The sequence below is a fragment of the Pollachius pollachius genome (assembly GCF_949987615.1).
Source record: "Pollachius pollachius genome assembly, chromosome: 14".
NCBI classification, from domain to species: domain Eukaryota; kingdom Metazoa; phylum Chordata; class Actinopteri; order Gadiformes; family Gadidae; genus Pollachius; species Pollachius pollachius.
In genome coordinates, this window is record NC_136947.1 from 12,975,380 (window position 1) to 13,045,379 (window position 70,000).

General features: G+C 46.0%; 5 protein-coding genes across 6 annotated transcripts; 2 read left to right on the top strand and 3 right to left on the bottom strand.

Annotated features, from left to right (window-relative positions):
- Positions 1-8,753: 8,753 nt before the first annotated feature.
- On the bottom strand, positions 8,754-10,071 carry selenop2 (selenoprotein P2; the record flags this gene model as incomplete). Its single annotated transcript, XM_079751683.1, is given in 5 exon segments — positions 8,754-8,783; positions 8,786-8,809; positions 8,979-9,087; positions 9,472-9,684; positions 9,848-10,071. Coding segments are annotated over 5 exon segments (600 nt in total).
- A 2,012-nt stretch (positions 10,072-12,083) lies between these two features.
- LOC307085977 (uncharacterized protein) lies at positions 12,084-15,665 on the bottom strand. The gene is made up of 4 exons (XM_079750948.1): positions 15,022-15,665; positions 14,308-14,467; positions 13,904-14,088; positions 12,084-13,643 (listed from the first exon to the last, which is right to left on the bottom strand). The coding sequence occupies exons 1-4, from the start codon at positions 15,169-15,171 to the stop codon at positions 13,227-13,229; spliced, it is 912 nt and encodes a 303-aa protein (XP_079607074.1). The 5' UTR covers positions 15,172-15,665; the 3' UTR covers positions 12,084-13,226.
- A 262-nt stretch (positions 15,666-15,927) lies between these two features.
- Positions 15,928-20,617, top strand: toe1 (target of EGR1, exonuclease). Its single transcript, XM_079750267.1, has 9 exons — positions 15,928-15,985; positions 16,210-16,347; positions 16,546-16,586; positions 16,679-16,775; positions 17,522-17,680; positions 17,845-17,958; positions 18,230-18,378; positions 18,860-19,022; positions 19,316-20,617. Exons 2-9 carry the CDS (start codon positions 16,234-16,236, stop codon positions 20,072-20,074), a joined length of 1,596 nt encoding a protein of 531 aa, XP_079606393.1. The 5' UTR covers positions 15,928-15,985; positions 16,210-16,233; the 3' UTR covers positions 20,075-20,617.
- A 139-nt stretch (positions 20,618-20,756) lies between these two features.
- Positions 20,757-56,312, bottom strand: tesk2 (testis associated actin remodelling kinase 2). 2 transcript variants are annotated; one of them, XM_079751394.1, is made up of 13 exons: positions 55,951-56,312; positions 49,256-49,774; positions 48,615-48,734; positions 44,734-44,855; positions 41,485-41,533; positions 35,330-35,476; positions 32,041-32,123; positions 31,289-31,373; positions 30,445-30,528; positions 28,273-28,359; positions 27,430-27,568; positions 22,760-23,329; positions 20,757-22,532 (listed from the first exon to the last, which is right to left on the bottom strand). In XM_079751394.1, the coding sequence occupies exons 2-13, from the start codon at positions 49,376-49,378 to the stop codon at positions 22,084-22,086; spliced, it is 2,058 nt and encodes a 685-aa protein (XP_079607520.1). In that variant the 5' UTR covers positions 49,379-49,774; positions 55,951-56,312; the 3' UTR covers positions 20,757-22,083. The 2 variants fall into 2 exon arrangements, with proteins under 2 accessions (XP_079607520.1, XP_079607519.1); XM_079751393.1 differs by having other exon boundaries at positions 22,760-23,332.
- A 619-nt stretch (positions 56,313-56,931) lies between these two features.
- Positions 56,932-58,365, top strand: tmem53 (transmembrane protein 53; the record flags this gene model as incomplete). Its single annotated transcript, XM_079750338.1, has 3 exons — positions 56,932-57,142; positions 57,378-57,481; positions 57,664-58,365. The coding sequence occupies exons 1-3, from the start codon at positions 57,088-57,090 to the stop codon at positions 58,363-58,365; spliced, it is 861 nt and encodes a 286-aa protein (XP_079606464.1). The 5' UTR covers positions 56,932-57,087.
- Positions 58,366-70,000: the final 11,635 nt, after the last annotated feature.

The following is a 70,000-nucleotide window of genomic DNA, read 5'->3' on the forward strand; positions in this document are numbered from 1 at the left end:
CACCCGTCCATCTCTCATCCATCCATCTCTCGCCCAGCCATCCATCTATCTCACCATGACCCATCCAGACGGCTCAACGCCCAATGGGAAGGACAAAACACACGTCCTCCTTCAAACTTAGTTATTTCCCTAATCTCATGGCCCCCAGCCCTCCTCACCCCCCAGCCCTCCACCGACCCTCTCAGATGAGCCATTCCCTCACCCAGGGAGGGAGAAATTATGCCGCCATTAATATTTCAGAGGGCAGGGGCCTCCGGGAGCCACCCACATGGGCCGGGGACCCGCGCTCCACTCTGATCTGCCGTTGTATCAAATGAAATGTTGCCTGGCGATCAGAGGGCCAATCAGGTTGCCCTGTTGAGGTTGAGGAAAGGGAGACAGCTTGAGGGAGGAGAGGAGGAAAGGGGGGACAGGAAGACAGGGGGAGAGAGAGAGATGGGGAGAGGGGGTGGCGTTGAGAGGATGGTGGAAGAAAGGAGGAGGAGGGATATTTTGAAAAAAGGAGAGGAGGGGAGGAGAGAAGGAGGCGGGGACGTGAGGCTCATGAAAGGGAAGAGAAGGGAGGAGAGGAGTGGGCCGGAGCGACGAGGGGTAAGGAGGAGGTGAAGAGCAGAACAAGAGCGAAAGAGTGGAGAGAGAAAAAGTGAAAGAAACAGAAGATTGAACCGAATGGAGAATAGAAAAGAAAGGAGGAGTGGGTTTGAAAAATAGGAAAGATGAGAAGAGGATGAAAGAGGAGGAGAGGAGAAGAAGAGAAGGGAGACAGAGAGGGGAGTAAAACGGACGAGGAGGGGAGGAGACGAGCTGGGCGGTAGAGGGGAGGAAGGGAGGAGAGAAGAGGAGAATGGATTAGAGGAGAGAACAGCAGAAGGGAGGAGAAAGGGGAGAGGAGAAAGAAAAAGGAGAGGCCCAAGGAAGATGCGGAGCAGAAAGGAGGGGAGGAGAGAGGAAACAGGAGGGGAGAGGAGAGGAGAGGGTGGGAGAGGAGACAAGGGGAGGAGGGAGGGGGAGATAAGAGAGGAGAGAGGAGGGGAGAAGAGGGGTGAGGAGTTTAGAACACGGGGGGCAGCATGAAAGAAGTGAGGAGAGAGGAGGGGAGAGGAGATGAGGGGAGGAGAAAAGAGAGGAGGGAAGAGGAAACAGGAGGGGAGGGGAGAAGAGACAAGAGGGAGAGGAGGAAGAGAGAAGAGGGGAGGTAAGAGGAGACAGGAGAGGAGGAGGGAGAGGAGAGGAGAGAGGAGAGGAGGTAAAAGGAGACAGGAGAGGAGGGGAGAGGAGGAGGGAGAGGAGAGGAGAGGAGAGAGGAGGTAAGAGGAGACAGGAGAGGAGGGGAGAGGAGGTGAGGGGAGGAGAAAAGAGAGGAGAGAGGAGGGAAGAGGAAACAGGAGGGGAGGGGAGAGGAGGAGGGAGGGAGAGAAGAGGGGAGGTAAGAGGAGACAGGAGAGGAGGAGGGAGAGGAGAGGAGAGAGGAGAGGAGGTAAGAGGAGGTAAGAGGAGACAGGAGAGGAGGAGGGAGAGGAGAGGAGAGAGGAGAGGAGAGAGGAGACAGGAGAGGAGGGGAGAGGAGGAGGGTGAGGTGTGTTAACAGGACCATACCATATTAGTGTAAATAATGTAGGGAGCAGAGGGGCTCACGGTGGGCTGAACAGGAGACAAAGAGCCCGCTGAAGATGCACGAAGGTTCAGACGTCATGGACAGGAACACCAATAAATCGTATGGATTATTCATTTCCACCGGCCTTATAAGTCCGACTGTATTCATATTTCATATCCATGCAGCGGTGCCCTCTCAGTTACAGATGAAACTTTGGATCGAAGAATGGAAGAAGCTAATGAACGAACCATGACTACTACAATTATTATTTATGTAGGACGTAGTGGAAGTCTGGTCCGTCTTAAAATAGAAAATGTTGACGGAGATTGTTTCTAGTGTGTCTGTCATTCCAAATCTCATATTGAACTAACCTGTGTGTGGCAGTTTGTGCATTTGTGTGTAAGAATGAATGTTGAATGTTCCATGAGTGTGGTTTTCAGTTTTTTATATTTGTGGGTGTGTGTCTGTATGTACATCAAAGCTGGGAATCTCTCGCTCTCTCACATTTACTGCCTTAACGACGATTTTTCACAGATGTACTACCGTTTGTTTGTGTGTATATGTATCTGTAGTATGTGTGTGTGGTTGTGTGTGTATATACTATGTGTATGTGTATGACATGAATCTATAAAAAACAGCATCTGCCGAATGACTAAATATAATATAATGTGTGTGTGTATGTGTGTGTGAGAAAGAGAATAATCGAGAACAGCCCTAAATCTAGTCAAAATCACAATGTGTAGAGTGCTTATTCTCGGTTCTGTATGAACAAGAAAAGGGCCAGTTTCATTACGCGGTGCCTACCCACCCAGTCTGGATCTGATCCCACAGATCACAGCAGCTTACTGATCCAATAACCGGGTGCTTCTGATAAGCCAGCCTGAGTCCTCCTTAAACCAAACCTCTTTAGACAGCCCATTGGCGGAGGGAGAAGACAAACAATCAGCTCATTGGCTGAGAGAGAAGAAGACAAACAATCAGTTTATCTGTGCTTCGAGAGAGAGAGGCAGGGCCCCTCAATGCATTGATGCTATTGATGATAATAGTGAAAATAATATTAATGATTGTTTTGATGATTGATAATATCGGTTTAAAAATACTGATACTAGTATTGATGATAATATTGACATCCCTTCTCTCCCTCTCTTTTGCTCTTCCTCCATTTCTCTCTCACTCTCTCTCTCCATTCTCTTTCACTTTTTCCATCACTCATCCTCCTCTAACTCTGTGTCCTCTCCCTCAAAATGTCTCTTACTCACACACACACACACACAGACACACAAACACACACACAACCACACACACAGACACACAAACACACACACAACCACACACACACACACACACACAACCACACACACAGAGACACACAACCACACAACCACACACACACACAGACACACGAAAACACACACACAAACACACACTGCTTTGTTTGAAATGAGCCTGGGAACAGTAGAAGCGGCATCGAGGGTGATCAGGTACTTGACGGCGGCGATGTGACCTTGGCGGATACGCAGAGTGCCGAGTGGTAGATAAGATAGCACTGAGGATAAGATAAGGCCCGGGGTAAGATAAGACACAGATAAGATGCACTTTAACCGGCTCCCGGCCCAAAGGCACTGGGTTTGAACCCCCTCGCCCGCGGCCCCACCTGAGGAAGAGGCCTGGCCACCGCCCGGTCCTTAATGACCTGTCACTGAAGGCACTGTGAGTGGCTCTGGAGAACAGCGTCTGCTAAATGACTAAATAATAAATCGTAGCGGGAGCAGAGAGTCGACAGTATGCAGTAGGCAAACAAGAGGCCATTAGTAAGATTCCCAGGTATGTGGCACGGGTTTGCTTTGATTGAACAGCAAATGTACAAACTGGCCCACAACCAGTTTTTGATTTTGCTGCAATCTCCTCTCTTCTTATCCTTCTCTTCTAATTTCACTGCAATTGCCACATTGAGCTTTCTGCTCGTACCCCCCCCCCCCCCCCCCCCACACACACAACGAAAAAAAAACAGAGCGAGGGAGGGACAAAGTAGGAGCAAGAGAGATATAGCAGACGAAAGAGAGAGATAGACAGAGAGATAGTGAGGTATAGACCTAGAGAGAGGTATAGAGACAGAGAGAGAGAGAGAGAGAGAGAGAGAGAGAGAGAGAGAGAGGAATCGACTGACAGAGAGGGAGATAGAGAGGTTGAGACCGAGGGAGGGAGCTTAAGAGACAGACCGAGAGAGAAGGAGAAAGAGGTATAGAGACAGAAGGAGAGAGAGGTATAGAGACAGACAGAGAGAGAGGGAGACAGTCCCTGTCTGATTAGAGTAGCTTGGCGTGGTGAAGGGCTCTCCTAGGGGGGATTTCTACGGACCCTTGTTAACCCTCTTGGAGGAACAAGCCAGTGTGGTTCAGCCTCAAGCACCCTCAGCACACCCTGGCAATCATGCTACATCCATCCACCCCCCCCCCCACACACACTCACACTCACACTCACACTCACACAAATGCACGTAGAGACGTGCACATACTATATAGGCAAACCTAGTCTGTCCCTGCTTTATTTCCTTCCTTAAGACTCATCTTTACAAAATGGCTTCTACTATGTGATGCTATTACTGCATACTGTCTATTATATTATGATTTAGTACTGATTTTAGTGTGTTTAACTGTTAGTGTGTGGACTGTCTTATATATTATGTATTTTATTCTGGTGGCATTATATTGTTCTGTAAAGCCCTTTGGAATCTGCTTTGAGGTGCTATACAAATAAAGGAATAATTAATTTCATTATTATTGATATTATATTATTATTGTTATATATATGTTGTGGATGTAATTTTTTCTTTTTTTCTTTGGGTCAGGTAAAGACCTAAAGAGGCATAAAGGAATACAGATGGTAGTTAACGGTTCATTGTGTTAATGTCACGAGCTGTAAAGCGTGTTGTGTTATAGTGTCAACTCATGCGTGGGTTATGCATGTATACAGCGTACGTTTGAACATGTGACTGTATCCTGGTCTGTGATTGGGTCCCTCCATGGGGCCAGAGAGTAGGTGGTGTGCTTTTAGTGACTCCATCCCCCCCACCCAACAACCCCTCCAACTGATTTTTTAATTGTATTTTCGTCAAGCTAGTCATCATAACTGTTGCTTTAAAATCCCTTGTTAAAGCAAGTGATTGGAATAGATGTACCGATTGATTGATGCAAAAGATTCCTTCATGGTTGATGTATGTTGTAGTGTTGCATTTAGAAGTAGTTACAGCTACCAACTACCAACATTCAATATATTTTTCTCATGCCTTCCCCTATTTAAATATTCTGATTGCATTTGTTTGCTTGTGTTTTATGTTTATGCCAGTTAAAGACACAAGAAGTACCAACTGTTGTGGGTTGGTGTGTTCAAGTGTCCACCTCATAAAAATGGGTGGGGACTGAGAACGATGGGCGGGGTTTCCCTCTAACAGAAGAGGAGGGGCTTAAGGCTGATTGGATCTCACAGCTCATAAGCTAACGACAACAGGAAGCAGCCAAGCGTCTCAGAAAGCAATTAGATAGAGAGGAGGAGGAGGGGAGTGAGGGGGGAACCGCGAAGGGAGGAAGAGAGGGGGAGGTCTGGGTGGGATTTATTTCAATTTGGCAGAAGCCCTGGTCTCTATCCCCCTTAATGACATGAGGGGGAAGGGGATGACACAGATAGATAGCCAGATAGATAAAGATAAAGACAGACAGAGCGACAGACAAACAGAGGAAAGGACAGACGGACTGATAGATAAACAGGTAGATAGTTAGACAGAACGATAAATAGATAGATTGACAGACAGGAAGGACAGACAAACAGGAAGATGGATAGAAAGCAAAGTGTGTGATGTCACATCACACGCTGTGTGTGATGACAACACACACTGGAACGTTCAAGCAAAGTGGAAAACGAACGAACAAAGAAAAACATTCAAGAAAAATGTTGATTTATGCAAATGATGAGAATGCAACATTTTATAATTACAGACCACTGCTTCATAAATAGGGGCTCTCAGACTGTTACCCAAAGCCTTTAGCCACAGCTAACAGCCTCATAAAGCATAAAACACATGATACAAACAGTGCCATTATGTGTTGTATGGGACATGGTCGGCATCCCCCCTGATCCACATTACACTCCCCTAGCCCCTTAGCTTTAACAAGCTGCTAATCGAATTTACTTTAATAAACACATTAGTCCTAATGAAGCGGCTGGGCTGTGGGCGACTGCACATATGGGCCTATTGTTTCACAGCTAGCGCATAATCCATCTACACATATGGAGGTCCGCGGCCCTATATAACACCCCATATATGTAGATATATGTGTGTGTGTGTGTGTGCGTGTGTGCATGCATGTGTGTGCTTGCGTGTATGCGTGTCGGTGGTCATTGCATCATTATGTGTGCAGCCACCCTCTCCACCATCCCGAACAGTCAATGTATAAAGTAATTACTAACTTCACCCCACCCCATCTAACAACGCACACATAATGCATGTTGACCCCCACACACACAGACACACACACACACACTTCATTAGCGTCACCTCACTGCTGGTGATGTCACTCAGAGCAAACAGAAGCGAGGGCTCCAGAAGGCCCCCAGGGGCCTCTACCATGACAGGGGCCACAGAATTGACCTATATATATTTATATACCCAGATATATATGTATGTATGTGTGTGTGCGTGTATTCATGAGCGCATGGGGCTGGGCTGACCAAGCACATACACATTGGAGAGGGCAGATGGTGTGAAGTAAGAGAGGTGTGCCCATGTTGGTGGGACATGGCCCCCTCCCACTTTATGTTATGACATGGACAAATGTCAATCAATCAATTAGTGATCCATTTCTAACCCACCTTTCTGTCATTTAACGCCGTTCATCTAGATAGAGATGGACAGACGCAATATCTATCTCCATCTAGCGCTATTCGTATTTCACTCTGTTTATCAATCTATTCAGTCCATCCATCTATCTATCATTCATCCATTAATCTATCTATCCATAATCCATCTATCTCTCTTTCTCTAAGAATTCACATCTTTCTTATTTTACAGGGTCAGGTTTTGGTCTTGTTATATAATGCCAGATATGTGGATTATTCACGTGTGAATTATCCTGGACATTTTGGGGCCCTCATATAATCCCTCCTTCTTAAAAAATAAACTTTTGTGTGTGTGTTTGGCTGCTGTTACAACTAAAGCCCATGTTGAGTGATTGATAAAGTGCAATTTAATCTATTTTAATCTAAAGCCTGCTCTTATGTTTGTGTGGACACACAGTTGATGTGTGAATTGACTGCTTCGTTGGGTACAATATACACAAATGTCGGTTGAAATGTTGATCCTTAATCATTAAATATAAAAATATGTTCCTTTAAATATATTCACCGTCATTGCCAGTGTCCCTGTTGTCTGTCCACTCGCTGACAAGAAGAGGCTGTGAATTAGAAAACCAATAGCTGTTTTAGTTGTTATTTCATCTCCACCTGTCCATAGACTGCAGGCCTACGCATGCGTATGACGGGTTTAACTTGAGGACAGTTGAGGAAACTGGTCACCCGGTTAGCATAATTTAGGCTCTCCGTAATGATATAGCAGGCAATATGATCAAATTACCATTTAAATATAGAAAGGCTTTGGAGCGCGTCTCAATGTACACTTATTCCGTCTTCATTAATCCTAATGATACGATTTTGACCAATTCAAATGCGTTTTTATTAGTTTTGTCATGAACCCACCTTTTCCAGCCTCCCGTGGTATAATAGCCATTCTAGTCAATTTTACGATGGTTTGCGATAATCGTAAGAACGTATACCTAAATGTTCGTAAATAAAGATAGAAAAAAAATCTAAAGTAAGAAATGAAAACCTTGTTAAGGCAAGAATGGCCTTCATTCCTGTATTGGTCCACTGCTCTGGACGTTGAAATAAACGTTGTAAACACGACAGTGCTGCCCTCTTGCGGTCCCACCAGCGCAGCGACAACCAATCAATTAAGAATGGATTCCAAAAGCTAAAAACGCGCAGGCCTATTTGAATATGTATATACTACTTAACCCATAAGGATTAATGACAGAAAGAGTTCAAAATCAAAATCAAAAAACATAGGCTTCTTTAAAATGTCGGCATATTCAACATTAATTTAATTTAATTTAATTGATCTAATGTTTGATACCGAGACAAAGCAAAATAGGATGATGTACCAAAATTAGGAATTTCTTGAGACTAGTTGAAACAACAACAATATTCATTTGCAACATAAATGGCTTCAAAATAAACTCAATAAAATACATACATTTGAATATGAATACAATCTTTACCAACCACTAGGCACTTTATATTTAGCAACTGTAATTACAGAATGGGAAAACACAATTTCGAGATGAGGCTACTTGTATTTACAAATTATAACTCTTAAAATATATGATTTATGTTGACCATTGGTGTTCTATTTGGACACAGGATAGTTATTTTTCTGAGGTTTTGCTCTGTTTAGGCCCAGAGACCCTCCATGACTCGTTGTAGCTTTAGCTCACATCTAGGCTAGCTCCTGTCTCTCTCCACACATCAGTCTACAGACTCCTTTCAGCAGGTTTAACATGGTAGACTTCATTAATGGAAGAGAGAACTGAAGACAAGCCTGGATGCTGCTGAACCCAGACAGAGGAGGAAAGATCTGGGCACAAATAGGAACAATAGCCACCGGCAAAACTGCCATCCATTACCCAGTAACAAGTAGCAACGTCAATATTAACCGATTTTGTTGTTTAATTTCCATACGGTTCTTTGCAAAGACCTATTTTAGTGTTTGTTCGTTTTGTGAAAGAGGAATATAGAGGGTTGTATTGTGGGAAAAATATTATTTGATGAAATGCACCATGACCATACAAGAAAACACATTGTCATCATTAATTTTCCTGATGATTGCGATTATGATTGTGACTTTAAAAAAGATTGGGATTATGACTATGATCGATGCATTGAGGAATGATTTTGATGAGAAATATGAGTGTGATTCATATGGTCAAATTGATGACGATGATGCTGTTGCTGCTGACCATTATGATAGTGAGGATAATGTTGACGATGGGGATGATGAATATGAGGAGGCTGATGAGAAGGTAGTGTAGTGTCTCTGTCGGCTGTGTGGTTACTGTTCATTGACATCTTTGTTCGATTCCCCATCGAACCACTGAGTAAGGTCTCCTTGAATGGGATCAAATACCGCATGTCAACAAGGTCACATGTAATGTATATTTTGATTATTAGTTAAATAAATATTTTAATTATTTCAAATCAGTGTGTGCGTGTGTGTTTGTTATGTGTGTGTGTGCGTGTGTTTGTGTGTGTGTGTGTTTGTGTGTGTGAGACTAACAGTGCAGTTGCAGATGTCTTTGAGGGAGGTGGCCCTCACGGCTGCCTCCACGTAGGGCTGGGTGAGTAGGCTGTAGGGTAGCACAATGTGGAAGGTCAGGAGACCACACCTGTGCATCAGGGGAGGGAGTGAGAGAGAGAGAAATACATTTGATGGTGGTCTGACAGCAAAGCTAAATAGCGAAATGTATTGAATACAATATAGAAAATGTACTTTGAAATGCAAATTGAAATGGATTTTCTTTTTCTAATCAATTGCCACTTTCCTTTTGACCTCTTGTACACCTGGAAATCATGACACATCCCCTTCCTGTTTACCTTATGTACACAAGGAAGTCATGACCCATCAACTTTCTGTTTACGTGTCAAACACCAGGAAGTCATGACGCATCCACTTCCTGTTTACCTGATGTACACCAGGATGTCATGACCCATCAACTTTCTGTTTACCTGATGTACACCAGGAAGTCATGACGCATCCACTTCCTCTTTACCTGTCATACACAAGGAAGTCGTCTTTGTCTCCATCGAGGATCTCCCAGACGTCGTCCTGTAAAGGGCCCTGCTGGTAGACGGGGACGTTAGGGGGGGCCCTCCTCTTCAGCTCCCAGTACATGGCCCGGGACTGGAACTCACGCTCGTTCACGATCATGAATGCCACGTCGTTTAGGTTGCTGCGGCTCAGCTTTTCACGCAGGTGTCCAATCCTCAAGAAGAGTCACAATAATAGTCAAAGAGGAATTTGCATAATAAGCTGGTTTTGTAATTTCACAAAGCAATAACGCAAGGGGTTTTGTTTAACAATAGGTTTCGAAATGTTTGATAAAAATAAAAAGCTCTAGAAATGCATCATTCATGATCTCAGCTTACTTGGACGCCTGTGTGAGACAGAACTGTCAGCTGGCCTTTAGCAGCGCCACAACAACTACACTTCCCAGCAACTCTGGCATGGGTGCTATTCCTCCCACCTCCCAATGGGGGGCAGGCTTGCAGATTCTGGAGGGGTCGCTGTCCCCTTCCACCAAAAGGACCGCTGCGGCCCACAGTAGACCAGGCAGACTGGCTCCCAGCCACAGAGGTAGGAGACACCTCATCCTTTCTGCGCAGGACACGGGCAAGACTAGGCTGCAGAGCACAAACAGGACCAAAGTTAAACATGTGTTATGCACAGACAGGTCATCAGGAGCAGGAAGGGGTTAGACAGTGTCAAGATTGGGGGGGTGGTACTGATCCTAGGACCTTTGAGCTGCTATCATGGATAGGTAAGGTAACCCTAAATACTGTATATAAATTTGTCAATCTCTTTCCCTGTTGCCATCATCCATGGATCAATGACTACTTTAGTGGCTAGTTTAACCGATTGCGAAAACCATAAAATAACAAAGTTTAACCCCTGCATGAGACACAGCTTGCTATAGTTAACCGAGTGGCTTTGACAGTGTCTGGAGGCTAATACACAACAGAAACACAACACACAACACACACACACACACACACACACACACACACACACACACACACGATTCTAGGGGCCCTCCTCCTGGCTTCCAGCCTAAATCCCTCAGCTTGCCAGCAGGAACACACAATCAGCAAGCAGGCAGAGCTTTACCCTGGCTGGCTGGGCTGATTCCGTCTGATGCGGAACTAATTAAAAAGTAAAACCACCATTGTCTTTGCCCTCCCGTGTGGAACGCGGCCTAGACATGAACCAGTTAGAGGTGGAACAACAAACGGAAGGACAGACAGACGGCAGGATGGATTAAGAATCTAAGGAGTTGTTGGAGGTGTGGGAGAGAGGGCCAAAAGACGATTTACAGATAAATGTTGAGAAAGATTATGAAATGAAATAAACAAATAACAGCACTTAGGTTGAATACTCAAACAAACTTCACGTGAACCACTGACCAAATGATTCCTGACCCACAGATAGCAAATAGACAATCCATTTATAGATATATTCAGATATTCATAATTCAAGGTTTATAGAGTTTTTAAATCAATCCCATCGTCATCCCTGAGAAACACCACGTGTATGTAGCATGAGAATATTTTCTCCTTCGATGCACTGACAGGCGAAGAATTTGATCAAAGCTGAATAGAACAATAATAACTCTTACTGTGTGTGTATTGAAACAGATTCCCACTGACCTGTGTGTTGTGTCTCCTGCTCTGTCACCAATAAACACAGGCGGGACCACTGGTTGGTTTTAAGCCCTTTTCGGGGTGTGTAGGGAGGCGGGGGGGGGGGGGGGCTGAGAGAGGGGGAGAGAGAAAGAGATGAGTAAGCAGACAGCAAACAGACAGACAGCAGTGAATTTGTCCAACATTTTTAAGCCAATACTGTATTCTGGACATCCCAACAACCTACATAGATAACATGCAATTAACAATCCCAAATAGTGCACAATTAAGTACGGTTTTACGTTGTTTTTTAATTCTGACCAGGTCCACATCGCCATTTTGCCTGTGTGTTTTGGATGAATGTTGTGGTGTCAAACGTTTTTGTTTGACCTTTGACTCAATTGTAAAGCTCTGTTTGAGCAGAGAGATGATAACCACTCTATCAGCATTCTCCCCTGTTGATGTTTAACATTCAGTACATCCAGCAAGCCAGGCGTTGGACAAGCCCAGCAGTAAGCCGCAGGACCTAGTTAGATAGGAAACTTTTAAGGACCTTGGCTAGAGCCAGGACCCCCGTCACAATCAAGTCCCCCTACACACACACACACAGGCACACAAACATTTAAAATATTGACCCTATTCTGGTGCAATGTTTGTCCTACTGCGAACAACATGAACTGACAGTTTGTGTAAGAGTAGGCGTGATAACAAGACAAACATACACTGTGAACCATCTTTGATGATAGTGCCAATCAGTGTGTGTGCCACACAAACACTGAAGGAATGGCAATGCCAGGCCGGATGCCCAGGGGTCATTGTTCCAAATACCTGGTTTGTTTATGCCCATCAACTTGTTCTAGTTTTAATTCTTTTTCAGCAAGCAAGACGCTTCATTTGTATACATTAAGGTAAGGTCAATAAACTCACTGACAAATCATTATTGGATTTTTTTTATGTATTTATTGGTATTAACCAGTGACAGAATCTTTCAAACACACACAACCTCATTACTCTGTAGATTGAACCACAAACAACTCAATCTTCATTCATCCAAGCCTGAATTTGTACTCAAATTCAAACTGTATCATTACAATCATTGAACATCGTTGATACTCCATCACAATTCATCTCAAAATCCATCAAACACACATTCTTATGTGATAGCAATGTATTGTTGATGTAGTTGGTGATTCAAGCATAAGCAAACACCAACACCAGCGTGGGTACAAAGTCTTTAAATGAGAAAGCTTTTGCAACTGCTTGAAATGGGTGATTACCCCCAGTTAAGTACATTGATGTCCTTGTATTGCAAAATTTGACAGAAAATTGAAACCAGTGTTTCGGAAGTCAAAGGATACATTACGATACAGATTGCAATACAGTTTTTTCAGCTTTCTTTCAAAATAATCGTATTTTCGTATTTTGTCAGTAAAGCTTGCCAGATGATTAAAACTATATTACTCAACAATGTTAGGTAAGAAGCCAAAAAACACAAATGTGTCCCCAACATCACTGTTTGCCCAGTGAAACATTCACCACGTCTCCAACCTAACATCATCTCAGTCTCAGCAGTGACAACAACACGCCTTTGTGCAAATTAGACATGTAAACAAGCCCCACCTCCACCCGGAGGAACCTCCATAGCGTACTGGGAGGTTCAAGGTACAAGGGTGTCCTCAGCAGCAGCAGGCTCAGATCCTCTCCCCCTCTGAGCTCCATCTGATGGCAGTCGGCCCGGCCCAGAGGCTATAGTCAGCTTCATAGTGCTAGAGTCCCACACGTTCATTCAACAGCAACAATGGCAAGCGTGGCGCGGAGGAGCCATTCAGAACATGCTCACCTCCTGTCCAGGTTAGTGTAGTAGTTAGGGAGGTATGAGGCCGAGCAGCCCATCGTCCTCAGCACCAAACAGACCTGTCAGTCTGACGTAGGATCATGCCGAGGCCGGGACGGGCCTGAACAACAGGTTTGAAGCCTTACGTCATGTAAAGCCAAGAGTTTTCACTGTGACTCCTCAGCAAAAAACCCTGCGTACTGCTCTGCGTCTTAGAATCGAGGAACAACAAGGGGCCCTTCTCATCCTTTTTTAGCACCCAACACCGCAATAGTCTCTGAGCCGGTGCCTCTCTCAGGACAACACCCCTATGAGCTGGTCCACCACCCCGTCGTCATCCTCCTCTTCCTCCTCCCTGACCCCTCCCACCCCCGTGGGGCTGTAGGCCGAGGGCGGGGGCATCAGGCCCAGGCCCAGCTCCGCCAGCTCCTCGCAGCTGAGGTGCGTCGTCACGGTGATCTTGGTCTCCAGGCGGTTGCAGAGCGTGCGGTAGGAGGGCAGCGGGTAGCCCGTCTCCCGCAGGTACTCGTAGCCCTTGTTGCCCACGGCGCGCCGCAGCTTGCCCGCTTTGGCGACCGTCTCCGGGGACCAGACGGCGCGGCGGGAGCGCTTGCTGAGCGACAGTGCACGCACCTGGTCCTCGTACAGGAAGCCCTGCAGGCCCCGCTCCATGCGGTCCAGGCGGAACAGGCGCTTCTTCACCTCGTCCAGCTGAGGGGAGGGAGGAGGGGGACAGAGAGGGAGCAGGAAAACCTGAGTGAGAACCTTAAGGGCAGCCAGAAGGGAAGGTGGAGAAGGTGAAGGGGAGTTGGGAAGAGGAAAAAAAAAAAACAGGGGTGGGAGTAGGGGGAAAAAGAAAGAAGGGGGGGGGAGATAGAGAAAAGGGGGAGGGAGAGAGGAACCGAGGCAGACAAAAAAAAAAAAGGGAGAGAGATATGGAAAGGGAGCCAGGGTATAGCGAAATGACGCACCTCCTTCCGCAGCCTGGCCGAGGTGTGCGTCTCCTGCTCCAGTCGTCTCCTGAGGAGCAGACACTGTTTGCAGTGGTGCGCCTCGCTGTGCCCCTCCTCTTCCTCCTCCTCCATCATCATCAGCATCCCGGGGAGGGGGGTGTGTCTGGCGTAGCCGTGCTCCTCAAAACCCAGCTCTCTCTCCACTGGAGCCCCAGAGCATGAACAACAACAGAACCATTCCAAACTACGTCTCATGTGGTTCTAAACATTTAGGACGTTTTGAGTCGACATTGAACGCTAGGTTTGACGCTATGTCCCAAACAATGACACAAACACAGCGGTGCACGGTGCTCTTAGAGGTTAGGCCAGAGAACGATGGAGAACTGCTGGTTGCGTCACACAGCACTAATGAGTTGGCTGACCTGGTTCTGGCTTGAGAGGAAGCAGGAAGTGAGGTCGTGTGATGGCGGGGTAGGGGGGCTCCTGGAGGCCGAAGAGAGTAGGGATAGCGTTGGGTCTTAACTTCCTGCCACCGGCGGGAGATCTCGCAACCTCCTCGAACTGGCTCGGCTCAAAATGATCCTGAGGAGAAATGGAACTTATGAGGTGTTGTGAAGTGGCTAGGGCGTCCACAGCTGATCCCTGAGCAGGACGGCTAATCGCAAGCTGCTCATTAAGGACATGTAGTTGTATTCACTAGAAACACATTGGATAAAAGTGTCTGCTTAATACAAGTAAATATTCTTACCCTGACTAAAACGTTTGGTATCCATCTAGCAAAGGGCCGGTGGACCCTTCATATCACAGAGAAGATGTGAAGCTATTCCTGTTTGATGGCTTTTGATTGCCAGTACAGATGACCATGACGGAGAACCGTCCGCTCACAACTTCCAGTTGGATTTTATTTCGCAAAATGCAATCATTTCCGGACTTGACATCCACAACACATGAACGTGATGTAAACATTGGGATTGTAGCTACATAACGCGTCATTCATTGCGACCCTCCCCCGTTTATATGGCCCACGGCCTGCCTCAATCTTGAATGGTGGTGATGTCATTGTGATTAAATGAATGTCATCCCCTCTGTAGGTGCACATCATTATTCGACATGATACATACAGAGGTCCCTCCTACCTGACACAGTCTGGAGTGAGGCGGCGGCTCGAAGTCCCGTCGGCAGTTCACGGCCCAGATCCTCCTGCGCTCCGCATCCTTCGGGAACCTAAACAGTTGCTTCCCTATGGTGGTGGAGTTGGAACAGTTCGGAGCAGAGCAGCCACCCATGGTGGAGCCAGATCCAGGTCCAAGGCTCCGGGTCTGCTCAATACAGAGCCAGAACCAGGTCCAAGGCTCCGGGTCTGCTCAAAACAGAACCAGGTCCAAAGGTTCTGGTCAATACAGAGCCAGAGCCAGGTCCAAGGCTCTAGTCAATACAGAGCCAGAACCAGGTAAGGCTCCGGGTCTGGTCAACACAGAGCCAGAACCAGGTAAGGCTCTGGGTCCGGTCAACACAGAGCCAGAACCAGGTAAGGCTCTGGGTCCGGTCAACACAGAGCCAGAACCCGGTAAGGCTCTGGGTCTGGTCAACACAGCTGGGCTCAATCTCTGAGCCAGTGTGTCAAGTTACTTTCAAGGGATAACAAGACGCACTATGTTGATGGCGTGAAATGCCAGCTTCGGTTAAACAAACGTCCTTGAGTTAACATATTTTAAAAGTTGTAAAAGCCTGTCGTTTGAGATTATTAGGGAGGAAAAGATATGCTACTGACTTTGTTTGAGCCAAAATGGCGCACTTGTCCTCGACGGTTGGTTCTTAGTGACGTAGGGTATATGAATCGTCCATGTATGCGCCTGTGTCAAAACTGTATTTCAAAAATAGAGAAATATATAATTATCGTTAATATGATTAAAAAAATAATATATAGTTATTAAAGACAGAATTTATGAATACATATTTAAAAAATGCATCATTCAGCCTATAAATAGTTATTTAACGTTCAGGATTTATGCCAGCTGCTTTCGGTTTCTTGCCACAGGACCCCGGAAAGCACGCTGCAGTGTTTACAGTTGCATGCTGCACTGTTAGGATTGAAGATAAGTAAGAAATGAAGGCTATTATTAAGATAATTACATGTATGAGTCCTCAGCCGGCCACCGATATCTAATGACTCTATACCACAGAGATCATCACTGACAAACTCGTTTTTAATGTACTAATATTACTTACGTTTTAAGGTTGGCTCCACTGACTGCCTCATGTATTTTGGTGTGAAAAGTTCATAATAATTATACTTCTCCAATTGAAGTTAACTTTAAAATTAGCAGCAGAGAGTTCCAAGGGCACCCATGGCGTCCTCGATGGTAGTTCCAGTCATCGATGTTCAGAATGATAATTTTAAAGAGCTGTGGCCTGCGATGGTGCTCGCCATCAAAACATCTTCCTTCATCGCCATCGACACAGTAAGTGGTGCTGATGTCAACCAAAGATACCTCTGTTAAAACTGCCTCTTTAAAATCCTATCCTTAGCTTTACAAGACTAATAATTGGTTGTGCACTCATTTCATCGTTAGATTTTATTCTACAGGTATTAGACTACATTGCAGAGTTGTAAATAACTCAAATTCAAGCCATATATATATTTCTGCTTTTTCTTTCAGGAGCTGAGTGGTCTAGGAAACAGAAAAGCACTGCTGGCCGAGTGAGTTACCCTTTGCTCTTGTGCAACAATTAAGTGAGTGATCAAGTGCCACACCTTAAACTTGCATTTCTTCTCGTTGTGGTGTTTTACAGAAGCATCGAGGACCGCTACAAGGCAATATGTCACGCGGCCCGCTCTCGATCCATCCTCTCCCTGGGTATCGCCTGCTACAAGAAGCTCGACAACAAGGTTCAAACCTAGAGACTCATGCACACACATGGATAAAGAGTGGCAAACACACTTCTAGGTGTCTTGTGGTTTTTACTTACCTGTCTTTTACAGTCTATTCAATCTCCATCTCATGTAATTATAAACATTTGTGACGTTTTCAGTTGAATATCCTCGTTGGACTCTTTGTCCCAAACAATGACACAAACACAGCAATGCACGGCACTCTTAGATGTTAGGCCAGAGAACGATGGTGAATGTTCACTGCTGGTTGCGTCACACAGCACTAATGAGTTGGCCGACCTGGTTCTGGCTCGAGAGGAAGTGATGTCGTGTGATGGCGGGGTAGGCGGGCTCCTTGTGGTGTTTACTAACCTGTCTTTACCGGTCAGGAAGCTTATAGCTTCATGCTAACTACCCCAAAAGTATTCTAGTTAGTTTATCAATCCCTAATAACCAGTTAACCACTATGAGTGATTAATTAATGTTGTGTTTAAATGCCTGTATTTCTCTTAGTAATGAATGTGCAAATCTCACATTTCCTGCTCTCTTGAGGAAGCTATTGAGACAGCAAATCAACATCATAACACATATTACTGCTTCAGCGAGAATTTACCACCCTTAACGATACAACCAATACCAAACATTCCCATCAATACAATCTCCTCCCGTAGGCATCTTGACATGAATGAAGATGGATCAGGTGTTGACGCATGCTGTTACACTTGTGATCCACCCTCTTAATACCTGCTGGTCTCCCCGGTCAGCCCGCAGACTCGTACCTGGTGCAGGTGTACAACCTGACGCTACTCTGCTCGGAGGAGTACATGATCGAACCCCAGTCGGTCCGCTTCCTGGTGCAGCACGGCTTCGACTTCAACAAGCAGTACGCCCAGGGAGTCCCCTACTGCAAGGGCAACAACAAGGTGGGCTCACAGGCAGACACACACACACACTCACACTCGCATTCAGTCTCTCTAAACCAGCAAACAAACTGAAATAAAGTTTACATTGTTTCAAGATACCGGAACTATTTGAGTAAACCATTCAGCTCTAATCTACCCCTCTGTCTCTCTCTCTCTCTCCTCAGGGAGGGGCAGACAACCATGGGGTCAGCGTGAGGTCGTTGTTCACTGAGCTGCTCCGAGCCAGGAGACCCCTGGTGCTCCACAATGGACTCATAGACATGGCCTTCCTCTACCAGGTAATGTCTCTCTACCTCTCCTGTCCTCATGTACTCTCTGGCCCTCCTCTGCAGTTCAGCACCGTCATATTACTGGGCTTAGCAGTGGGTAGGGTGCTGGTTTTGGGTCGATAATTGCGAATCAGCCTGGCGATGTCAGGCTACATGTCTGCAGTCTTCCAAACATAATGTTACATTGTGTGTGTGTGTGTGTGTGTGTGTGTGTGTGTGTGTGTGTGTGTGTGTGTGTGTGTGTGTGTGTGTGTGTGTGTGTGTGTGTGTGTGTGTGCAGTGCTTCTACTCCCACCTCCCCGAGCGTCTCACCACCTTCACGGCTGACCTGTCTGAGATGTTCCCCGCTGGCATCTACGACACCAAATACGCCTCAGAGTTTGAGCTGCGCCAAACCGCCTCCTACCTGGAGTATGCCTACAAGAAGTGGTGGGTGCTGCTGCGTGCGTTTGGTTTACTCGCAGTCGACTGTTTATTGTATTATGTTGTGGTGTTTGCCGGGTGGCGGCGGCGGGGGGAGATAGTCTAGTGGTGAGTATGTTTGGTGAGTACACCCAGCTGAAAGGTTCTGGGTTCGATCCCCAATGTCTGCCGCCTACATGTAGACACCGTTAAGCCTTAACCTCTACCTGCTCCCTATAAGCCAACATCTGAAGTCACTCTTTGTCGACTGACTAAAGGAATTGTACAGATAGTCAAATTCCACCTAAAATAATCTTCTGGGGAGGAAAGTGCTTGCTACTGAGGGTTACAGTCATCCATCAATGGGAAGGCTGAATGTCAGAGAAATATCTCTGGAATTTTTGTAATATAGCCGCAGGCAAAAAGGGACCTCTCTCTCCTGTAACTTTCTTGCCTATGATCTACCTCTTCCTCACACTCGCTCCATCTCCCCCTCTCCCTCTCTCAGTAAACTGGACAACAGCCGGGGTGTGGAGGCTGGGGGCCCGGGGCCCCATCTGCTGGTAGAGTTCTGTCATTACGGCGGTCACATGTCCAGCTATGTGGACTACAGAGTGTGTCCTGCCGTGGCCCCGTCCCCCGGACAGCAGGAGGTCTGCCAGCGCTTCTCTGTGAGTAGACCCAAGACTCTGCCTCTCTCTCTGTCTCTGTCTCTGTCTCTTCCTCTGTCTCTCTGTCTCTCTCTGTCTCTGTCTCTCTGTCTCTGCCTCTGTCTCTCTGTCTCTGTCTCTCTGTCTCTACTCAATGCTTTTTATGCTGTTCTATGCTTTGGAGCGTTGCAAATAGAAACCTAGAAAATACAAAATAGCCATTTGGTAACGAAGTTAGAGAATGAGGGAATCTGCAGATTGTGGCGGGGTCTGTTTGTACGTATGTCGTAGTGACCATGACCGTTCACATGCAGGCGTTCGGATGGTGCCCCCACGGGAGCGAATGCACCTCCTCCCACGACACGGACCTGATCATCCTGCAGGACGAGAAGCTGGGGATGGACAAGAAGTCCAAGAGGAAGAGGAAGAGGGAAAGGAGGGACAAGAGGAAGGGAGGAGCAGCAGCAGAAGGAGGAGGAGAGGAGGAGCGAAAGAAGGAGGAGGAGGAGGAGGATGAGGAGCGGAGGGCAAGCAAGATCGCCCACTTGGAACTGGACCCGGCCGAAAGACCCTCTCAGGACGGGTCCATCGGGGACCCGGTAGCACGCACGGAGCCCCCTCCTGCGGAACTCACCGGAAACGGCTCGTGTGCGCTCCCTGACGACATCACAGATAAGGCCACGCCCGCCGTCGCCGAGGTGAAGAAACAGACTGTTACCGACGATGAGGCGAAGGCGGCGGCGGCGGCGGAGGCCAGCAGGAAGAGACTGGAGGGGGGCACGCACCGCGCCGGGTTCGACGCCTTCATGACAGCCTACATCTTCGCCTACGCCTGCGCCCTGGACGCCAAAGAGGACGGGAAGAAGAAGACGGAGGGGGAGAAGGACCGGGTCCTGCCTGCCTGCCACAACAAGGTGTATCTGAGCGGGAAGGCCGCGCCCCTCCACATCGTGAAGAGCTCCTTCTCCAAGTCGTCCAAGGCCCACACCCTGAAGATGGAGCTGGTGTGGGGCAAGAGGGTGGCCAGCACCCTTCTGGAGGCCGGGCCGCAGCAGCAGCAGGACGGGGAGTAGCTGTGGGTCACGTCAGAGGCGGCTTGGGTTGAGAGGAGCCTTTTTGCTTCAGCTGGGAGGATGGTAGGGTCAACACAGGTGTGTTGATCATATACATGAATGGGATTTAATGTTTGGTCTGTTCATTGAGGGGTCTGCTACTCTGTTCTCTTGGGATTGATGCGCCGGTGGACGGTAGCAGAACCTGGACAGGGCGTTTTGTATCAAAGTCTTTGCTTAGAGAATCTAAAAGCCGATAAGAACCGCTTGACAATTCTTTCCAGTCGATTTTTTTATGTTCGAAATCTCCAATGATTTGTATCTTAATATTTGGTGTGGCAACTTTATATTGCCATTTCCTGTTGTTCTTTTATTTAGGAGAGAGTAATTACAGTATTACAGGAGCACCATTTTCTCTGCATCAGGTTTATCATTTCAGAGAACATTCTTTACATGCTAAGCCTTTTTTAATGTCAACAGGAAACATCAGGATATAAATATTATTCAACCTCATTTTGGTCTTTTGCCCTAGTTTGTCCAAATGATGATTTAAATAATAAACAGTCTGCCCTTTGTTGTTCTAAGTACTCTTCACACTTTAATACCTGCTGAAACAGGATTGTGGAAGTTATATTTGATTACATGTGGTCACATTAGTAATACACAATGTAACTCTTCGTATGGGCAGTAAGTAAGGCCAAAATAGAAGCAAGAAGCTCAACATTTATTTAAAACATGTATTCTTTGTACACATTTCTTACACGTCTTTAATATAAACTGCTTTGGTTTACTTGAATTCTTTTACATTTAAACGAAAGCAGACTAGCATGAAACCACGAGATAAGGGTTCATATCTAATTAACATCTCAGTCACCATTCATGGAAGTCAGGTCAACAACAAACCATTTACACATACACATAGTAAGACGTTTAGAGCAGTTTGTCATAAATACAAAAAAATAGAACATCTCCTGAATACATTTATGCATAGAAATGTAGTGATACGATTATTAACAGTCGGCATTAAGTGCAATTAGTTTGCCTATTGAATAAGTCGGCAGAATTGGAAAAGTGCCAATCAAAGGAAGCCCTTAAGTAGAGAATCTGGACCTGAAAGTGCTTGAATTAAACTAATAATTTAAACTAACCCTGAAAATGTCCCCACTGAAGATTGCCAAAAGTAATGTATATAAGAACGAATCAAATGAATACTACTCGGCAGTAGTTATTTTAGTTCTGTTTCCTGAAAGTGTCATCTGGCTGGTTTTACTGGGACATGAGATTAGACATTAGGCCTCACAAGACATTACGCAATCACACTTGAGCTGCTATAGGGGAAACAGACCAGAGTAGTCGCAACCGATCTCCGACCTTCTAGGAGCATGCATCTCTAGCAGGTCAAAAGATGTAAGGACCTATGTAGCCCAAGAAATATCTTCATATAAAAGCCCTTTTATATGCATGTATTATTTTTTAAACTGTATTGATGAGTTATAAAGTGATTTGGGTTTGGTTTCTTTTTCAGTTAAATTTCAAGCAGATTCTCTGAGTAAGAAACAACGTTAAAAAGGACAATATTAATTAAGTACCAAAGACTGGTTCAGGCTCCACGCGCACGCACACGCACACGCACACGCACACGCACACGCGCACACACACACACACACACACACACACAAACCATTTAAGAAGAGAGGAACAAGAGAAATCTACATAGGTTCTCGTTAAATATACACACCCCTCTTTCAGGAAGAAAATAATCTCTAGTATATTGATCATGTTTCCAACGCGTGTGTCCCACCCTGAACACCGTTAATATAGATCCCAGGGGGATCTGGTTCCAGACTACATCCGGTGTGCTTCACTAACTCTCCTCTCTGACTCCCGCCAGAGAGCGGGAGTCAGAGAGGAGAGTTAGTGAAGCACACCGGATGGCGCTCCCTCCCTTTTGAAATGCAAGCGGATGCTTCCCTCCTGCTCTTTAGCTCTCACTGTTCCTTTAAAATCCAGTTCCAAAGGCGTCCATGTCCTCACAGCCCGGGCTGTTGGACCTGTGGCCCCGGGCTCCCCTCAGGCCCCTGGGGATGGGGAAGCGGGCCCCGGGGGGGGGACGGCTGTAGCAGGTTGTCCACGGGCCCCTGCGGTGTGAGTTCGTTCATGGGGCAGCCGCCCTCCCCTTGCTCCGCCTCTTCCTCCCCCCGGCTGCTGGAGCAGTCCATGGCGTCCCTACCGTCGGTATGGCCGCCAGGCATTCTGGGAGACCGGGCAACTCCGAACACATTGTCCACCAGCCCCGCACTCTCTGACGACGTCTTCCTCGACCGCCCCTCCTCATCTTCCTCCTCCGTCCCCGCCGCGATTCGTGAGCGGAACGGCGGGATCTGGTCCACGGCGTATTTCTTGGCCCAGGCGTCCAGCGCTGATCTCTGACGGACTTCATTTCCCAGAAGCACCTGGGAGTCGGCCTTTGCGTTAGATGCTGTGGTCCCCGAGGGGAACCGGAAGAGGAAAAGGTCAACAGGTTAGTTTAAGCTGGAGTGGGGGCCGACTACAACCTCATTGGAATAAATCAAACTAAATAATCCGTTTTTGATCAATAATAATAAATAACTAATGATGATTCCCTATGTCTTCATCATTCCAATGGAACACATTTTCAAAACCCCCAGACTGAACATAGGCCGCCTCCCTCTCGCGCCGCCTCACCGGGGCTGTTGGCCGACGGCTGGGCCGAGCTGCTGCTTAGCCCCGCGGCGGCGGCGGCGGCGGCTGCGCTAGCAGAGTTAGCTTGACCCGCCACACTGTGGAAGGCCTGCACCGGGGACAGCTGCGGCGAGGCGGGCAGCGACCGGCACTCCCGGCCCGGCAGCTGCTGCCAGCCGTAGGGGTCCTCAGGCCGGGGGGAGGCGGGCGGGGCCCCGGCCAGGAGGTAGGAGGCGCAGGGGAAGGAGCTGCCCTGCGGGGAGCGCAGGTCAAACATGTGCGAGAAGACAGAGCGGCTCGGCACGTCGAAGAACTTGATGCGGCCGCCCTGGAGGTCCTCGCGGGCGCTGAAGGGGTTGACCTTGTGGGGGTGGTGGGGGAGGTAGTCGGGGGAGGAGGGGGAGGGCGGCGGCTCGTAGTAGGGGTCGTGCACGTTGACCTTGCGGGCGGCCTTGCGGGCGAAGATGTCCGACTGGCTGCGGCTGAGCCAGATGTTGCGGCGCGGCCGCGGGGACTTGGGCTGGATCTTGGCGCCGTGGAGGGCCAGCGGGCGCTTCACGCCCTGGGACTTCTCTTCTTAGAGAGAGAGGGAGACAGAGGGGGAGGGGGGGGAGCAAGGGGAGTGACAGTTAGACTATATAGAATACAACACAAATGGTATAATTCAAACTGTTTCTCAGGAGATAAAAGGAAGAAACCATTCTGCCGGTTTTCGAATTCCATTACATAAGAGCACAAAGAAAAATGTATACATATATAATAAATAAATTCCATGTTGCAGACTCGAAAATAGCAACCAAATGAATGACCTATTGGGTACCAAACGCCAAATAAATTGGCCCTGCTTTCGCCTTGTATCTGCTCCTTCATACCGTGTCCCACCAGCAGAGGGCAGTGCAGGGTAAACACACACACCGAGCCGCTCCTTGAACCTCTGTTCCCTGAATGTATTCTATCATCTAGCGGTGAGGAAGACTTGGCATATTAAATAAAAGGCCTCTAAAAATAGTGACTTGAACTTCATACAGCCATGCTTGGCCCGAGGCAAACCCCGGAAAAGAGTGAATTTCTGAGCGCATTCGACTTTAAAAAAAGGATCCAGATCATAGATATAAAGTAATATGCTGCAGGCCAGTACCAGACAAGCTTCAACCTCCCGACCCAGTATTGATAGTTAGTTAAAAATAATTGATGTTGGCAATTTTTGCCTCAAGAGCAATGTCAATATTTGACATGGAAAAAGAAAAAAGAGAAAAGATATTCTAAATTGTGTCATGAGCTATGAGGGTGGAATTCATTTCCCGGCCTCGGGTTGGGTGGTGGCGTGATGAGGTGGGTGACGGGTCGGGCGTCAAGGTTACGGCGCCGTGTACAAACTGCGGTGGTGGAGACGGTGATGTTATGTAAGGGCAACACTCTGCACAATGACAAGCTTACGGAAGTCCTGATCCTATCAGGTAAACAGAGGCGAGCGAGCGCGTGTGTGTGTGTGTGTGTGTGTGTGTGTGTGTGTGTGTGTGTGTGTGTGTGTGTGTGTGTGTGTGTGTGTGTGTGTGTGTGTGTGTGTGTGTTGCTGCCTCTTGAGAGGAGGGAAGAGCCAAGGGAAATACACGCACACACACAAACACATACGAAACAAACACACACACATACACACTAACATGCAGAAACGAAAAAGCACACACTCTAGTATATTGATATTAACATGTATACAAATTCACACTAACTAAATTCCCCAGCCTTTGCCGACCCAGCTGTGTGTGTGTGTGTGTGTGTGTCACATTGCTGCCATCGTCAGACGGACCTACGGGCCCGCATCAAGTCCTGACCTGCGGGGGCCCCCTCCTCTGTCGCTCTGCGCCCCTCAGCAGACCCACCGCAGGAACAAACACAGCCCCGTTCTGTCAGTCTCCGTGGCGACGCGCACCCAAACACCAGCTGAACACGTCGGCTTCCTGATACCACCAGGTCACAGAGTGCCGTTTGTCGTTCCGGACCCCCCTCTTAATGAAGTGGTAGATCCCCCCCCCCCCCCGGACTTTGGCAGGCTGAACGGGACGTTCAATAACATAACGGGATTGTTTATGAACCAACTCTTCTTCTGCGCCGGAGGACAGCCGTGCGATGTCAAGGTTTATGCGAGGCGTGTTTGTATGGTTCTAATGTGTCCCAGATGAGGACAAAGACAATTATCCAGTTTTGGTTGGACTATTCTGGCCTTTTCTCTTCTATACGGCCAGATGTGTCAAGAAATAATCGGAAACAATGGGTCAGCCTGGAATGACATCACCAATGCGATCCCACCCTATCCTTTTTGACTTCCCCAGTCATTCTCCAATTTATGCCCTCTTCTCCTTCTCTTCTCCTCTTTTCCTCCCTTCCGTCTCCTCGCCTATTCAGCTCTTCTTATTCTTACTTCCTTTATAATCCCCCCCCTCCTCCCTGATCCCCCAGTGAGCTGTGCGTGGCTGTCAACATAAACAAGCCAGCTCCAGACCCCCCGACAGCCCCGAGCAGACAAACAAACGCACCCCGTCTCTGGAGCTCCTCCCCTGGACCAAATGACCAGCGAGTCCCCTGACCCCCCCCGGAGGAGTCAGGGGACTGGGCCGGGAAAGCTGAGCTCAGGCCCAGTGGGGGGGTGGTGCCTCTCGTCCTACTCCGGGAGGTAACGCCACGTTCATATCGTTAACACGTTGTGGATTGGGTGCGGGTGACGGCTGGTCAAAGCAGCCCAGGTCACCTAGGTCGGTGTGCAGCGTTGTCACGGCAACACGCCCCCCTGGGTGGCTGCCACACTCCACCTGGGTGACTCTACCTGGGCTCCTCCACACAGGGACGCCGGAGGATGACGTCGGAAGACCGGGCTTCTTGAAAGAGTTTGCAGACAACGCCACACGAGCTGGTGCCCCATGTTGCGGTGCAGGGAATCTCTCCCCTGAGTGTGTGTGCGCGCTGATGGCCGAGTTAACCTGTGCACCTTGAAGACTCACTGGGCAACAGGTGTGCAGCGTCACCCAGAGTCCAATCAGTCTGACTGGGGCCAGCTGAGGCTGCTTGAACCAGCCATCTCTCACACACACACACAGACACACACACACACACACACACACACACACACACACACACACACACACACACACTCCATACACATGATGTCAGCGTCGTATGTGTGGGTGTTGTCACATAACGATGCAGACCCGTCACGGCGGCTCCAATGAGCCACGGACCGGGAGAGCCGGACTGGTCAGACACGAGAGTGTGTTTATGGTACAACGTGTTTGATTGGACATTGTGGCAGCCGGACGCTAGCCAACTCTGTCTCACCCACACACATAACAGTGGCTGTACGACATGGCTGACCTCGACTGCCCCCTGTCACTGCCCCCATGGGATGACAAACCACTGGACGACAAACCAAGGGCCAATGAGCATCCACCACTGCGGCCGGGGTCGTTCGGTCACCTGTCTCACTGGCCGTCATGTGGTCTGAGTGATGACAGGGCAGCAGAACACTGTCCTTCATGTGGGGGGGAGGTCGGTGGGGTCTCAGTAGAGCGGTGGCTTTCTGTTTTTTCGTCGAACAGCTGATTGAACAACTCCGCCCACCCCGCCCTTTTACTGGCACCAACAGGCCTGTCCCCACACTGAAGGACGTATGTGTGTGTGTGTGTGTGTGCTTGTTTATATAGAAGTGTGCGATGGGTTATGGGGAAAGACGAGACATTTATAGAATTGAGGTGAGAGACCACAGATCACGCTGTCATAGTGTTGTGCTTGCTCACTTGTGTGTGTCAGTGTGTTTGTGCGTGTGCCATCGTCCTAATATACATTTTGACCTCAGAAGCCCTACTGTTGAAGAGGGTGTGGTCTGTGGGTTACATGCGGCCCAGGCTCTGAATACGACATAGGGGGGCGAGTGAAATTGGACTTAGAAAACACGAACGGATAACACCTTTGCCATATTGTAATTAGATATGGCCCAAAGTCCTCATATAATGCCATGTCCTCATAGTCCATGTCCTCATATATTCCCATGTCCTCACATATTCCCATGTCCTCACAGTCCATGTCTTCATATAGTCCATGTCCTCATTAAATCCATGCTCTCATAGTCCCATGTCGTCATATAGCCCATGTCCTCACATAGTCCTATGTCCTCATAGTCCCTTGCCCTCATAGTCCCATGAGGACATAGTCCCATGTCCTCATATAGTCTTATGTCCACATATAATCCATGTCCTGATATATTTCCATGTCCTGATATAGTCCCATATCCTCATCGTCCCATGTCCTCACAGTCCCATGTCCTCACAGTCCCATGTCCTCACAGTCCCATGTCCTCATATATTCCACGTCCTCATATAGTCCCATGTCCTCATAGTCCCAAATCCTCATAGTCCCATGTCCTCATAATTTAACAATGAATCCACAGGGACAGGAACATTTCGAGGTTAATCCACATTTCTTCTCTGATGTTAACTTTTAACCGACCTTGATTTAAGTAGGATTACATATAAAAGACTAACTTCCGTATTTCAAGAGCAGGGCATATCTACAACCAAAATACATCTCTCTTGCCAGGTCATGTGTTGATAAGGGTTGATAGGCAGGACAAAATGGCTGTCGGTCAGGAGGGTGTAGACAGGGGTGGAGGAGGAAGCTGGGGCTACCTTTAGCGTTGATCTTCTTGTCGTTCTCCTCGCTCACGTGGTGGCGCTCTCGCTCCGTCTCTTCGGTCTTCAGACCCCCCAGGAGGTCCTCCAGGATGGACACGCTGTCCGGGAAGGACGGCCGGAGTTTAGGGTCCATCTGGGGGGGCGGGGGGCGGGGCAGCGAGGGGGGAGGAGGAAGAGGAGACCGACAGTGGGGATGTTTGACTTTGGAACGGACACTCCAGTATAGCCCACACCTTAATAACCTGTCTGTATTCAACTCTGAACTCACTTTGGCCTTGAATTGATCAAGTCAGAGAGGAGCTCTTCAGTGATAGGTTGGCAATGAAAAACCTGCAGCACCATGGATTGGCTGAACCTCAAATCATGCAAGGTTGTAGGAGGGCTAAAAAGACACCTCCGGTAAGCATGTGTATTCATAAAGGCTTTGTTGAAAACATCCCTGTAACTCAGTCCATTTGTTGAATTAGCTGCTGAAACAGCTTCTCCTTTAAAAGACATTGATGAGGACAGATTTGGCCACCCTCACTAGCAAATTTACTTGCAGGATCAAACTCGTCAGGTCTGTTCACTTCATATACAACTGACCAAACATACAACCTAAGTATTTAGAGCAATTATTCTGGAAAACCTGGTTTTCTGTAAAACATAGATAAGCTAGGACCATTGGATGTTTCGCAAACAAATGATGACAAAAGGAAAACATCAACATCAAAACAGAACTAAACCGAAATCGGTGGGTTTGCTGATGGAGAAGAGTTTCAGAATTCTACACAGTTCCAAAGTCAGGGTGCATTCTGATTGGTTGAGTGGTGTGTGGCTGTCTCTATGCAGACTCACGTTGCAGCAGTTGAAGGCCAGCTGGAGGAAGTCCGGTGGACAGTCTCCCACCATATGCTGAAAGGCATGGTAGTCCAGGCCAAAGTTCTGGTGGAGAGACACCGACAACCGGCAGGAAGGAGGGAGGGAGGGTGAGAGGGTGAGGGAGAGAGATAGAGGGTGAGAGGGAGTTATTTTATTGTTATATTGAATATGTCTTCTTGTTCAGTTGTAATCAATACCTGAATCCCCTTTATTTATGTACGCTTTGGCAATATGAGATGACTTTTCTTTTGATACCGAAAGATGCATAGATACACAGTTACACAGACATAGAAATGGATTAATTTAAAGGGAGGAAAGGAATCCAAGGGCCAGATGAATGACATAACCCTTGCTGACACAGCAGCCAATAACTCATCCAACAACACTAATCGACGTGGAAACACCATCCCATGATCTGGTCCAGATTACTGGACCCGTATGTTTGCCCAACTCAGCGTTATGACCAACATACTATCACACTGTCCCAGAGCCGCTCCCAGAGGGCTAAAGCCCCCATGAAATACACGCACACACACACACACACACACACACACGCACACACACACACACACACACACACACACACAGACAGGCACATGCACACACACACAGGCTTGCATGCACACTCACAAGCATGCAAACATACACACAGAAACACACACAGGCTCTCCTCAAATGCATACACACATTCGCGCATGCACACCCCCCCCCCCCCCCCCACACACACACACACAGGCACATGCACACAGACACACAGAATATGCCCACACACAGAACATACACACAAACAGGCACATGCACACAGACACACAGAATATGCCCACACACAGAACATGCACACACACAGGCTTGCATGCATAGGCACACACACACAGGCTCTCATGCATGCAAAAACACAGAGGCTTGCACGCACACACACACACACACAAACACACACACACAGGCTTGCATGCACACTCACAAGCCTGCAAACATACAGACACACACACAGGCTCTCCTCAAATGCATACACACATGCATGCATGCACACACACCCCACACCCCCACACAAACACACACACACACACACACACACACACACAGTGTTGCCAGTTGAACAGTTCAACTGTACACTAGTTCTGCTTCCCTTTAATTTAATACAATGAACACATCCATTGTGTAAATCGTAATTCAACAATCTACTTGTTCCATCACACTTGCTTTAAATACTTCTTTCTACAACAACTGCGTTTGTCATCCCAAACAAACACTCTATTGTTCATAGTCTGCTTTCACACACACACTCACTTTAAGACACAGGGAAAAGCCATCAATATTAATATTTAATCATAAAATGTTATGATGGTCCTCATTAATCATTGACTAAATGAACAACCTAGAAATCATCAAACTAGTTGGATCCATCCTAATGAAGGCCAGGATGACACAGTGTAAGAGCTCAACACAGTGTAACAGTGTTGAGTATCAGCCTATTAAAAGCCTGAAGCCCTGTGTAATGCTTCCCTGGTATTACTGCTGTTAGTGTTATGTAACACAGACCAGCTGGAGTCACAAACACACACACACACACACACACACACACACGCACACAACGATCAAGTCAAACACACACACACACACACAACGATCGAGACACACACACACACACACACACACACGCACAACGATCAAGACACACACACACAAGACTAACCAGGTGAGCAGTGGACCAGGACTAACCAGGGGGGCAGTGGACCAGGACTAACCAGGACTAACCAGGTGGGCAGTAGAGTAGACCAGGACTAACCAGGACTAACCAGGTGGGCAGTGGACCAGGACTAACCAGGTGGGAAGTGGACCAGGACTAACCAGGTGGGCAGTGCACCAGGACTAACCAGGACTAACCAGGTGGGCAGTAGAGTAGACCAGGACTAACCAGGACTAACCAGGTGGGCAGTGGACCAGGACTAACCAGGACTAACCAGGGGGGCAGTGAACCAGGACTAACCAGGACTAACCAGGGGGGCAGTGGACCAGGACTAACCAGGGGGGCAGTGGACCAGGACTAACCAGGGGGGCAGTGAACCAGGACTAACCAGGACTAACCAGGGGGGCAGTGGACCAGGACTAACCAGGACTAACCAGGGGGGCAGTGGACCAGGAACTGACCTCTGTGCGGGGGAGGAAGTCCGGGTCGGCCTGGATCCTAGCGATGATCTCACACAGGATGATACCGTAGGAGAACACGTCGGCCTGGAAAACACAAACACACACCCACACACACACACACACACACACACACACACACACACACACACACACACACACACATAAAGAAATCTGTTTCTGAACTCACCCACTCACTTCTTGCTGACTCACTCCCTCACTCTCTTCTCAGCAATGGGCATGAGCACATAAATAGAAATAGATAGAAAGTGATGCGATTCTTGTAACCCCCTCACTCCCTCTCTCTTCCAAACATCAACAGGCATGAACACATAGAAATATATCAAAATAGATGTGTTTCTAAACCCCCTCACTCCCTCTCTCTTTCAAACCTCAACAGGCATGAACGCATAGAAATATATCAAAATATGTGTTTCTATACCCCCTCACTCCCTCTCTCTTTCAAACACAATCCACGCATCAATACACAGAAGTATTTTGCGAAATAGATATGTTTCTAAAGCTCACTCACTGGTTCACAAGCTCCCTCACTCACTCTCTCTTCAAGACACATACAAGCAAGAACACGTATTTATAAATACAGAAAGATGTGTTTCAGGCTCACTCCCTCACTCACAGGCTGTGTGTACCAACGTAAGAACACACCACGATTCAGTGCCTCATAAGTGAGTTCCTAAGCACTTCATAACTCTCTCACATGGGCGCACATTCCTCCTCCCCCACACAGCCTCAGTCCCCCCGTGTCTGAGCGTCACATTGGTTAGACTGCAGCTCTGTTAGTGTCTCCGACCGGAGGGGTTAATAAAGTTTGGATTTGAATGCTCACCTTTTCATTGTAGAGTTCATCCCTCAGGACTTCGGGGGCCATCCAGAAGGGAGAGCCCACCACGGCTAGCTTCTCTCCTTCAGCACTACACACACACACACAGACAAAGGCAGACCCACACACACACACACACACACGCACACACATATGTAAATGCACCAACGCACACACACCGCATGCACACACACACACACACACACACACACACACACAAAATCGGAACAGTTACAAGGTTATGTAAGATTCTGCAGAAACATCTGTGACCAGTGCAATAAAACCATTCCAAATATGGACCTGCCAACTAGTATTAACAACTGTCTTGTTTCTTCTTTCTTATTTTTGCATTTTTCTCAACCTCTTTGTCCGTTTCACATAACACTCCCATTTCACACATCATACACCAACGACTTTTCCAGCCAAATTTTAAAACCTCTCCCGAGTTCGAGGGACTGGTGGCTAAAATCCTTGTGAATGTGAATAGTTGTATTGTTTCAGAGGCAAATCCAGACACTGCTCATATTACAGCATGCCAACAGGAGCTGGTTTGGGCAAAATCCGGCCAGATCCTTAACATAATCCCAGTAACGCAGTTACTGGGAACACAGTGATACCCATTCAGTGACGCTTGTGCTTTTGCATTACGATTTTGATGACAAAAATAATCTTAATTTTTTACAAAAACTCGGTGTTCCCACGACAGAATCGTGTGTTCACAGAAACCTGGAGGTCCAGGGGATGAACGCTGTGCTTACCCCGGTCTGGGGATCTTCTCAGCCAAGCCAAAATCCCCCACCACCGCCGTGAAGCCGTTCTCATCGTTCTTTATCAGGCAGTTCTGGAGAAAAAACACAAAGAAACATGTCACAACTCACACCTCGCCAAACAACCTTTTATGGGCACTTCCTGCTACTTCCTGCTACTACTTCAACATTTTGTTACCTGGTGCGAAATCTCCACAGTGGACGGCGATGTGAACATTGTGGACGATAGAAAAGAAAGGCAAGGTGGGCATGATTTATTTGTATCTGAATTCCTCCGTCTCCATGGCATTCCACTGGCCTTAACCAGTGGAATGCTTGACGACCAAAACGAAACCACAGTATTAAAGTACAAAAAGTTGATCTGCAAAGGACTCCTTCGGTCTAAGATGAACGGTGGTGTTTCTAAAATACATATTATTGGAAATTCTCCCAAGCAACCCACAACTCATTATTTTGCTTAGCTTAACACAATAATAACTCGGTACACCACGTCCCCCGTGGTCGTTCTATTTGTAAACCGCCACAGGGGGAATTAGATTACAAGTCTAATCATTTATTTATTAAGGCGGGCAGCCATACCACTCACACCGTGTGGTACTGCCTCGCGTCCCTCCACCTGACATACCAGCTGCTCTGTGTGCTTTTCAGGAAGAGATCGCATTGACTTCATTTTACACAGTTACACGATAACCTTGTCCAGTTTGTGGCAGTGCTCTGTGATCTACATTAGCATTTAAATAAGCACTGTTGTAAATTAAACCAAGCCTTCATTCACCGTCAAAAGGATTGCAAGTGGTCTCAAACAGAAACAAACTCCCTCTTCATGTCAGGCTAACCCCTTCAGTGTGCATCTTCAAATCCCTCCTAAAAACTCATTTCTATTCTCTTGCGTTTAACTCCATACAAGTTGTATCATTGTCTAGTGTGTCCTTTTTTGTGCTTCTAGTTGGTTTTATTTTATTTGTTTGTTTTATGACTAGATAGTTGAATTGTACAGAACTTTGGTCAACTATTGTTGTATTTAAAGGGCTCTACAATAAACTTGAACTTGAACTTACACAAACCTGGGAAATCCAATAATGTGTGTCATTGTTGGGTTGTATCTCATATATTTGGAAAAGGTCAATGGAACCCGAGAGGAACAGAGAAATACTGAAAACACGTCCTGGTAGGACTGGTGTGACCAGTATACTGGTTTGTCGCTTTGGCATTATACAAGTGAGTTAATAATCAAAAAGGACTATGGAAACTCATTTCATCTATGTACTTCTCTGTTGACAGCTGACAGGCGACAAATGACTCAATGCTTCTAGGTCATCCGTGGACCAGATGCTTGCCTCGAGTGAAGGAAATATCCACGTTTCCACACCACAGATGCTCCTTGATCCCATTCAGTTTTTTTTCACACTAGACTTGGAGACTCCTGTGATTACAGGAACAGTTTTTATGAATTAGATTATGTTTCCTGACACTTAGTGCCGGCAGGGATTCTGTCAGCATCGAGAAGTGAAAGCCTCGTGAACGACGCAAGAGATGTACAAGCGTGTACAGTGAAGCGGAGACTTCATTTATTGGGGTGAGAGCAGAAATAATCTTCACTATGATCTTGATTTTTATAATGTTTCGTTACAGAACCAATATCCCACTGACCTACTCTAATCTACCGACCCTCATAATTCAACGTTTTGCCTAGGCCCATTGTAGCAAGGTCCATGCCACACGCCTTCGAGGTGACTTTTAGTGGGCTCCTCCAGACATCGTCGCTGGGCGCTGGTGTTGAAGCAGGTTAACTGTAAGGCTTGCCGATAATGATACATGGCCTGGTTCTCAATGTTGCCATGTTGGAGAACTCCCTGAGTGTGTGTGGTGATGGCTGGTTTAACATGTGCACACTGATTGCTCAATACGCAACAGCTGTGCAGCCTCACCCAGCCCCAGAGTCCAATCAGTCTGACGGGGGCCAGCTGAGGCTGCTTTAGACAGCCATTATCCGCACACACTCTCGCAGCAATGAATTGTACCGTCTCCACCCTACGGCGATTCAATTTTCCTTCTCTTACTTCCAATTAGTTCAATTAACAAATGAACAGTCCTGTCACTGAAACAGGTATCGCTCCTTACAAAGTACCCTCTCTCTCTCTCTCTCTCTCTCTCTCTCTCTCTCTCTCTCTCTCTCTCATAATGTCCATTTGGAGCAGGCTGTAACAGGTGTTCTGTCGGGAGATGAGAACGCCAGGGAGTGAGGGTACCTCCCTCCAGCAGCCCCCTAACTTGGACTCAGGGGCTGCACACCTGTTGTTCATTGAGTGATCAATGTGCACAGGTTAACTCAGCCATCACCACACACACACACACACACACACTCATGGCAACATGGATCACATCCGTCCTGTGTCCCACATCAGCCCCCTGCATCCTTGTCTTGAGTAGGGATGAGAATAACTCAAATTTAACATGGTTGAATAATCAGTGGGTGGTGTGAACGAATGATTGGTTATTCAATGTGTGCCGACATTCACAAAGGCAGCCATGGATCATCGGCAAGAAATCACTTAATATCTTAAATGCAAAAAAACAACTACCTGCTAAGAGGTTCCAGTCAAATTGTCTGTTCAGCCTTCAAAACGAGAGCTGGTAAATTGTGAAAAATTAATTAAACTGTAATCAGACAATGCGGTTATATGCTATAGACCCTAGAGTATCTGTGGTATAAAGGCTGGGACGAATTTCGAATTGTACAATGTACAATGCATAACGTTAGCTCTCTGGCTCATAGCTGAGCGGACTAGAATACCCGTTGCCATGTCGTCGCTAAGGTCCGTCCTATTTACTGGAGGAGTGAACAATGTTTCCGTTGCATAAGAACCTTACGGCAGGGAAATGATTGTTCCAGGTATTAGTCAAACCCTCAGGCGTTACCAGGGAAACAAAGTTATGGCTTGTGAAAAACGTTATATTTGGATTATAAAACGCATGAAAATTTAATGAGTGGTCTTAATTTCTTTTCTTTTGCAAGTGACCACGGTAAAAGCGGGATAATGCCCTTCGAGGTGTCCAACATTAGTTCAGTACGTTAATTCTTGTTTATTTTAATGGAAAAAATATTAACGTGCAAATGTTTAATATCGGCTTGGAGCCTCAGGAACGAATAATCAAATAATCTAATATTCTGACCCATCCCTAGATTTTAGGGGCCCAGCGAAAGTCCTGCCCCCTTCACATCACAGCCCCATTCCCTCAGACGTGAACCCCAGAACCTAGAGTGTGATTGGGGGCCCACCTTGGAGGTGAGGTCGCGGTGGAAGATGCCCTTGGAGTGCAGGTAGCCCACGCCGCTGGCGATCTCGCTGGCCATCTTCACCCTGCAGGCCCAGCTCAGTGGCTTGTTGCTGTCCAGAAGCTGCTCCAGGTTACCCCCGTTGATGTACTGAAGAGAGAGACACACACACACACACACACACACACACACACACACACACACACACAATGTGTTACTTACGAAGATACTGGACCCAGAAAGACACACACGATGTAACTGATTCATTGACTGGCGCCAGAGAACAAACACACACACACAATGTTACTGACTAATACACTGGACAACGATGACACACACATAAACGTATACGCACACAATGTAACTGACTAATATACTGGACCAGAGGACACACACACACACACACACACATTGTTACAGACTACCTTACTGGAAACTGAGAACATAAAACAGTGAAAATACTGGAAACAAGGAAGAATATACAATACACAGCGATATGAAAAACACAATTATATTTGTGTTTTCAAAAATATGTTTAAAAAACTCTACCAATTCCCTTTGGCAGCTTTGAGGTTTGATCATAAACAATAGGACAAAGGATGTGCAATGGCTAATAGTAGGAGTTGTGATTATTTTTCCGTAAGCGGTCACATCTGTGTACATGACTCTGTATATTTACTAATCCTAAGCAATTGTTTTACACGCCAGCCATTGTGCGACTGGACCGAAGTCTCCTGATGGTTCCATCGTCATTGTCTGCGTATTTCCTGATAGGCTACGAGAGGGGGTCCGGAGCCAGCTTTTACAGGAAGTAAAACAGTGTGTCCACCGTCATTACAGCAACAGAACTTTCCCTTTTGTCAGGGCCAGTGCAGCTGAAACACCAGATGCCTGACAAAAACTGACTAAAAACCAGGGCCCTCATTGAACAGATCATCACTGGAGAGCTCCACTGGCTGGCTGCTGTAAGACACCAGGCACTGCAGAATCTCTGCCTAGTGGCCTGACTTGATGGTTTGGTTTGGTATGCTCACTAATTGACTCAACCGCTTCCGAGAATTTGGCCAGCTGACAAGCGGTCACCCGTCTGCCTGGCTGGTACTATGATGTATAGCTGGCTGACTGGCTGACCGGCCCATGTTGTACTGACCGGTTGTCCACTTGATGACTGTTGACTTGAGGACTCATTCACTGAATGAGACTTGTCCAACTAGACTGTTGAACTGTTGAAGCTGACCAACAACTTATCTGACTGACTTATTGTTAATTGGCTGGCTGACGGACAGACTAGTAGACTCTAGTTCCGCCTGTTGATTGACCTGGTCTACGGAGGGAAACACACACAAGAGGCTCCCCCACCCAGCAGTTGAAAATCAGCTCAGAGAGGTTAAAAGTAGCCTGGCCTTTCATCCCGTCAGCTCCGATCAAGCAGAGACCCTAATGCTGGCATGCTAACCCACACACACACACACACACACACACACACACACACACACAGGCTGAGACGTAAACCCAGAGCATGTGACCACCGCTCTACCTCTAGCGTAGCCGTAGTGACGCGCTAAGCCCCTCTGATTTAGTGACGTGGTGAACACATACACCGGGGCCTGGCCCTCGCTCATAGAATTAGGGGCAAGCGAGGATGGATGGGTAAATATAAAAATGAGAGAGAGAGAGAGAGAGTCGACCTAGTGACCTCATTCTTGCCATCTTCATTGAAGCTAGGCCGGGGGGGGGGGAGGGGGCGTGGCAGCAGCATAAGCAGCATGTAAGGGGTTTTAAAGCATGGCGTGGTCCATGGAGTAAATCGTGTAATCAGTGTTTGAGTCAATCAGTGAAGGTCAGAATCAGTTTAGGAACTAAGCTCTGCACAGAGGGGCTGCCCCCGCAGACATCATCTCTGGAGAAGGCAGAGATGAACCACACACACGCGTGTGTGTGTGTGTGTGTGTGTGTGTGTGTGTGTGTGTGTGTGTGTGTGTGTGTGTGTGTGTGTGTGTGTGTGTGTGTGTGTGTGTGTGTGTGTGTGTGTGTGTGTGTGTGTGTTGGCGGGGGGATGGGGTTAACTGTTTCATGTCTGATTTTCGCTTTCACCATCACACTTAGAAGTCCAAATACCATTCCCCCTAGGGAGTTTTTTTGAGTTGTTTCAACAACAAACGACCAGTGATGTATGATAATGTATTTATGAATACACTGATAGCAGGATAAGATCACAGGCGGTCGATTGGTCTGCCTCCAGCTCTTTAGATTGGTTCAAGAGATGGTTTCGGAAGGACAGGCGATCAAAGGGCATTGCATCCAATAATAACCCCGAGGCTTACGTGAGAAAGGGGTTTCATTTAAAAGTCAAACAATTCATCGCTTTGGAAATAGTTAAGGACATCAATATACAAACGTAAAGACATTCAATGTGGACCCACATATACACACCTCCCCGTAGAGGATTACACAAATTCCTATGTAGTAAAACGGCCTAACATCTGTCGTCTGCTGGGGGGGATTCACAGCTCTCTCTCGCTCCCCCCAGAACTCCTCGACCACCACGCCACACCATCCCAGGCTGTCTAGTTCTGTTTGGTTGTCGTTGTTTTGTGTTCTATGTTTTTTCCAGGGAACCAGGAACCAGAGTATGCTATAAATACTTTGGCTCATATCTGATCTTATTCTCCCTGCTGAAGATATAAGGCCACTTCCAGGATTTATAGTGGGTATTTTCGCTGATAGACAGTTTAAACAGACCTGAATAATTGAAAAATCCGAATATACATGCTAATCATCCATGTCCTTTAAAGGAGGAGCTGTTTCGTGGGCTAATTCGATAAATGGCCTGAGGAACTGTGTTGTTTAGAACAGAACCCCTCTCTCCCTTCTGCAGCATCGACTGGCTAGGGGCTACCCAGCAGCATACAACTCTCCACGCCTCCCTTCATTCATGGTGAAGGCCTGCTGCCCGATAGTTTCAGAGCACACCATATCAGTTCACCTCTGTTCCCATTCATTCCTGTGACAACACAACAGAGTAGTGGCTAAGGTGGTTGCATGGCCCCCGCCCAATAGGTCCTTGGGTTCTATCCAGGTTGTCCACATCTAACCTACAAGCTTCCCAGAGCTTACCAGGTCCTTAATAAACAGTCTCTGAATAAAGATCATAATAAAATAAACAGGAACAAATACGCCATCTGTCCTGGTGGTAAGTGGGATGAGAAGGGAAAAATTAGCAAATAAGGAACTACGGTGAATACATCCTGCTTATTCAATGGGCTTACACACTAGCTATTCTGTTTCCACTTGCCAGGATATAGCAGTACATGGCCGTCCCGCCCCCTGCGGCTCTCTGTCTGATTGGGTGCACCCAGGCTTAGCGCCACAGCATGCCATTAGGTGGAGACAGACGCTACGGAGTGCTAGTCTAGCCTGTACATTAAATACTATGTAGGTCAGCACTACTGTACTGTGGTAGGTGAGAGTAGAGTATTTGTGCCTTGAGAGAAATAGAGAAAGGGAAAGAAAGAACGAAAGAACGAGAGAGAGAGAAAGAGAGATAAGTGGATAGGAGAGCAGGGAGAGGGGAGAAGAAGAGGCCAGCAAGAGAGAGCGAGAGGTATGGGGAGAGTAAGAGAGACCAAGTGAGTGAGAAAGAAAAGCGGATAGGAGAGCACAGAGAGGGAAGAAGAGAAAAGAGAGATGGAAGAGGAGAGGAAAGGAGAGAGGAGAGATGCGAGTAAGGGAAGAGGGGAGAACAAGCTAAAGGTTTGGGGTGATGATTGACTGACAGACTGGAGCACTGAGTACAGAGTTTAAACTCAGTCGCAGGTTTGTCAACAGCACAGTGATTGAGTTTGTTTTATTAAATATTCCCTCGTACTTATCCAGACATCTTATCTGAAATGTTCAAAAAATGTAACAGTTTATTTGGGTTCAACCCCTATAGATCCGTTCACATCCAATAGAAAGTGACGTTGTTTCATTTCAAACCAAAGTTTCCACCACACCACACATCAACAGATCATGTATTACTGCCGGGACGCTGAGGGCAGTCCAATAACGAGCGCTCCATCCCGCTCGGTGGAAAAGTCGACAGCACGCACAGATGCAGTTTCACACTCGCATGATGATTGCGTTCCATGATGGCTGCGGCCAATCATGGAACCAATCGATGCAGCACAAGCGGGCGTATTACAGAGGCCCTGCGCGGTTGCAGGGGATGTCCGCCTCTGTGGATGTGATGTGGTCTGACGTCACATGGGACTTGGGCACCATCCAACGATTCCCTTTTTTCTTTACTTCTAAGAATTGAGGAATTCTTGTAAGTGAGTTCATGTGTGTGTGTGTGTGTGTGTGTGTGTGTGTGTGTGTAGATCTGCACGTGTGCGGCCGTTTGAAGGCAAGGCATGAGGCCTGAGGCAAGGCATTGAGCTGTTTCTGGACTTCCTCTCAGCATGGCCTCATAATCAGGCCTGCATCCCGTGTGTGTGTGTGTGTGCATGTGTGGGGGGCTGGTAGGGGTCAAGTAACTAAACAACACAGATTGACTTCCAGGGTCACTGCTGCAACGAGAATCAGTTTACAGCCCAAGACGGACCTACCGCAGTCCTACTGTGTGTGTGTGTGTGTGTGTGTGTATATATCAATGTGTGTATTAGCCTTGCGTATATCGGCATGTGCTTGAGGATATTTGAATGTGTGTATATATTTATGTGAGGGCATTAGTTTGTGTTTGTGAGTGCATCTGTGTGTGTGTATATATTTATGTGAGTGCATCAGTATGTGTGCATTACTGCATCTGTGTGTTTATATATTTGCGTGAGTGCATCTGTGTGTGTGTGCTTGAGTGTTTCTGTGTGTGTATTTATTTGTGTGAGTGTTTTGGTATGTGAAATAGGGTGCTCCGATCGATTGGCAACCAATTATTATCGGCCAATATCCGCTCTAAATAGTTTCATAGTTTGTCAAAGAGTAGAAGAGTCAATCAAATGACGAAAAACAATCTCACCGGCTGCTAAAATGGCTTCACTGCTCTGCTGAATATGTTGCTCATGTTGCCTGCCAGTAAATAAACAATTGTCAACTGATGATACTTTCTTCTATCTTCATTGTTATGCTTGGATTGCAATTGGTGAACGGCCCAAACACATCCTGACCAGAGCGCCCTCTTATGTGAGTGTATGTTGTTTGTACTGCTTATGACGGTACAGTAAAGCCTACGTTAAGCTTGGCACCTCAGACCTCCCGCCCAGACCTCATTACAGCTGAATGACATGCCGTCCTGGCCCGCCGCCAACCCACAGCCCTGCCACTCTTCCCATTGGCTACTGCCGCCAAAGTCTGTCAAGATCTCTGTCTCTCTCTCTTACTGTCTGTCTACCTCTCTTTCGCTGTCTACCTCTCTCTCTCCCTCTATCTCTTTCTCTCTCTGTCCGTCTCTCTCTCTCTCTCTCTCTCTCTCTCTCTGTCCGTCTACCTCCCTCTCTCCTTTTAAACAGATTGTAATTCGCAGTTATTGCTCTTGCCCCAGGGCATCTTTTTTTCAACATCTGTTCTGATGCCTTATGAAGCGGTGAGGATCTGTCATGGCGGCAAGGACAACAGAGAGAACAATCCACACAGAATGTTTCTACCAGGGCAATGGCTCCCAGTCCTCATCACTCAATATCACTACTTAAGACCAAAGCATATGAACACCGCCTTGTGTTTTCCTCTCCCGTCCATCCCGACTCGTCTTCTGGCTGTAGTCAGAAGAGTATCAGTGATCTGTGATCATCTTCCCTTACCCATGTTGTTGTTGTTGAGGTCACCCTCTTTTTCACATGTTGTGCGCATGGAAGTTCATACACAAACACACACACACACACACACACACACACACACACACACACACACACACACACACAGGTGTAGCTATTTTTGGATAGGTCTAAGACACAGCCTCCTAGCAGTTTACCACAATTACAGACTCTTTCACTACCGTATTACATACTGGGATGAAGTAATTCTCCCACCTGGATGAACAGGAAAACAACGGAATTAATACACACGTACACACACACGCACACACACACACACACACGCAAGCCCCCTTGAGTAGGGACCCCTAGTCGCTGCTTTTGTCTAAAAGTTATGTTACACAATCGAAGTGTGTGTGTGTGTGTGTGTACCTCAGTCAGAGCGTGAAGCTGGCCCTCCTGAACACACACTCCCTTGAACCTGTACAGAAAACAAACAAATAACAATTTAGCACCAAAAAGTTGCAACAAAAGAGCAACATTACGATTTGACCAATCACTGAATCCAATGTTGGCATGACAGACACCTGATATGTTACCAAACTGCGAAAAACACCCTTGTTTCTGTTTAGCTCTAAGGGTATACTAAGCCTTCTATCCTTCAGGGGACTGTCTACATTTGACATTCGTAGTAAGCGGAGAGATGTGTTGTATCTTGTACCTCAGATTCTGAGCCAAGCTCTAAAATAACAAACCCCTGGTAGTCTTCCTACCTCGCCTGCCTGTCAACACAGGGCTGAAAAACACACAGCGAGCTACCCCGCCCGGCCAACAAGACCAGACAAGGGGGACCCAACAAGAGCACCATTTACCAGCAGAGAAAATAACAGGCCCGCTCTTTTACCTGCATTCCATCCATTTCTCCCCTTTCTCTACCTCCACCTCCACCTCCAACTCCGCCTCCACCTCCACCCCTCCATCCTCCCCCGCGTTTCTGTCAACACGTCCACTTCGGCATTCCCACAGATCATTGATTTCAATCTGTGTGTGTGTGTGTGTGTGTGTGTGTGTGTGTGTGTGGTTCTCTAGAAGCAATAAGAAATGAACACTTGGTAGACCTCTGGTGTATTTTTTTTACAAACAATGACCCCACTCAGTGTCTTGCTTATTAACACACACACAGCCACACAGCCACACAGCCACACACACACACACACACAGAATATAAAACAAAGATGGCATTGTAAACAATATCACACATGGGAGCGCAAGGCCACCACACACAAACACACAAAACGTTGCACACACACGTGTGTGTGTGTGTGTGTGTGTGTGTGTGTGTGTGTGTGTATGTGTGTATGTGTGTGTGTGTGTGTGTGTGTGTGGAGAAGATCACACACACACATACACACAAAACATGTGTGTGTGTGGAAGGAAACCATAACAGCTATCAGGACCTCTCGTGTGTTCGTTGTTGTGAAATAACCAGGCCTCGCAAGGTGTTGACACCATAACCCACACACTGCAGGATCAACAGGACTATGAACTCAAGAACCATGCAAAGAAATAACCACCACACAATGCATCGCTGTTCCTCCTTCACCTTTCCAGGAGAAAAAGTAGGATATTAAACTAGAATATCGAGCCTGGGTCTGAATTCAAAGTACCCGTTCTGGGTTATTTGGGTCAAATGGTTTTCCTTCTGGCTCTTTATCATGCTAACACTCGTCGTTGTTATCTATAGGCTATAAAAATGTCACATCTGAAGGGCATCTCATTTCCCCGCCTCTTTGTAAAAATACTGACTGAATACACACACAAAACAATTAATGGTTTAGGTTGCTGTTGTCGTTTTTTTTAGTACACCGATAATTGTTTTGGATTGTATTTTGTTTTGTATGTACACTTTCGATTGCACTTTCACTGTTTTAGTCCCACAACAAAATGTCTGCTTGTGCACAACAAATTACTGCTTGGGGCAAATCAAGTGCTATTCTACATACGTCTTTAAAAAGCATGTGAGTTTCCCTGCCATTACCCTGCCTTTAAGTTATTCTGCAGCAGGGTTTTTCTTTGTTTATTTAGTGAATCTCTGCTGCAGCCAATGAGTAAATAGGTGAATGGGGTCTCTGTATTTCACATTGATTCAGGCCTGCTTAGATAAAGCCTCCACCACAGAGCCCAAAGCAAGTGCACAGCAGGAGGGAGGGGGGGGGAGAGAGAGAGAGAGAGAGAGAGAGAGAGAGAGAGAGAGAGAGAGAGAGAGAGAGAGAGAGAGAGAGAGAGAGAGAGAGAGAGAGAGAGAGAGAGAGAGAGAGAGAGAGAGAGAGAGAGAGAGAGAGTGAGTGAGTGAGTGAGTGAGTGAGTGAGTGAGTGAGTGAGTGAGTGAGTGAGTGAGTGAGAGAGAGAGAGAGAGAGAGAGAGAAATAGAGAGAAGGGAAGTGGAGGACTGGAGTTTTTTTTTAATGATAATAATTAAGAAAAGTAAGAGATATAAGAGATGGGGTAACAGATAGGAGAAGAGGAAGAGGAAGAGAGATAGATTGAAGAAGAAGATAGAAAGGAATGAATCGGTGGGCGATAAGGAGGTGGAGGAAGAGATAGAAGGTAATTCTGGTTTGAGGCTTCCGTCACAGTATGTGCAGAGCACCTCGTCCTTCCTGCCCAGGGACGTCTGATATAAAGATTAGCTCACGGCTAACTCAAATGCTATGATAGTGCAGTAGATATAAAGGTTAAGCTCAAAGCTAACTCAAATGCTGCACATCATACAGCAGTGGATATAAAGGTTAAGCTCAAAGTTAACTCAAATAGTAAACATAGTAGAGTGGATTTCAATCCAAGCTCATATTACTCTGATGCTATACATGGTATTTTGGAAAACAATAGCTATAAGCTATGGTGCTGCGTTTTAACTCACACAATAAACCAAGCAAACTTAATTGTCCAGCTGTGGGTGAGGGCGACCGACATTAGCCCCTGGGCGTGGAGCATTTAGCCTAGCATTAGCCTGTCACTGGGCTACCTAAACCTTAACGCACTGCTCAAATCCCAGTGTGATGGTATGCTAGGAAGCGGGTTTCAGGCTATTATCTCTAACTTTGAAGCGGGTGTGAATAATGGACTGTTCTGTGTTAATGTAATCCATGGCGATTACCCCTAATGAGAGGACTTCACTGTTTAGTCTGTGGCACCAAAACTTTATAGCTGATGATGGCACTTTTATGGTGGATAAATGGATTTTACATGCATCACATGCTAGCCAACATATAATATTATTATATACTTGTCCAATATGTGAACATGATTATTATCATGACGAACGTTATACAATGATATGTTCTACCGGTGCATTTTTCGTAAACCAACAGTGTTTGTGCATTAGTACTATAATCTAGGTTAGTAGGAGACACCTTCCTTATATACGTCAAGTGCCTGAAAGCAGGCACTTTGGATCGAACCCAGAACCTTTTGGCTCCGGAGTCCAACACAACACTTTATATAACACGAGGTTCAACTATATAACACAAGGTTCATCTATATAACACAAGGTTCACCTTTATAACACTAGGGTCACCTATCCTATCTCCTATATAACACTAGGTCCACGTATTCCGTGTCTGAAGCAATAATTAACCCAGCTCTCTCCAGCCTTGCATTGCGGTTGCCATGGATACGTACCGCAGGATGTTGGGGTGGTTGAGCCGGTTCATCAGCTGCACCTCACGCAGCATGTTGGCTCGGTTGCTGCTCAGCTTGTTCATCTTCAGCGCCATCACCTGGCCGGAGGCTCTGTGGCGCACCTGCACACACACGCACAGACACGTGCACGGACACACAGACACACACACACACACACACACACACACACACACACACACACACACACACACACACACACACACACACACACACACACACACACACACACACACACACACACATTTAATCAAGGCCTGGCTGTTAAGTATGCAGAGCTAAGACACACGTTGAGATATTGCACATGTATATCTTATGCAACATCTCCATTTTGCACAAACACAAGCAATACACAAGATATGTGGGTGTCGCATTCATATTCTGCAAACTGAAAATGTTCCTCTAGCAACAGAGCTGCATGGATTATATTTATTTATATTATGTTCAATGAAATACAGATTGTAGATCATTTCTAAGACTATTAATCACAATAACAAAATGTATTTACTACGCAAATTTGTTATTTTCCTGAATGTTGCTGGTTCAGCTCACAGGTACCCATAAACACACACACACACATACACACACAACGACACACAGACACACACACAGTGACGTCAACATGTGCTCTATAAAAGAGGTCTGGATGGGGACTGGATGGGTTTAGGTTGATTTATAAAGCACCCTAAAAGTAAACTAACACAACACACATCAAAGAACTGTACAGCACAGCGAGGAACATGAAATATAGCACATGAAGATAGACTAAGGCAGGGAATCAGAAGAACACTAAATGCATTCATAGCAAAGTAGAGTAGTAGTAAAAAATCTGCAGATGCAGTGAAGGACATTGACATTGGTGCCGTACCAGGAATGGACCCAAGAGAATCACTGGAACCTTTTATTAATAGTGTGATGTTGCTGTTGGTGAATGGTCTTAAGAGGCAGGTCTGCCTATAAGCATTCTAAGTATGGGTTCATACGAGTTCATGACTCCCGATGAGGTGCACTTTGTTTTGGTGTTGCTATCATGGCAACGTGTGGGTGGAGGCATAAGTGGTCGTGATGATCTGTTACAATCATAACGCTGTCGATTGCCATAATGACAAACACTGTAGGCTTCATCAGAAGAAATTTGAATACCAACAAAGATAGTATTAATATTACGTTGTTGGAGAAGATACGTTTCAAGTAAAGTGCAAACGGATGAACACACAGAGTGCATGAATAAGATCATGTTTTGCATTCTACTCGTCAATATCTGGAATCTCTGTTCATAGGAACAAGTCACACATTGAAGCTGTTACTGGAAGTCTGAGGGAAAGATAGATGTTCTAATTACCGTATATAGGGTCAAACATCTTTCATATTGGTCATCCCTGTCATCGAGGACTGGCTGTTAAGTATGCAGAGCCAAGACACACGTTGAGATACTGCACATGGACATCTTATGCAACGCCTACATTTTGCAGAAATGCAAGCAATATGCAAGATACGTGGGTATCACATTCATATTCTGCTAACTGAAAATGTTCCTAACAACAGAGCTGAATGGATTATATTTATTTGTATTACAATCAATGAAATGCATATTATCATTTATTTTTTACTTTTGACGCAATAAAAACTATATTTTGCTAAGCTAATTAGGAAGTGTCTAGTAGCCAGCCGTCTTCTCCGCAGGGTAGGGGGGAAACAACAGATGGTGACTCCGTCCCATCCCCCCATGCCCCCAACAACCCTTATCCTCCCCCACCCTGGGCATGCTCACATCCTCACCTACAACTACCATGCACTCCAATGCCCCTCTCAGTCACTCTCTCGCCCGTAGAGTTTGCCTATCTCTCTCAGCCTCTCGCCCTCTACAACTCTGTCTCTCTTGCTCCGTTCTCCCTTTGCCAGTCTCTCTCTCCACTTCTCTCTCTCTCTCTCAGTCAATCTCTCCTCCTCTCTCCCTCTGTCTCTCTCTCCAGCGCTCTCTCTCCCTCTCTCGCCTAAAGGCTTCATACAGATTCCACCGCCCCTCACCCCCCCGCCACACACACACAAGCCCTTTTCCCTGCATAACATCTCATTCTTTGTAGAAACTTTAAATTCCAACCCCCTGCATCTTTGTCCTCTTCCACAAATGAAACTGGAACTTCCCTCACAATCCGCTTCATCTCCAGTCATTACCACCCCCCCCCCCGCACACACACACACACACACACACACACACAGCCCTGCAGGCATCAAACTGCCCCAACCCCTACCTCTCTTAGGATCGGGTCCGGACTCATTCACGCCACGCTGCTCTCCCTCCTCAGCTCTGTCCCACCCATAACCCCCCCCCCCCGTCCGACTCATAGTAATAAAAAAATATTTTATATCCTTTATAGATTATATTAGCTTATATCCATATAATAATTGTAAAAAGCTGGCCACAACCTTCATCGTAAACAACGTTCTACTTGAGAGCAGATTAATCCAGACGAACAAATACACTTAAAGAATTGTGTAGGCCAACAGGAGAGCCTGCTATTTAACATCCCTTCCTGGTTGCATGAGGCCTAAACTCAATAGCAAACGAAGGGATGACTGGGTCTCACACCACGCATGCATGCACTTCAGTGGCAAATTAATTGACATGTTATAACACAAACGCGCACACAACCAACCAATCATAACAATCTCTGTCAATTCCACACAGAGTAAAGAGGTTCACTGTCACCGGCACAAAACCACCCTTCAGTCCATCCCCCTGCTATCAATAACCCCTCAGAAAAACAAAACAGAAAGCCATTGTGTCAACAGACATTACTCCACTGCACTCAAACCCGTTTGCAGTTCAAACTTTATGCATGTGGTAAATTCTCGACGTTTCTTTTTTTAACGTCCGACACTTCCGCTCTCTCCCTCTCACTGTTGACAGATAATAAAGTCTCCCAAAGCCCCAATCGGAAACACTCTTTTTATTGCGCACACATACAAACCAGGAAAATAAAAGATCTTTGCAAGAGCAGTGCTTTGCGCGAAGCGTGGAAGACTGCTCTGGTGTGCTCCTGGCGTTAGAGGAAGGGGCCACTCATGGCGCCCAGCCAGAGTAATAACACGCAGCATGTCTGTGTGACTGTGTGGCTGCCATTCACAAGCCCCTGGGGGGGGGGGGGGGCGCAGTTGGCAGGGGGGTAGTTGGTGTTGTTGTCAAGTAATAGGGTTAACAAACTCCATCATAGAATGGCTCCTTTTATGTGGCTGAGGCCTAACAAGACTCAAACACTGTCATGGAAAGGGGGGAATGGGGGAGTTTGAGCGTGTGGCGCAGGCAAGCGCAGACGCCCTAGCACCCTGCGGACCACCGTGCACATCCGCGCCCACTCGAGGTGTTCGGGAGTCAAATAGAGTTTGGCGTTAGGGCTTTTACCGTTTAGGGTAGACCGTTAAAATGTCCTTTTTCATTCGTTCATGTTTATTCTCTGTGATTCCTCGTGCTCAGTGACAGTGATGAAACATGAACCCGGCAATGCAGTACTCATACCAGCAGGTTAGATGCGCAAATGTGTGGACGACTGGTTGGAGGGATGCATGGACTATGATCTCTTTTGTCATTTACCAGACTTTTATTCAAAGCACCTTAAAGATCAAGTCATCGTGGAGCACCTAGCTCACGGCTGCCTACAGGAAGACTGCACTTTCCTGAACTGGGGATTATTCATGGTTAGAAAAAAATAAAGCGGAAAATGATTGCGAGTGGCAATTATGGTGATGACAAATAGAAAAGGATGAATGGGAGAGAAAGCAGTAATCATGCGTAACAGACATGACTGAGTAGCAGAGTCATCCTCCATAAAGTCATAACGACGACAACGTCTCCCGGGACCCACCTTGTACACCTCGGAGAAGAAGCCTGAGCCGATCCACTCGCTGCTGAAGTCGTCCAGGCGGGTGAGGCAGGAGAAGGCACTGATCAGGGCTCGGTAGGAGGACGGACACACCCGGCCAATCTGCAGCGCCACCGACACATCCACATGTACACTTTAGATCCAAAATGGCCACCTAGAAGGCCCTGTACGGGTGGCCGTGACTCAGGAGGTGGAGCGGGTCGTCCGGCACTCTGGAGGTGGCTGGTTCGATGCCTGGTTTCTCCTAGCTTAGTGTCGAGGTGTGCCTGAGAAAGACGCCTCACCCGGACTGTTCCCGACATGCCGGCTGTCGCCTTGCATGGTTGACAACGCCGTCGGTGTGGGGATGTTTGAACGAAGGTGTGTTTGATTGTGTTGAAATATTGTAAAGTGCTTTGGCGGACCGTAGGCCTGAAAAGCCTTCAGTCAAAAGTCTTTTTAACATTTACCATTATATGGGTGAGGCTCTCTCCATTTTGAAACACTGTATCCTCCTTTTATCCTACTTACTCTTTGAACTGATCAAATCAACCATTCGTTACTTGCTTTTACCAATCTTACATTAACATTCGGCCTATCAGGAACACACTGATGATAAAATATATTTGCCCAGGACCAATCACCTGTGAGGGCAGGCCGGTGACCGGGTCAATGGGCCCTCCCCCTGCGTTGGCATCGCTGTCGTCATGGTGACGGTCCGCTCTAGTAGGGCACCCGGCGATGGAGTTGCGTTTGTTGCGGTCCATGACCCGGGTGGCGGCGGGGTCTCGGCGGCGGAAGCTGACTTGTTAGCGGTGCGGTCCCCCGGGGGAGAGGAAGGTTCTCAGCGCTGTCTCTGGACGCCGACCACATGACACAAGTCCTTCATCGTCGTCATCAGCTTCAACGGGCTCCTTATCCCAAGGAGAAAGCTCAAATGTTCACTTTGGGATCCAGGTGGGGAATTCACCCATTCCATGGACGAGTGTTTGGGCCGCCAAAATGTGCACTGTAGTCCAGTAGGAAGGGACGGGGGGGGGGGATGAGTAGGCCAGTCAGCAGCGTGGCTCCTTACTGGGGGAGAGAGAGTGCGTTAGAAGTACCTGGGAGGACATGGCTCTCACATCTTGAACTGGCTCCTAGCAGGTCCTCAGAGATATGGCCTGGAAAAGAAAGGAACAGAGGCTTCAGTCAGTGTGTGTGTGTGTGTGTGTGTGTGTGTGTGTGTGTGTGTGTGTGTGTGTGTGTGTGTGTGTGTGTGTGTGTGTGTGTGTGTGTGTGCGTGTGCGTGTGTCACCTGGGCAGATTATATTCCTGTTCAAAGCTCTACTTGTAACTTGGGATTCAACAGAATACCAGGATATCAATGATAAGCCTATGTTTTGGTTGCGTTCAGTCCTCACATTATTAACTAAAATTAATTTCATTTCAGGAGTCAGTCAAATGAGGTAAGGGAACACTTCTTCTTCTTCAAGAACAGAATGTGACAACTTGAACGCCTGATCACAACCCTATGGTAACCCAAGTAACTGATCTCATAACATGATAATAATAATTAGAATATGATGCATCACCAAGCAGCTGAATAAATGAAGACGGATGAAAAGGAATCGGCAAGGAAATCAAACCGTTTCAACCGAAAACCCAAACTGTTTTGGGAACAAACCATGAACAGTTGCCAAGGCTTCCCCATGACAGACACCCACGTCTCGACATGCCAACACATAATGGTTATAATAAGCTCTGATTTCCCGATTACGGGAGATCAGCCAAGAACTATTCCAGGTCTTGGACCTATTGCCATCCAAAACAAAGCCAGCAGGGTACACACATAGGGAACAAGGAATGTGTCTTGAAAAAAACAGCTTTTTGAAGCTTAAAAACATGTTGGAAAAGAGTTTGGGAACAATGCTCTCTGGGAAAATAAATGAATAAATATTTACAATGACATGGGCCGGAAGCTTCTCTCAAAACTTTATTTTCCATCTGTACAGACAGCAAGTCCTCACCGACGGTCCTTTTTCATTAAAGACCTTTTCTACCAAAATAATAACCCCCTCTGAACTTCTCTCACAAGATAAGACAAGATGATAGGAAATAAGATAGAGAGAAGAGCAATATAATTACAAACTGGCAGTACAATTATTATGAAAAACTAAAACAACTGGAATGTGTGTATAAAAAAAGCAGGTGAAACAAAAAGCCAGACAAAAATCCTGTTGATCCCCTTTTTAAAGAATTCCTATAACTGCCCCGCGGGAAGACCCAAAAGGGGCCATGCAACTAAACACATCTACAAAAAATCCTTCATACCAAATCCTGAACCCGATTCACACTGGAACCATGTCCGTTATTGCCGTCTGTACGGTGCATGTTCGGATATTTATCATTGTATTGTTTTATTGTGATTTAACAATGTGCTATTACCAACCTGTTAATTACCTGTGATTAACTGTGAGATTTTTTAACCACCCGGTATTTATTGTGATTATTAGTGTTTGATGGAAAATAGCATTGGACAACAAAGGTAATCTTTGACAATTGATTACCCACACGCCTGTTAGGTAAGCTCATTATTGGACATAGCTTGAGGCCTGTGAGCAACTGATTCCGTGCTGCTGATGAAAGAGAGATAATGTCCTGATTCAGTATCAGTGAATGAACACACACATTGATTACATGCTCAAGGCTTGCTGGTATGAGAGAAAGTCGTCTACTGTGCCCTTTAATGCAGTCACTCGTGGTGCAAAGTTCATAATCCACGCGGTGCGTGAATGCCACGGTTGCGGGAACAGAACGGACTGCGTCGCAATGATACATTCAAAGTTCATCGGGCACAGCAGGGGCCTTGGTAAGAATAGGAGGCCGTATGGATTTCGGATAGAGGAGTATCTTGGGGACAGTGTCTTCTTGACCTGCAGTCCATTCTTCAACGTCACTTTTGTGACTACAATAGATTAACTGACCTTTCCGATGCCAGACATGACCCCACGAACCCTGATCTACAAATTGAGTTATACGATTCCTGAACAAACTGTAAAAATGGTTTTGTCCTTGTACTGTGCTGCTGAATTCATCATGTAGCCTACAAGAGTACATGGAAAAGCTTGAAGATTCATTTGATTATCGGAACTGTGTGTACATATGATATATGGTGTACAGATGTGTGCGTGTGTATGCGTGTTGACATCTGAGTAGCAAGGTTGGAAACAGTCATGGTTTCCACTACAGCGGCCCAGCAATGAAGTTTATACATGTGCTACCAGGATCCAGTTGTGTTCCATCATAGACACTAGACTCAAGAAGCGTTTGACTAACTGGTCAGCTTACAAGCGACATCATTCCCACTGGCTCCAACCACATCCCTAAAAGGATTTTCACACTCCAATTTTTCTTCCCTCCATCTCTCTCTCTCTCTCTAATGACGCTTCATGCTCCTCGACACACGACAGTAGTTGAAAACGACCCGCGCCAGGAAATAAAATGTAGGCCACTCTCATGCATCAGGACTACAACTTCCAGTAGCCTCTCACTCAACCAGAACCTGACCTCATGCAGACCCAACACACACACACACACACACACACACACACACACACACACACACACACACACACACACACACACACACACACACACACACACACACACACACACACACATAAGTATAAATTCTCAACCTCTCCCAATTTTTAATGCACCCATAGCGTGGACAGAGAAACGGATGCAGTGCCCCAACAATAAACTGCCATGGACAAAATCGTCAGCTTAATAAATGCAATGTAACCTAATCTAACCTGAAACCAGGACTTCGGACAAATTAGTGTTGAAGCTGTCTGGGGGAGGTGGGGTGTGGGCAGGGGCGGCAGTTGGTCACATGTTTCTTTGACACATTGACCAATGAAACGAAGTAACGCTCTACAGCAAGCTCTGCGAAAACACCACATCTTCCGGTTTTCAATGACTCACCTATTTGATAGACGGTCACTACTATTCTGAGCGCTGTGTGAACAAGAAAAAGCTGTTTCTCGAAAAACAACGAGGAACAGCTTTGGAAACCAATCCCTCCCTGACAAAATCATCCAGTCAAGTTTAAAACGTTTTTAAACGCAAGCTAATTAAAAGGAAGACAGAAATAGACGCCGACGAGCATCGAGAGACTTGCACTGTCCTCAGTTGTATTACGTTTCCAAGGCTATTCATTTCAAAAGACCACACTAAAAGAACCAGGGGGTGGAAAAGGGGGAGGTTTTGGTTTTTTATTTTTTTTTTTTTAAAGGGGGAAACTTTTTTGGGTTCCTAAAATGTGGCCTAGTGTTATTTTAAAAACCAGATGGGACATCCACCAAAGTAGCCTGGGGCTCAAGTTTTCAAGCAGTAGTTTTTTGGGGACTTGGCACTCAGCAGCTGTGCCCCAGTGGATTACAGGCCAATAGAAGACGTCAATAGTAAATCACCCTCTGAATGGCTTTATGATGATGGGTTGCGAGGGGGGCAGCGACAGTCAGAGAGATAAGGAGTATTTGTGATGGTTTTTAACAACAAGGATACTAAAACAACTGAATGGGGGTTGAATGATTGGCTGTTAAATTGAAAACACATTTCTTTTTTTTAAGATAAAGCCGTAAATTGCAGTTACGATTTAAGCGTTAATATTTTTGTGGTTGATCAATTCAATGAATTAATTCTGTTTGCATGTGTGATAACTTCCTCCTGGTGATGTATACCCTATTGGCATGGAACAACTTCTGAAAGAGGGAAAGTGCTTGCAAAAAAAGCTTTTCACTTTGTCTACATTCAACACCATTTGCAGCTGTCTTTTGCTGAGTCAAATTTGAATGAAGGGTGAAAACCGTAAAATTACCTCAAGATCTGTTTTGCGAAACTCTGTGCCGTTTCCTCTTCACCATATTTGTGATGGTTGTTTATAGCTATTCTAAATGAAATGAATGACAGGCTGTATTTTTGCTACACCAATCCCTGACCCTCTCCTTCCACAATTCCTGCCTCCTCCACCTCGAGTAGCGTGGAGGGTTTCTCTGAACTGTGGTCGCATAAATTGCTCTCCCTATTGACCAAGACCAGTCAAGACCTGACCCTCAAGCCTGATTTAGAGGACAGCGTATGCGACGTATGCCTTGGTCGGCAAGGGCAACAACAAGTCTCATAATAACCAATGTAATGACAATGTAAAACAAGACACATTCATCCTGTGGCTGAAAGCAACTCCAATAACTCAAGGTTAGGTGCGGTGCTTGTGATCTGCTGCTCTGACGATGGGTGTGACATGTTTGCAATAGTTTATTCATCAATCACTCAAAGTACCTTTTAAACCCGACAGCACTTTGTTATTGTAGCATGACTTAATATTTCGCCAAAGGCCTGGTTAAAAGTGAGATAGAGTATGTTCTCTCCTTAAAGGATTTCCATTATATTATGATTCCCATCTAGTATGCCCCGATCAGAGAACAAATAAGCTAGTCTAGAATGAACACACTGTACTATTCAACTGTTTATCTAGTTAGCAGGCGCATTCTATCCAAAGCGACTTTCTGTGTAAGACATTTCTGACCTACCCGAAAGGAGCTTGGGGGTAGGTAACGACATTTTGCTTAGGGGATGCACACAGGGTATGTTGTGGGCCTTTGCTATGGAACCTGGTAACCTCTGGCTTGGAGACCCCCTAGCCAGTGCCACCAAACTATCCTATCCCCCAGTCTCTGCACTGCAGCATGCTCGTTTCCAGGTGAGGGGAGGTGGGCTGTGGGATGGGGTCAACAGTGGTCTGCTTGTTTGAGGCAGGGAGGGCTAGTCGCTAGGGTGTTTGACTCCTAGACAAAGGGTTCTGGATTCCAGGCCAAATGTCTGCATCCTAGGCATTCATGAACAAGACGCTTAACATCTACCTGCCCTTTAATGTAATTTCAATTCCCTGTCACTTTGCCAACACAATCAGTGTTGCGAACATAAATGTTTTGATTCGTACCAAACACAATGGCTTGTGTTCATGTAGGTATACCATTCAATGCTCCGCGATGGTAACTCTGCTCTATGGATTACTTCGGTCTTGTGTATCCTATATCTATTTGTTTCTTCTCATTCCTGCTATTTCCTCACAAATGTTCCTAATGGTACACGAGGCTAGGTCCAAGGTACTTTCCACTGAACCTTTGCAAAGTCCCAGATCGAGTGACATATGCTACCTATTACCAGCAATGAACGCTCTCTGCGATGTAATTTCCACCTCTATATACATATACTCTGTTGCATGCTTTGTCTTGTCTCTTCCTGGCCTGTTCGGACAAACACTGTCTGTCGGTCGGTCTGTCTGCTAGCAAACTCTGCCTCCAACAATAGGGGGAAGAAAGGGGTAGGACCACAATTCGGGCAGGTTAGCACTTGACTGAAGTTCTCAATGACTCCAGTGATATTTTAGTAATGTATAGCGGGGGTGTCCCCATGCTCCACAAATCAAAAGCAAGAGATATCATCATCTTGTTTGATGTCAATAGGGCTCAGAGGGGGGGATACATATCCAATTTAGACGTTGAAGAACAACTTCCTGTCAAATAATACGACAATGCGGGTTTTTTACTATTATTTTTTAACTACTATTATAGTACTATACTATTTTAGATATCATAAATCCTCATTACATTCAGAGTACAAGTATTTCTGTCAATACCTCAACAAAAATGCCTCAAATTCCCAAACGGCACCACTTAACATAACCCTATAATAAGGCAGGAATTAACAGCCGACAGCTCAAGATTTACAAAATACAATGGCAACATGGGGGCACCTATATATCTCAAGTTTTTTTTTCCCTTTGCTTTGAAAAGACTATTCAAAATTACGTTGCAAACACATACCAAGGTACAGCAATTTATGCCTGACGAGGTCACACCTTAAATAGTTCCCTCTTATCTGAACGTATTTATTGTAGTAAACTGCCATGGTATCCGAGCCTCCACATACCCGCCATTCTTCTCGGGTTTAATCATTCGTTAACACGTTTCAAAACGACTTTATACGTTTAACTAGTAATTAATTACCCAGGAGGATCAACATCATGTCTGTTAAAGAACGCAAACAAAGTAACGTCAGTGCCAATGATCATGTGCGTCCTGCTAACATATTCAAAATAACTCCCTGAGACTATTAATGGTTATTTAACGTATGAAAGTATTCTAGACTCCCAAAACGAAAAAAAAAAATACAAACTAAGTGATCTGGTAAAACGTGCGTCCAACCGGGCAGGTGGAGAACGTAAACACAAGACAGCGAACAGCGAGGAGACTTCACTCCCTTGATGCTGCCTACACAACTTTCTTCTTACCTGTTCGTTTCTCATCGAGGTCATTCCACGACCACGAATAATGAGTCATCAAAGGTTTCAGGACGAAGTTCGTGCCAGTCTCTGGAAGCATGTGAACGAACCTGGTGAGGTCAAACCGAGAACTAGCTCGCTTGGTAAGAAGAGATGGTAAACAGCACTAAGAGCGAAGGAGCTACCGAACGTCGTCAGGGAAACAAACCAAAGTTTTGTTTGTCTAATGATTGCGCATCTGCGAATTATACATATAGATGAGTATATGAAGTGGATACAAAATCCTCCAGTGGTTGTATATCGCCTCCCCAACAGCTATTATACTATTGTTTTGGTGTTCGCCTTGGTTAGTATATCAGCGTTTGTCGCTTCTCTTTGACAGGTCCTTCGTCTCCCTTCGCCCGCCCACCGGGTCACTCCCACAATCTCCTCCTACATTATGCCACGGGTTTGATTGACAGTGAACTCGCCCAATGCACGGAGGTGACGAAGGCGGCTCAAAACATTGACGCGTGCTCAATGAGAATGCCGTTGTTGTTGTAGTTGTTGTTGTTGTTGTTTTGAATTGAAATTGTGGTGCAATTTATTTAATCTATGGGCTCTCTTACATTTAGTTTTTTCGGCATAGAATTACACTTCCACAACAAAAAACAAACGAATAAGCCGCTGGAAAGCTGATCATTTGTTATGTTGTATGTAGGAAGCTGTGGTACAATTTCAGGTATCCCTACTGTCGAATGCTTGCATTTCAAATGGTGTTTTTTTTTTTAAAATAAAGACATTTTCATGTCTTTCAATGCTTTCATGTCTTTTCTGTTAGTTCGCCGCAACAGATATCCTTTACAAACAAGGATATCCCGTAGGGCTCCCTCGACTTTATTTGGACGTCTTGAGAGTCCCATCTAGTGGTTAAATACAGCAATCGCTACTCAAGTACACGGCAAGACCAGGAAGAAGAACTCCGAGCAATCGATGTGTGCCGAACCAATACATAACTAGCTCTGCAGGGATATTTTTTTCACTTCAATTTCGTAAACGCTTTCCGACATCAAGCTACTATATCATTATTGGTCTTCTCATCTCCCCATTAACTACACCCAAATGAGCAACACATTTTTCGACTGCAGTTGATACAACCGTGAAGAAATGGCAGACGATGAGATCGACTACAATATTGTGTTTCCAGATGCAGTGACATCGGGTGAGCGGTGGAGCTCGATTTCACTGTAGACATAATAGCTAGCTATTTGGTTAGACGACATCTAGCCGCCTCGCTGTAATCTGTAACCATACATGCCATTGCCTATCTTTTAGCTCAGTTAGCATACTGATGCATATATTGCATAACTACACACACACACACACACACACGCACAAACACACTTTGAAAATGTCTCTTGCGTATGAACTGCTTTTGACGTGGTGTCTGCTTACAGAAAGACACTGGCAGGGGACAAAGGAGCCGGTTGTCATCCTCTTGGGCTGGGCTGGTTGCAAAGACAAACATCTCTCCAAATACAGCTCCATCTACAATGAGCAGGTCGGACAGCCAACACTGAAACTATCTTCCAAGCCTAATTTCGTCCTCATAATGTCCTAAGGGGTTGTGCGATTAGGATCTGCTTCTGATTCATTCTGCTTTTCTGTTCTCGTTTCTTACTGTCTGACGTTTCCTAATGTCTGTCGTACCTCTCTTTGTGTCTTGCCCTGCGTCTGCTGCAGGGCTGTGTGACCGTCCGCTACACGGCCCAGCTGAAGTCCGTCTTCATCTCAGAGTCGTTCGGCTTCAAGGAGCTGAGCGGCACGGCCCTGAAGCTGCTGGAGGTGCTGTACGACTACGAGGTGGAGAACAGCCCCGTCTTCTTCCACATCTTCAGCAACGGTGGCTTCATGCTCTACCGCTACGTGGTGGAGCTGCTGCACAGCGACAAGCAGTTTAGCTCACTGCGCGTCATCGGAGCCGTGGTGGACAGCGCCCCCGGCAGCGCCAACGTGCGGGGCGCCCTGCGGGCCCTCACTGCCACCCTGGGGCCCAGGGTCAACCCGGTGCTGTGGTGCGTCCTGACGGCGCTGTTTGCCGTGACCGTGTTCCTGCTGCGCGTGGTGCTCTACCCCATCACCAAGTACGTCCATCGGAACCACTACGACGCCATGGCGGACCACCCGCCGCCCTGGCCCCAGCTCTACCTGTACTCCGGAGCCGACCGGGTCATCCGGCACACGGACGTGGAGGACATGGTGGGGACCCTCCGGCGCCACGGGGTCCCGGTGGAGAGCGTTGACTTTGCGTCGAGCGCCCACGTCAGCCACTTCCGGGACTTCCCGGTGCAGTACACGCAGCGGTGCCGCGACTTCCTGGTGTCCTGCATGGCGAGCGGGGAGGAGTCCCAGGGGAGGAGCAGACGACTGGTTCAGGCACAGTGAGACCAGGAGGGTGGGACTGGGACGGGGGGGGGGGGGGGGTCTGTGGTCTCCTGTTGGTGAGACCATGGAGGGGGGGGGTCTCAACCTCCCCCTCCCCCCCCTACAAGGACCAAAGGGCGAGGAGATCCATTGGTAGAGCAGTCTGGCTGTTGGCTGATCGCTGCTACGACTACACGCACCTCTACAGAATCAAGCTAGGATGGGAGCTAGTAAATCTCCCCCGAGTGATTGTTGAAATGACATTTGAAATTTTGAAGCATTTAACTCCTAGCGGTTCCTGTTCCTTTCACTTCCTGGTTCACATTCAAGTTCTCGTTGAACAAGGCTTTAGACGCTGTCTGTAGAAACTGATTGCTACACTCACTGTTTGCTTGTATAACCTTTTAAACCACACACGTACGCACGCACGCACGCACGCACGCAAGCACGCACGCGCGCACAAACACACACACACACACACACACACACACACACACACACACACAGGCTCGCTCTATCCGTATTTACCTACAGCACTACTGTATTGTAACACATGTAGAAAATGAACACTATGGCTTACACTGGATATATGTATTCCAAATTGACTTGACACCATTGTCTGCCTTGAGTAAATAATCATGAAACCATTTTGACAGTGTTTAGGAGTCTTAACACCATTCTCTGTTACTGTTACAAGAGCCCATCTTTATTTAGAAGGCATATTGTAATGGATATTCTAAGTATGTCCAGATAGAAATTGATAATATTATGCCCAGTCAGCCACATGTTTTAAGTGACTTTTTAAGAGCGAATTTATGAATTTAACGGCTTCAATATTACTCTGTGTAGGCTATTGCCTTTTATTCAGGCTACCCAATGGATTATGTTTAAGTGCTTGAGAAGATGAAGGGAGTGGAATTCTGTTATATTAATGTGATATAACTTCTACAACATTAGGTTGGATTAATGTGAAAATTATATTTATTGATTCACAACGTTGTGGTTAAATATAAACACGAAAGCAACTTCAAGCTTGAATCTAGGCATTGATCAATCAATCAATCAACCCTTACAGCACTGTAATTTACTGAAGTCCAGTCTTATTATTAGGCAATTTCAGCTATACATTTTTCTAAATAATCCGTCATTATCTCATTATGTCAAATTTAATAAAATAAATCGGAATTATTTTCTAATGATAAATATATGTATGCCTATGTATTTTAAACAAAAGCATGTTCTTTGAATAAAAATGAGTGACAGTAAACTTATACAGAGATACATTTAGATATTAAGACATCATTTAGTATATATTTTTTTATTTCCCTTATCATTTCCAACGGACAAGCCTGTCTTTCCTCTTACCAACGGACGGACTTGAGTAACGGACAGGACGTTCAGTGACCTCCAACGGCCTATAGAGGGCAGCATTTACCCACAGTAGCCCTGCACAGTGCAGCAGGTGCATTCAATTTGAACAATGATATTTTGTTATGGGTTCTCCCAAGTGCGCAAATAAAGGCTGTGTACCAGCATTGCGTCTACAGAAGCCATTGTATGATTTAAGTGTTCGTTTGTAGTGCAGTACACAAGGAAAGGGAGGCAGAAGATTGGTAGGAAAGGTTTTTTTTGGTATGAAGAAAAGCATCTTAACAAACATAAAACACAATCACCATTCCGTTTGAAAGCTTTTTGGTTGTATATATTTTTTACAGTTCCAGGAATTTCTTGTTATGTAGGCTACTTTATTTTAAAAAAATAAATAAATCGAGGTGGCCTGAGGCATTTCCTTTGTTAAGTTACGTTTGGATTCAACACTTTTACGGACATTCATTTTCTTGCTTCATTTTTTTAATGTATATCGATAGGCCTACTGCTGGGAAATGTATGCTATATGAACAAAGATTTTCCTTTTTCAGGTTCTAAAAGTCTTCATAAATCAAAACTTCGCTAATTTGATTTATTCCATTGAGTCGGCAGCATTGCTTGGGCAAGAGTTAAAGTACAATGAAAAAAAATGAAATTGAACGAAACAAAAAAAAAAGAAGAAACCGTAAGTAAAGACCGCTGTCATAACAGCCCCCTTTCTGAAACGCAGCGCGGGAAGGAAATTACCGTCACGGAAGTTAATGAAGTCTCACGCGCTGATGAGGGCTGGAAATTGCTGAGAAGAGGGGTCAGCGCTTTCTCTTTAGCCTTTTCCTGTTCGTCGGAAAAATGGCTGCGGTCAAGATCCATACTTTTAGAGGACGCGGAGCACTCAGCAACACGGAGGGAGGAAGAGGAAAAAAACGACTGGAGATTATAGAAGGTTGGAGATAATAGAGAGAGAAAAGGAGAGGTGTGTGGTGGGGGGGAGGTAGAAGATTAATGGTGCTAAGTGCTAGCACTTGGCAACGAGGTAACATATCCTGCATGTTCTCTTTCCCGAGCTGATGTTTTCATGGACCTTGGCTTTACACATTGACTTTTAGCAATGATTTACCTGATTCAAATAATCTATCTTGCCGTTTTATCTTGGCCGGTGTCGAACGAACGCACGTCTTGAGAGACCAAAGAACTCTCTTCCTGCCAGTTGTTGACACCATCCGGAAGACCAAAGTCAACACCTTTATGAACGCCTGTTTGATTCTCTTTTTTTTGCCGCCCTTTTGCAAAAGCTGGTTATCTCACAACAAAAAAGAACGTGTGCCTTTGGGTTTTTAATGCCAGTCTCGATGGCATGAGGATGAGAGTTAAGCAACATTTTTGTATCACTGTACACGTTGACATTTTGGATGGTTCGCCTGAACTGGCTCTCTAGATCGTTGGAGGGGCCTGTAGGACATTTTATCTGACAGCAACACTCATACGCACTAAAAGATACGATCTGATGCTCCATGCTGCTGGCTCTCGCAGGAGATTTGCCGTGATTGAGTATAAAGTTTGACATTTCAGGGTGCCAAGTCTGACATTCTGTCATGATAACTTTTCCTTTTACTGAACATTTCCGATGGTGCCCTTATTTTTTACTCCGTTACCATTATATCTAATAGTATCTTAGCATACTGTAGTTGATAATATAGAAGACAAAATATTTCATGGAACTTATTTGCGGGATTCAATTGGAATTCATGTATATTTTTTCCATCTGAACTTGTGAGCTCTTTCAGTTCTTCGGTCTTGCTGCCTCGTTTTTACCTCCACCCATCCATCCATCCACCCATCAACAATCTATCCATCCGTCCCTCCATCCACACATCCATCCATCCACCCATACATCCATCCCTCATCCATCCATCCATCCGTCTATCCCTCTCCACACATACTACCTGGCTCCGCTGTCTTTTCGTGGCCGACGCCCACGGCGACCAGGACCTCTCCTGTCCCCTCCCTGTGGCGTGCGTTGCGGTGAGGGGTGGGGGTCTTGTGATCAACCAGCGCAGGGAAGCTGACAGGAAGTCCTCCACTTCCCTGCTCTCTCTCTCTCTCTCTCTCTCTCTCTCTCTCTCTCTCTCTCTCTCTCTCTCTCTCTCTCGCTGTCGTAATGAGCAAAAAAGTGTCCCGCAGCCGCCCTGCCTGACACAGCATGGGAGCACACACGCACAGACACACACACACACACACACGTACATCCTTATCACACTCAGGATGGGAGGAGATGCAGGGTGAGGACCAAAGTCTGGTCTGCCTTTAGGTAACTTTAACAGGTCTCCCAGTGGTCTGGATTGAAGAATGTAGACATTATTGATGTGTGTATGTGAGTTTATATACGTTTGTGTATGTGTGTGCGTGTGTTTCTGTTATTGATTGTGTGTCTGTATGTGTGTGGGGGTGTGTGTGTCAGTTTCATCGTCTGTCTGTTTCTGCGTATGTCTTTCAATATCTGTGGTTGTGGTTATATATGTCTGTTTGTGTGTGAGTGTGTGTGTCCGTATCTGTCCGTATGCGTCTGCATGTGTGAGCTTGAGTGTGTGTGTGTGTCTGTCCATATCTGTGGTTATGGGTATATGATTTTGCGTGCCTGTGTGAGGACAGTCTTGTTGGACCACACAGAGGCTGTCGACGGGGCCCCTCCCCCCTCCACCTCGGGCCCCTCAGCCCTCTACTTAAAGGCCGAGAGGAACAGTGATGGACCGAGGGGTGAGATACACACACACAGTAGAGAGAGAGAGCGCTAGGTAGAAGCGCTCAGCTCGTGTGCAGCCTCTCTCCTCACGCAGTGCACTAGGCAGCCTCTCTCGGCCTCTACAAAGTGAACGTTCTCGCGCGGGTGTGTGTGAGACTGCCGGTGTGTGTGCATGTCTGCGAGACTGTGTCTCGTTGTTTGTGTGTGTGTTAAGTATTTCTGGTGTAAAGTGTTATTTAAGTTGTCTGGTTGTGTGTGTTAATACGTGTGGGTGCATATGTGTGTTTTAAATGTGTGTGCGTGTGCGGGCATGTATGTTAAGCTTGCCCAGTTGTGTGTGTGTGTGCTTTAAGTGTGTGTGTGTTTCAAGGGTTTATGTGGGTGTGTGCATGTGTGTTAAGCTTGCAGTGTTATGTGTGTTTTTAGTGTGTGCAATACGTGTGTGTTTTAAGCATGTGTGTGTCTGTGTGTGAGCATTTCTTCACAGATGTCCTTGAACAGCCCCCCCGCGGCTCGACGGACCCCCGCTGTCGCTGGAGGACATTTGACAAGCAGCAGGTTAGAGCGCTGTCAAATTAAAGGTGTGTGCATGTGTGTGTGTGTGTGTGTGTGTGTGTGTGTGTGTGTGTGTGTGAGTATGAATGTATGTGTGTGTGTGTCTGTGTGTGAGGGTGTGTGTGTGTCTGTGTGTCGGGGGGAGCCTGACAGGAAGCGTATGTATTTCAGCAAGCTCTATTCAGAGCGCTGTCAAATTAAAAGTACAATACAAAACAAACCATGTGCGTATCAAACAGACAGCAGAGACAGAGAGCTGCCTTTCACATCCATGTGGAAGAGTAGATTGTTATGTTACCTTAAGGTTCATGTGTGATTGGATGTGCGGATGTTTTGTATTTTTTTATAAATGTTTTATTAACGAAAAAATCCTTAAATGCGTTTGCCCAGGAATAAATGTATGTTTTTTGTTATTATTATATATTTTTATATTTGTATATATTTTTCATGATCTATTTTCCCTTGACACTCAGCAACCAAACATTCACGAGCTGTATTACCGAGACTGGAGAACTGGACAATGCACACATTAGATACATAAATACATTTACATTTAGGGCATTTAGCAGATGCTTTTATCTATGACTTACAATAATTAAAAGTAATGGTAAATACAAGCTGAATGATTTCTTTATTATGTTTCTAAAGACAGGTACCTGTCTATGAGGCATCTGTACACCATAACAACCTTTCTGTTCACACATTGTGTTCCAGCATGCGTGTGCTGTTGTCCACGCACAAGTGTGACAGCAGGTGTGTGTATTCGGCTTCATACCTATAGGCACGATACAAACGTTTTCTCAGCGGCCTCCATTAGTAAAAATGTTGATGATTTATGCAGTTGCCGCTAGACTAATATCTTTAGAAGTTTTTTTTCCCCCTGCTCTGTCTTGTGGCCGGGAAGCCAATTCATCTTGAAGAGTGATGAGACGAAGCCTCTCTCTATGCAAAACGCATTAAAGCTAAATGAGGAGTATATTACTCAGATCTGGCTGCTAATCTGTTAGCTAAAGACCCCTGCCCGCTAACTAAGCAGATTATGATATGTCATCGCCACGGCGACTAGCGTGAGGAGATCAGGACATACACACATAGGAAGAGGTTTCTCTATCTGTCTTACACACACGCACACACACACACTCGGCAGACGCCCACACGCACGCACACACACATACACACACACACACACACACACACACACACACACACACACACACACACACACACATAGGGTAATACACATAGGAACACAAATGCATCAACAAACACAGAAACACACACACACACTGCCCCCCTTATCTACATACAGTTCAGTACAACCTTGCCAGACCACTTCTTGGTATTAAGTCTCTCCTCTCCACAGTCTATGCTGTGAGTGTGTGTGTGTGTGTGTGTGTGTGTGTGTGTGTGTGTGTGTGTGTGTGTGTGTGTGTGTGTGTTCCTTCTATGTTTTCCTGTGTGTGTGTGTGTGTGTGTGTGTGTGTGTGTGTGTGTGTGTGTGTGTGTGTGTGTGTGTGTGTGTGTGTGGAATTACCAGGGGACTCGCTAGCGAGCCGTGTTTGTATGAATCCGGACGATTCATCATGGCTTGATTAACGCACAAGAATTTATCTCCCTATCATCTTGCCCCACCCCTCCTCTCTTCCATTTTTTCCCGCATCTCTCTCACTCTCATCCTCCGTTCTCTCTCTTTATTTCCCACTCCCTTCCTCTCTCTCTCTCTCTCTCTCTCTCTCTCTCGCTGGGTCCAACAGTGATGATTACAAAGAATTAATTCTCACGGGTTAATTAACTGATATGTTTTCAACACACGACTTGCAGTCCCTGTTTCCCTCAGCAGGCTCCAATAAATATGAATATAAATCTGTATTATAACTGTAATTTATACATTCCTTTGGAATATAATAATATCTATATGATGTATTATGTGTTGCATTTGTGTTTCCTTATAAAAGCTAAAAGCGTATTTTTTTTTATTTTAGTCACTTGGTAATGTTGTAAGGTATTGTGTTGTTGTTATTGTTATAGAATTAAAGCAATATTTACTATTTAGCACACACTTTTCTTCAGATTGGAGTCAAACCCCCTAGCCACTAGACTAGCCGGAATAGCGGAGAGTACTGCAGTAATTATTACTGCTCCAACTGCCTTCCCTTGAGCCTCAGCCAAATTTCCGAAAAAAATCCTGCAAACGCTCAAAGTACAACCCCATCGACACGTCAATCGATCCTGAGTTCTTTTTGAACCGTTGTCAACGCATCCACATCTGTTTTTCCCGTTCCAGACGGCACAGCCGGCCACGAGGACAACCATTAGCCGGGTGGAGGGCGAGGACACGAAGTTACACACATTATCTCCGTCCTGATCACAGCAGAGCGGGGCCTGCCAGGACCCGTCTCCGCTCCGACGACCGTTCCTTACTAATTAATGGACTGGGGCCCCGATCTCCAGCACCCGACGCAACACAAACCACATGCATTAAACATGCCGCTCCGATTGGCCGAGGCTCCTGTGTGTGTCTGTAATTGTGTATTTGTGTGTGTGTCATTGGAAACGTGTGGCTAAGACCAGAGGCATTAGGTTCGAGGAAGGATATTCTGTAGCTATTCGGAGCACAATTTATCTGACAAATTAACGGTGATTTGGCAAAGGAGAAGCACTTCTAACAAAAGCCTTTGTTGAAATGGTTTTCAGTTCTGTAGAAAGTGGAACTGTCCCCGATCCCCAAAAGATATCCACCGTTGTATTTTCATTTTATTTTATTTTGTGCAATAGACTTGTTAGCTAACCCTTATCCACATTTAAATGCTTGAAATGATGGAGGTAAAACAAACGCAGTTCTTGTTTATGATTGTTTAGTGGCAACACATATTATACTTACAAATAATTGTGTTAAATATTCCATCATCATGTTTCGGTTAAAACAGGAGACTATTTTGTCTTGCCATGCCAACTTACATTAAAACACAAGTAAAATGTGTACAAAAACAAAGTTGTAACGCAAAGTGTTTTTTCTCTTTCTATCGAGGCCCACAATGCACGGCTCACCTTTCAACTGCTGGCCATCCCAGAAAGGGCCTCCTCAAAATACCGGTCATGCCCTTTCAATCCAAAGACCTCTCTCTCTCTCTCTCTCTCTCTCTCTCTCTCTCTCTCTCTCTCTCTCTCTCTCTCACACACCCATACACACACTTACACAGGGCAGCAACACATAAATTGCTATTATGCAGGGCTGGCGGCATCACAGCCTCCCCACCAAGATCACCTCTGATGACAAAAGTTAATTTGCACTAATGACGTTTCACTCCTCTCATTATCTTAAATCATCTCCTGCCCTCTCCCCTTCCCTCCCTTTCTCTCCCCTCCCCAACCCCTTCTTTCTTCTCTCCCTCTCCCCCTCTCCCTTTCTGTCCCCTCCCCAAACCCTTCTCTCCCTTTCTCCCTCTTTCTTTCTCTCCCTAGCTCCCCTCCCCAACTAACTCATTCTTCCCCCTCCATCCCCTCTCCCTTTCTCTCCGTATCTCCCATCCCTTCTTCTCTCCCTTTCTCTCCCACTCCCTTTTGCTCTCTCTCCCTCTGTCTCCTGTACTTTAATCTCTGAATCTCTCTTGTTCTCTCTCATCTCTTCCCCCTTCCACTCTCCCTCCTTCTCTCTCCCTCCTTCTCTCTCCCGCGTTCTCCTGTCTTCACGTTTCATTGTTTCATGGAAAGAGAGAGACCGGAAGAGAGAAGAGAGACAGATGGAGAGTGAGAGAGACAGATAGAGAAGAGAGAGGTATACAGGTAAAGAGGGAGAGAGTCAGATAGAGAGAAGATAAATAGGGAGAGACAGGGATATAGAAGGAGAGAAAAATAGATATAGAGCATGAGAGGGAAAGAGAGACAAACAGAGAGGGAGAGAAAGAAAGAGACCGATAGATAGGGAGGGAGACATAAATCGAGAGGAAGAGAGACAGGAAATTGGCCGTCACCAGCTTTCAATCATGGCCGCTCTGGTTGGGGTTTGATTTTCATTTAGAACGATCAACACCACTCCCTAGCTCTCCCTCTGAACTCGCTCGCTTTTGAATTTTTAAATTTTACAACGGCGTAATAATTGAGAAAGCTACTTGAGTTAATTTTTGAGGGAATGCCTGTGCACTCCCAAGTGTTTTTTAACTGTACAGCCCTCTGTTCACTTTATTTATGTGATGGGCCTAAGTGGTCGACTCTGTGATTATAACTGAGTCCCATCTTAACAAACACAGAGTGCCTAATGCACAAATTAGCTCCTTTTATAATGTGATTGCTGGTGAATTTATGTGCCTACAGAAAACAGAATAGTTCTTATTTTATTTATTATTATTTTTAGCCCACTATATCGCAAGGCCGCTTTCCATAATCAATTTGGTATTTTTTTAAACGTAGAATCACTTGAGATTTCTGCAGCATTAAAAACTTTTCTAAACGAAGGAATCCATCTTGATCATTTGACATTTGCGGATTCATTGGCCGTAATTGAATAAGAGGCGCAAAGAGCTCATTTACATCTTGGATTATTTTGGGGGGGGTCTTCTTGCCGCAATGGGGTTGGTGAGGGAGCCATGTCAAAACATCCGCAGAGTAACCAAATCAACGTATCCCTGTGGTTGAAAACCTTCTTAAGCCTGGCAAATAAGTCGCCAATTACTGTCAACTCTGTCAGAATTGTAATGGAGAAAATATTTATATTAATAATGGCACCGATGAGGACCAATTGATGCCACAACTGTCATTTTTCAGTCTGGGCTTGTAGCTTGGCGAACATTAACTGTCATGAAGGCATATATTAAATAGGTCCTGAATCATGATTACACATGGGTGCTGCTGCAGATTTCGACCCCATGGAAGACACATAATTCCTGGGGAAAAGTCCCTTGGAGAGTGGGTGAGCTCTGTGGAAGGAAGGGATGTATCTAAGATGGCCGCCAAACTTTTTCCTCTCTTCCTCTTCCCTGGGAGCTCACAGACATTAGCAGCCGATTGATGAGGGACCCGGGGTTTTTAGTTAGAAATCAAAGATTGAAGCAAAATACATTTGCAGCTCATCCAGAAGAAGTGGCCATTTTTACAATTGGTTTAGACGCAGGGTTGAGAATATGGGAGTGCTCCATTTGAGATACACAAGTGTTCATTTGTTTTTCTGTTATCGATTCTTGAGAGATGACTTATGATCCCATTATGAGAGCGTTTTTTTACTCATCCCATTTCTCTCTTTCTTTCCAACTTAGATGGTATGACGTCAGTGGAGGGGAAGCTGTTGGCTGGGAAGAGCCATACCTCTCCTTAGGGTATTGATTTCCGCTTTATGATGGATTGTATACATATCTATCTAGCTATTATAGTATTCAGGGTAATCATGAACGGTATTTATCAACTGAAATTAAACACAGCCTCAGTATCTGCTTATTTAATGGGGGGAAAGTGGTTATTGATCATTTGGAAATTTAGATTTTAATAAATATCTACAACCAGTGGCATGTAGAACTCTATCTTTAATATTATTTATAATCTTAAAGACATCTGCAAATAAAGACTTATTTGCAGATGACCGTTGATGTTTAGATGTTTGAAATTTCCTTTAATGTTTCTGAAAATGACAAAGGAACCCTGGGGAATCTAGGACCCAGCAGTGCTGACCCTGCCCAGGTGATGTTAGTGAGGTCATAAAAGGGGTGGACCAAAAAGCACAGGCTTTTAGCACCATTTTCTTGGCCAGAGGTACGTTTTGTAAATTGTTTCTGGATAAAGGTCCTGTGTGGTTGTTCATGTGTTAATATTGTTGATGTATTTTTTTCACAGAGCAACAAGGCACCAATGCACTAGCCCTGCTGCTCAAAGCACATGGACCGAGTTCAATAATCCATCTATTTTGGTGGACTTTCTCTTTGCAGTTTCTTGAACTGAGTTTGTGTTAGCACAGATGGAAATATGAGTTTGGTCTAGGCTTGTAATGAATTGTAACCTATTGTCATCACATGAGGCCCAAGTCTTTGTCTTTCTGTCCTACCTTGAGCAATATTCAAACAAATTAATAAAACTGCTTGTAAAAGTGCTTATACTGCAACCTTTGACTGCTGGGTTAATTTAAATGTGAGCACATCCTTTTCTTTGGTCTGTGCGAAGTGTCGTTCTGTGGAGCTGTTTTTGTGAATCAAACATATTTTCAACCTAGGAGTTACATATGTCACACTTTCATGTGTGTCCAAGTACTGGACACCATGGCTTTCTCAGATTAATCCCACTGCATTTCATGATGTTTGGAGAGGCATTTGTGGATTCGAGGCCAGTTCTCATCTCAACACGCCATCATTTTGATGGTGCTAGCCAGCAGCGGTACAATGTCACCCTGATTGTAGACATGGGCTCCTACTGCTTTGTCGTTGGTCAGTCTGAAGACTAATCCAAACCTTACAGGACCGCTGAATTCCTGAGTCGACTGTAACATGAAAAGGTGTGTGTGTGTGGGACAGAACGGGCTATTGCTCCCCCAACTCATGCTTCAGAGCAAGTGGAAGTTGAGACGTATCCATAGTGACACTGGCTTCCGTTGATCTGCATATCCGCGGTGACACTGGCTATCATGTGAGTTTTTTGTCTAGTCTCTTAGAATCTCTCTCGGTACATCTGAGACAGACTCCTGCGTGGCCCATATTCACCTGGCAGCCATCTTGGTTGCAAGCGCAAGCCAGGCGGGGGAATTTGTTTTCAGGGTTTGTCGTCATTCCAGCTCCAGTATTTGGTGCTCAGTGGCCTGGAGTCAGCAGTCATGATGAACTGCAATAAACTATAATCAACTACAACAAATGACAATCAACTACAATCAATTGTGAGGAAAGGGCACAGTGCTTAAGGGCTATAGTTAGGTGATCGATACTATACATTTGATAAATTATCCTCTTGGTTTGAAAGTAGATTAAGAAAAGTGGATTAGAATGGATTCGGAATTGTGGTATTTAGTGTTTTTTTTCCCCC

Bases quoted from the DNA above. Each gene is read 5' to 3' on its own strand.
- LOC307085977 (XM_079750948.1), bottom strand. From the start codon at position 15,171: ATGGGTGGCTGCTCTGCTCCGAACTGTTCCAACTCCACCACCATAGGG. The intron at 14,468-15,021 runs GTAGGAGGGACC...ATTTCTCCTCAG, and splicing joins CTCACTCCAGACTGTGTCAG to GATCATTTTGAGCCGAGCCA. The intron at 14,089-14,307 runs GTCAGCCAACTC...CTGGGGCTCCAG, and splicing joins TCCTCTCAAGCCAGAACCAG to TGGAGAGAGAGCTGGGTTTT.
- toe1 (XM_079750267.1), top strand. From the start codon at position 16,234: ATGGCGTCCTCGATGGTAGTTCCAGTCATCGATGTTCAGAATGATAAT. The intron at 17,959-18,229 runs GTAATGTCTCTC...GTGTGTGTGCAG, and splicing joins ACATGGCCTTCCTCTACCAG to TGCTTCTACTCCCACCTCCC. The intron at 18,379-18,859 runs GTGGGTGCTGCT...TCCCTCTCTCAG, and splicing joins GAGTATGCCTACAAGAAGTG to TAAACTGGACAACAGCCGGG.
- tesk2 (XM_079751393.1), bottom strand. From the start codon at position 49,378: ATGGACCGCAACAAACGCAACTCCATCGCCGGGTGCCCTACTAGAGCG. The intron at 30,529-31,288 runs GTGAGCATTCAA...TGTGTTTTCCAG, and splicing joins ATGAACTCTACAATGAAAAG to GCCGACGTGTTCTCCTACGG. The intron at 22,533-22,759 runs GTGAGGCGGCGC...CGGGGACCACAG, and splicing joins GCCGTCGGCCAACAGCCCCG to CATCTAACGCAAAGGCCGAC.